Here is a 72,089-nt window from a genome sequence, read left to right on the forward strand (position 1 = left end):
GAGAGCAAGTAATAAGGCAGAAATGTCGTTGAGAGGGGGCAAGGCCAAAGGCAAACAGCCCACAATGGATATTTTCGCTAAACAGCAGCAGTCGCCTACCACCCCAACTCAGAGTGGGGCGACGGCATCCGCAGGAGCGACAACGCCAGGCAAAAATCAGTCGGTCTTAACAGCCATATCTGAACTGAAAGCTGCGTGGGAGGTAACGATGACGGAATTGAGGACTGCATTGGAATCGAAATAAGACGCGGTTGGAGTAGAGGTCAACCTATTGAGGCAAGATGTAAGAGCGCTGGCAGAGAGGACGAGTGGCCTGGAGAGTGCCGTGAAACTCAACACAGATACCGGCACGGAGCACACCAAGACTATCCACATACTGAAGCAGCAGGTAGCCAACCTAGAGAATCGGGCAGAGGAAACAGAAGGGAGGGCGAGACGCAATAATATACGGGTGGTCGGCCTGCCGGAAGGGGTGGAAGGCCAAGACCCCACGAACTATGTGGAAAATATGATCATGCAAGAGATAGGTGCAAACAAACTCTCCCAAGGATTTGCGGTTGAATGTGCACACAGGGCCCTGATGAGGAAGCCGCGACCCGGAGCCCCTCCGAGATCAATCATAGCGAAGATCCTAAATTATAGAGACAGGGAAAAGATCTTGGTGTTCTTCAGGAAAGGAGGGACGATAGAAAGAGCGTCTGCCACCATTACTGCATATCCCGATTACACTATGCTAGTTCAGAGACAACACTATAGCTATATAGCGATTAAAAGAAGACTGCACACAGCCAGATTTAAATACATGTTGCTGTACCCAGCAAAACTCAAAGTTCTCCACAAAGACAAAGTGCATTTTTTTGATACCCCGGAGGATGCAGCAACGTGGTTGGATGCACATGGCTGTCCGCAGCAGAACGAGGAGCAGGGCTGAGATGAATACGATAAGTGATCTAGTAGTCAAGTCTGCTCAATGTATGACGTGGGGTGGGGGATTGCTGTAATATGAGACATTTGAACACGCTGTACTGGAATATAGTGTTTCTAATATACGAAGAATAATGGAAATTGCGGGTAAACTGATGTTTAAATAAGGAGCAGGAGACAGAGACGGCCTACCCCTGAGAGTTAGATTAGGAGGATCACCATTAGGGTGACGTCTCCCTGCTTAGCCGCAAGTAAGGCAACTGCCAGAATGGGCCAGAAAGGGGGTGCCTGAGATCCAGGGATGGAGCTGGGCAACAGTTGGGGGAGTAGGGTGTGTTGGGGCATGGGAGGGAGGGCAAAGAGAAGTTGGGGAAGAGTTGGGGAGTGTGATGGGGCAGGGAAGGGAGGAGGGTGGGAGAGGGGGGAGTTAAGGTAGAGTTAGTAGTTGGGGGACGTTTGTATTGGGGAACAAGCCTACTTAAAACAAGGGAAGATCACACGATGAAGAAATTAAACAGGAAAGAAGTTGGGAGATGTTTGTATTGGGGATTAAGCCTACCCGGGGAAAAAAGGAAGGATTCAAAACTGGATAGCACTGGTTGGAACTCGGGCGAGGAGGGGAGAGATCTAGAAGTGCAACGGGAGACCTCAAAGTTGTCACCTGGAACGTGAGAGGGCTCAATAGTTATTTAAAAAGAAATAAGATTATGATGTATTTGCGACGGCAGAAAATAGACATAGCCCTGTTGCAGGAGACTCACTTGATGCAAGAAAAACTGGAGGTGGTATGGAAGAAGTGGAGAGGGACTGTAGTGGGGGCAACATATTCAGCGTATGCTAGGGGGGTGATCACCTGGGTGGCGCCGCATGTACCGTTTCAGATATTGCAAACCACAGTGGAAGCAGATGGGAGAATGGTAATATTAAAGGGATTTGTGAAAAACAAGAAGATATGTGTGATAAACACCTATGCCCCGAATCAGGATACTACAGCATACTTCAGAACCCTATATAGTAAACTCAGCGCAGGCCTAGGAGGGGCGGTGATTTGGGTGGGGGATTTTAACGTGTGTAATGGACCCGAAAATAGACAGATCAGACTCTAAAGTAGACAGACCGACCCCAGCAGCCAGGGTACTGCAATACTTGATAACAGATTTTGGGCTGAAGGATGCATGGAGATTACACTATCCACTAGATCAACAATATTTGCATTATTCAGCCCCCCAGAATTTACACACCAGATTAGACTATGTGTTTGTCACGCAGGCGCTAATGACAGAAATAATGCAGATAGAATACAAGGCGAGGGTCCTGTTGGACCATTCACCGTTTATGCTGACGTGGCAGTACCGATCCCCAAGAGCGAAAATACTGACATGGCGGAAGCGCTCAAAGACTACACTTTCAGAGAAGACATGAGAGAGGAAATAAAAAGCTATTTTGAGACCAACACAGGCAGTGTGGAGTCGGTGGGTGTTCTCTGGGAAGCCTTTAAAGTAGTGATGAGGGGGATAGCAATAGCCAAATCCAAAGGGCTACAGGGAGGGATCGAAGCGGACCTACAAGAAGCGGAAAGGGAGATGGAAAGAGCAGTGAAAGAGCAGTGAAAGAGCAGTGAAAGAGGGAGGTGGCACCAAAGATGACAATGAAGCGAGGTTACAACAGAAATGTGTGGGATATTGGGAAAGGCTGTGCAATCTAAATTATAAAAAATACATAGAGAGACAGCATGCAGGGGGAAATAAACCAGGGAGAGTTCGGGCATGGTTATACAAAAGCGAGACTCCCAGACCAGTAATCAGAACGATAGTGAAAGAAAATGGAAGTATAGCAGACACTCAGGAGGAAGTGAATCTAGAATTTGCAAAATATTACCATGCCCTATATGGGGACGTGGAGGAATGTGACAATAATGCAATAAGAGACATTTTAGAGGATGTAGGATTGCCGCAGATTGATGCAGAAGAACGAGAGGAGTTAGACGCACCAATTACCCTGGAGGAATTGGAAGAGGTGGTGATGCAGCTACCCACTTGTAAGACCCCAGGGGCGGATGGACTCCCCAGTAAATTTTATAAGATGTATGAGAATGAGGTACTCCCACCACTCCTGGAAATGCTCAACGAAGCATATGAAGTCGGGAAGCTACCAGAATCCCTGAGAGAAGCGATAATCATACCACTCCCCAAACCCAATAAGCCGGGTGGTGAGTGCGGATCCTATAGACCCCTGTCGATGCTGAACCAGGATAGAAAAATATTGACAGCGGTCTTGGTGAATAGAATGAAAAGAGTCATTACTAAATTGATACACCCTGATCAAACAGGTTATGTCCCTAATAGGAACATATCCAATAATCTTAGGCGACTCCATCGAGTCATTGAGTATGCTAATGATGAGACAAACGAAATGGTAAAGTTGCCACTAGATGCAATCAAGGCCTTTGACTCGGTCAAATGGCCATGGTTGCTGGCTGCATTAACAAACTATGGAATAGGGCCGGGGTATCTGAGATGGGCCAAATTGCTATATAGCGAACCACTAGCCAGAGTGAAGACAGGGTCCGTTATATCAGAGAGGTGGCAGCTTGGTAGAGGCACTAAACAGGGTTGCCTGTGGTCCCCTATGTTATATATACTGGCCTTGGAGCCCCTGGAGATATATTTGAGGCAGCAATATGACACAATAGGTATTATTATTAAAGGGGAATCACATTTAATTTCTTTATATGTGGATGACATGTTGTTGCACCTGCGCTACCCAGAAGAAAACCTACAGTATGTCCTGGAAGTGCTGGGTCGATTTGCAGGGCTCTCAGGAATAGCAGTGAACCCCAAAAAGTCCTGTGTGTTTCCAAACTCACACGAGAAGGGAGGCATACAACTTCCAAATTATGAGATCTATTATATAGCAGGCCAACTCCAGTACATAGCTAAATGGCTTACTGAGGAGACGACCTCGGAGACTAGGTTGTTCCAACAAGATTGTGCCCCATTCTTCCTTAATGAGATGATGTGGTTACCTAAATTAGACATGGAGAGGCGCCCGAGGATGATGGTACTTGAGTGGGAGATATGGCGAAGAGCTTGTAAAATGATGGAGGATCCTTACCCGTGCTCCCCGAAGGTGCCACTGGTAGCCTTACCGGGAAAAGAAACACAATTAAGATTAATGATCAGGAGGCATTGGGAGCCTTTGGGGGTAGCGACGTTGGGAGATATATGGCAGGAAGGGAATATAAGGGATTTCGAGGGGCTGGTGGAAGAAACAGGGGTGCATGCAGGACAGTATATTACATACCATAGGGTGGTGCAGCGGATCAAAGAGACGTGGTCAGAAGAAAAATTGTTGAGGCAATCTGATACCGCCATAGACACAATATACGACATAGAAGGGGGCCATGAAATATCAAGGCTATATGAGCTTATGATGACCAAGGTGGGGAAGGAAGTGGTACAACTTAGATAAGATTGGGGAGAAGAAGTAGGGACCCCAATGAGTGATGAGATGTGGGAGCGTGTTCAACTGTATCACAAAAAGGTGTCCAGGAATGCTAGGCTACAGCAGATACAATTATATATCACCCATAGGGCGTATATGACGCCACAAAGGATAGCTAAATTTAAAAATGCGACAAGCATGCCCCAAATGTAATGAGGAGAATGCTGGAATAGTACACATGTTTTGGTCATGCCCAGAAATAGAATTCTTTTGGGGTGAAGTAGCACACAGGATGGAGGATGAAGGGATCAAAGTAGAGATAGATACAGCGTGGGCTTGTTTACTGGGAGGGTTCCCTAGACCACACAAGCTAAAGCATGTCAGCAAACTGAAAGACCTGGTGTATGTATTAGCAAAGAGGATGATTGCAATGAAGTGGAAGGCATGTCACAGACCAAGAATAGAAACGTGGTGGAAGGATTTACAAAAATGGGCAGAGGCGGAAACAACAGTATGGCAAGAGACGAGTAGTGTTGGGGGGGGAGGAGGAAGCAGGATTCTTTGTGGCTTGGAAACAACTAATTGTAGAATTATTTGGGCCCGCAAATGACCGGGCTAGTGACCAGGACCCACTGGGAGTAACCGATACAGAAATCCTAACACAGGATGAAGAAGTGACATAAGAAGAGGAATAGGCTTGAGGGGCGGGAGGGAAAAGGGGAAATACAGCGGATAAGATAGAATGATGTGTATTAATATTGAGATGAACACTTGCAGGCCGATTCATGGAATAATTAGCGCGGCGCAAGTGGGCATAAACGTGCGAATCGCAGTGGAATAGCGAAAATCGCAGTGAACGTGCGAAAATCGCACGAAAAGCAGCGCACGTCGATTCATGGAAGGCCGTGCGCGAGAAAACCAGCGGATGTGCGATAAAAAGTGCGCGGCGCACGTTAGCGCACAGGCCATCTAACAGCGTGCGCCAGGTCACAGCGAAAATCGCACAGGCCACAGCGAAAATCGCACATAGCGCGGCGCACGCAATAAAAGTAGGCGGAACACGGGCGTAACACTCGGAATGGGGAACAACTTGCCAAAACGTGGGCGTCACGGGGGAAGTACAGGGCACAAGTGCGCGGAACGCCCACACGCTCGCCTACAACACGTATTCATGGAATAGAATAGGGGAAAAAAGCGCACGCTCAAACCAGCGCACAGGCACAAACACGACCGCCACAAGAAAGGAGGCGGTAGCGTCTCTGCGGCTGTAAGAAATGTGCGCCAAAAGGTGCGCCAACAAATAGCACCTATATACTGCCATGATGAATGTCCCATACTGTGGCCCTCCAGGAAAAATGACGTGCAAAGGGGTACCCACAAACACGGACACCCGCTGACAAAAAATACGTGTGCATGTATACCGGGGTGCGCGGGAAGTGTCACACGCGATTTGCAGGGTACGTGCATCACAGGGGTTCGCGTGAAGTTATTCACGCGATCGGGCCTGGGGGAGCGGGCTTCGTGTATTACAGGGGTTCGCGTGAAGTTCCTCACGCGATCGGGCCTGGGGGAGCGGGCTACGTGTATAACAGGGGTTCGCGTGAAGTTCCTCACGCGATCGGGCCTGGGGGAGCGGGCTACGTGTATTACAGGGGTTCGCGTGAAGTTCCTCACGCGATCGGGCCTGGGGGAGCGGGCTTCGTGTATTACAGGGGTTCGCGTGAAGTTCCACACGCGATCGGGCCTGGGGGAGCGTGCTACGTATATTTCAGGGGTTCGCGTGAAGTTTCACACGCGAATAGCCTGGGCGCGTGAATTTGAGGGGTGCGCGGGAAGTTCCTCACGCGATCGGGCCTGGGGGAGCGGGCTACGTGTATTACAGGGGTTCGCGGGAAGTTCCACACGCGAATAGCCTGGGCGCGTGTATTTCAGGGGTGCGCGGGAAGTTCCACACGCGAACAGCCTGGGCGCGTGAATTTGAGGGGTGCGCGGGAAGTTCCACACGCGAATAGCCTGGGCGCGTGTATTTCAGGGGTGCGCGGGAAGTTCCACACGCGAATAGCCTGGGCGCGTGAATTTGAGGGGTGCGCGGGAAGTTCCACACGCGAATAGCCTGGGCGCGTGTATTTCAGGGGTTCGCGGGAAGTTCCACACGCGAATAGCCTGGGCGCGTGTATTTCAGGGGTTCGCGGGAAGTTCCACACGCGAATAGCCTGGGCGCGTGTATTTCAGGGGTGCGCGGGAAGTTCCACACGCGAATAGCCTGGGCGCGTGAATTTGAGGGGTGCGCGGGAAGTTCCACACGCGAATAGCCTGGGCGCGTGTATTTCAGGGGTTCGCGGGAAGTTCCACACGCGAATAGCCTGGGCGCGTGTATTTCAGGGGTTCGCGGGAAGTTCCACACGCGAATAGCCTGGGCGCGTGTATTTCAGGGGTGCGCGGGAAGTCCCACACGCGAATAGCCTGGGCGCGTGTATTTCAGGGGTGCGCGGGAAGTTCCACACGCGAATAGCCTGGGCGCGTGAATTTGAGGGGTGCGCGGGAAGTTCCACATGTGATTTGACAGTGTGGCTCCTCCCAGGTGTACCCTGTACACCCTCCACGGCCCCTGCAGGCAGCCCACACCACAGGGGACTACCCTGCATCCCTGGTCATGTCCCGCAGGCAGCCCACCCAACATGGGCATGCCCCCCAGCAAAGGCACATGTCTCCTTGAACTAATGAACACCAACACATGTCCCCTTGCACCCCCACCCCCCAGCACTGTGGGGCACCTGCCAGCAGGCCCCCACCCATGTCCAACTCATGTCTCCCACCACCCCCAAACCCCAGCCACCAGGGTCACCCTCCACCAGGGCCCCACTCATGTCTCCCACCACCCCCACCCCCCAGCACTGTGGGGCACCTGCCAGCAGGCCCCCACCCATGTCCAACTCATGTCTCCCACCACCCCCAAACCCCAGCCACCAGGGTCACCCTCCACCAGGGCCCCACTCATGTCTCCCACCACCCCCACCCCCCAGCACTGTGGGGCACCTGCCAGCAGGCCCCCACCCATGTCCAACTCATGTCTCCCACCACCCCCAAACCCCAGCCACCAGGGTCACCCTCCACCAGGGCCCCACTCATGTCTCCCACCACCCCCACCCCCCAGCACTGTGGGGCACCTGCCAGCAGGCCCCCACCCATGTCCAACTCATGTCTCCCACCACCCCCAAACCCCAGCCACCAGGGTCACCCTCCACCAGGGCCCCACTCATGTCTCCCACCACCCCCACCCCCCAGCACTGTGGGGCACCTGCCAGCAGGCCCCCACCCATGTCTAACTCATGTCTCCCACCACCCCCAAACCCCAGCCACCAGGGTCACCCTCCACCAGGGCCCCACTCATGTCTCCCACCACCCCCACCCCCCAGCACTGTGGGGCACCTGCCAGCAGGCCCCCACCCATGTCCAACTCATGTCTCCCACCACCCCCAAACCCCAGCCACCAGGGTCACCCTCCACCAGGGCCCCACTCATGTCTCCCACCACCCCCACCCCCCAGCACTGTGGGGCACCTGCCAGCAGGCCCCCACCCATGTCCAACTCATGTTCCCCACCCCCCCACCCCCCAGCAGTGCAGGGACCCCCTCCACCAGGCCCCAACCCATGTCTCCCACCCCACAGCAGTGCAGGGGCACCCTCCACCAGGCCCCCACCCATGTCTGCCACCCTCCCACCCCCCAGCAGTGCAGGGGCACCCTCCACCAGGCCCCACCCATGTCTCCCACCACCCCCACCCCCCAGCAGTGCAGGGGCACCTGCCAGCAGGCCCCCACCCATGTTCCCCACCCCCCCACCCCCCAGCACTGTGGGGCACCTGCCAGCAGGCCCCCACCCATGTCCAACTCATGTTCCCCACCCCCCCACCCCCCAGCAGTGCAGGGGCACCCTCCACCAGGCCCCCACCCATGTCTCCCACCCCACAGCAGTGCAGGGGCACCCTCCACCAGGCCCCCACCCATGTCTGCCACCCTCCCACCCCCCAGCAGTGCAGGGGCACCCTCCACCAGGCCCCACCCATGTCTCCCACCACCCCCACCCCCCAGCAGTGCAGGGGCACCTGCCAGCAGGCCCCCACCCATGTTCCCCATCCCCCCACCCCCCAGCACTGTGGGGCACCTGCTAGCAGGCCCCCACCCATGTCTCCCACCCCCCCACCCCCCAGCACTGTGGGGCACCTCCCAGCAGGCTCCCACCCATGTCCAACTCATGTTCCCCACCCCCCCACCCCCCCAGCACTGTGGGGCACCTGCCAGCAGGCCCCCACCCATGTCTCCCACCCCCCACCCCCCAGCAGTGCAGGGGCACCCACCACCAGGCCCCCACCCATGTCCAACTCATGTTCCCCACCCCTCCCACCCCCCAGCACTGTGGGGCACCTGCCAGCAGGCCCCCACCCATGTCTCCCACCCCCCCACCCCCCAGCAGTGCAGGGGCACCCACCACCAGGCCCCCACCCATGTCCAACTCATGTTCCTCACCCCCCCACCCCCCAGCACTGTGGGGCACCTGCCAGCAGGCCCCCACCCATGTCCAACTCATGTTCCCCACCCCCCACACCCCCCAGCACTGTGGGGCACCTGCCAGCAGGCCCCCACCCATGTCTCCCACCCCCCGACCCCCCAGCACTCTGGGGCACCTGCCAGCAGGCCCCCACCCATGTTTCCCACCCCCCCACCCCCCAGCAGTGCAGGGGCACCCTCCCCCAGGCCCCCATCCATGTCTCCCACCCCCCAACCCCCCAGCAGTGCAGGGGCACCCTCCACCAGGCTCCCACCCATGTCTCCCACCCCCCCTCACCCCTCAGCACTGTGGGGCACCTGCCAGCAGGCCCCCACCCATGTCCAACTCATGTTCCCCACCCCCCCACCCCCCAGCAGTGCAGGGGCACCCTCCACCAGGCCCCCACCCATGTCTCCCACCCCACAGCAGTGCAGGGGCACCCTCCACCAGGCCCCCACCCATGTCTGCCACCCTCCCACCCCCCAGCAGTGCAGGGGCACCCTCCACCAGGCCCCACCCATGTCTCCCACCACCCCCACCCCCCAGCAGTGCAGGGGCACCTGCCAGCAGGCCCCCACCCATGTTCCCCGCCCCCCCACCCCCCAGCACTGTGGGGCACCTGCTAGCAGGCCCCCACCCATGTCTCCCACCCCCCCACCCCCCAGCACTGTGGGGCACCTGCCAGCAGGCTCCCACCCATGTCCAACTCATGTTCCCCACCCCCCCAACCCCCCAGCACTGTGGGGCACCTGCCAGCAGGCCCCCACCCATGTCTCCCACCCCCCACCCCCCAGCAGTGCAGGGGCACCCACCACCAGGCCCCCACCCATGTCCAACTCATGTTCCCCACCCCTCCCACCCCCCAGCACTGTGGGGCACCTGCCAGCAGGCCCCCACCCATGTCTCCCACCCCCCCACCCCCCAGCAGTGCAGGGGCACCCACCACCAGGCCCCCACCCATGTCCAACTCATGTTCCTCACCCCCCCACCCCCCAGCACTGTGGGGCACCTGCCAGCAGGCCCCCACCCATGTCCAATCCATGCCCCCCTGCACCTGGGTCCCAACATTCCCCAATCATGTCCGTAATGCCCATCCTCCCCTGCCAAAAGGCCCAACCAACTATCACACCCACCCACATATCAAAGCCAATTACATGTTACACCCCCAATGTAAATAATGCAATTTAACACATGTCTGTCACACACAATGGCTGCAAGTGAATGACAAAACACCCAACATGACATGCCTGAAAGCAATGAGATGATACGACACATTGAAGATTAAAAAAATAATATGTATTGAACAGCAAATAAGAAAAAACACAAAGCAAATCAAACAAAACAAGATGAATGTCCAAGAAAAAATTATGAAAAATTAAAATAAGCCAATCAAGAAGATAATCCTGGGTCCATGAGCCCTACCAAATTAAACCTAACTGACTACTAACTAAAAAGGGAACTATATACAAAAAAGTGGTGCATTGTCCAATCGCAACCCAAAAAAAATTCTAAAAAACAAAGGAAACCTAACCCTAACTATACAACTATATACAAAGGCAGCGGGCTATTCGGACGGCTCACTGGTTGTCGTCATGGGCCAGGGCATCCTCGAACTCCTGGTCAATGGCTTGGAGGCGGGCATGTTCCCTGGCCCCGAGGTCCCGCAGGGATAACGCAGTGTCAAGCTCAAACTCCCTGCGAAGACCCTCGAGGCACTCAGCCCGCCTCAGCGCCCTCCGCATGGAGTCCTCCGCCCTGACCATCGTGAGCCGTTCCTCCTCTGCCCGCTGCCGCTCCGCACCTATCCGCTGGCACAACCTCTCCCACACGGAAGCCACTCCCATTCCAGGGTTCTCCTGCCCTCCGGCCGATGCCTGCACCCCTGATGTTGATGGCCCCGAGCCATGATGCCTCCCACGTTGAGCCTGCTGCTGCCTCCGACGCAACTGCCTGTGCCAGCACGACGGCATCCAGGCTGATGGAAACCACCGACGCCGTCGTGCACGTGCCCTGCCCGATGATGCCGTCACATCCTCCATCTGCTGGGGTCCAGTTGCTCTGGTGTCCACCCCTGCTGGATCTCTGACTCCCGACTGTGGCAGGGATGGGATCCCCACCGAGCTGGCTGCATTGGTCGGGGCAGGTCCACAGGGGGCCCTGGTGGCATCTGGGCTGGAAGACGGCAAGGAGAACGACTGGTGGATAGCCTGCACAGAGGAGGAGAGGGCCGCCACATTGGCCAACACATGCAGGAAACCCCTGAACATGGCCGATCCCAATTGGGCCACGTCGGCACGGTGCACTTCGTGATGACGTGCGTGCTCCTCCCGGGAAGCACGCACGGCATCACGAATCGCAGCCGTACGCAACGCGACCCCAATCAGGACCTTCTCCGCACGGCCAGGGGTTCCCACGTCCGCAGGTGGAGGGGAGTCAGGTGACATGGACATCCCCTCTACCTGCGGACAGGCCTGGGACGGGGCATCCCTGCTGGTGCATGGTGGTGCACTCACAGGGTCAGGGACAGCGACATGCACAGGCCCCTCCACGGTGACCTGTGCTGCCTCCTGCCCCTGGCCCTGGACTGCACCACTTGCACCAGCAGGGATGCCCCCACCAGGCCCCATGTGTGCCCCAGTGGCGGCCTCCTCCTCCTCTGTGCAAACCACCAACCTGGATGGCTCCTCACCGTCTCCCACCGTAGCAGGCCCCTGTGGGGGCTCACCCACCCCTTCCGCTGCAGCCGTGGGGGCATCCCCGCCGCCTTGCTCCACAGCGCCGTCTCCGCCCTCTTCTTCACTAGCCGCTGCGTAGAGGGAGACAAAGAACACAAGCATCAGGGCACTGTACAATGGTCCCCTAGACAGGAAGCAATAGCAGATGAGCACCACTGTCAAAGTACACTTCCATCATGTCCCTCCACAACACATGGGCCAGTCCAGGCAAAACACACACAGTAACAGGCATGGTGTATGCCATGGACATTTCCATGCATGTCCAATGGACTCTTGAAACATTCAATGATATGTAACTCACATGCATCATGCCTCATGCCCATCACATGCACACACATCACCTCAGTCACATCCATCTGGCCCCAAACACACCAAACACAGCGGATACAAGGGTAATTTTGCTGCTTTACTGAATCTCTGCATTGTCACACACATGTGTCATGCATCCATGGCATGCACAAGTCACAGACACGCAGGTCAGGCACACAGACATGGCTACCATATATGTACCTGGCATCAGCACCCATCCCTCACCCCCACCCATGTTCAGGTACAGAGACTGGCATGCTCTCATGTTCATAATCTGATTAGGGCTCCCCATGCGGCATATCAACACATGCAACAACCATGTGCATCACACATCACTGGTCGCACATGCATTACCATGATGTCCCTGCACACATACATGCATACATGGGCTATGGCACACATACAGGCAAGTATCATAGAACCAGCACACCGCAACATGCCCTGTCTCACACAGTAATGCATGGACACTTACCGCTCAACTCCAGACGGGCCTCCCTCTCAAGGATCTGGGCGTGGAGCGCTGGGCGTACGCGTTCCAGGACCCTCATCTGGATGGTACTCATGCGGCCCCGGCCCCCCTCCACGAGGCGCCGGGCCTTCACAAGGGTCCTGGACCTCAAGTCCTCCCAGCGCTTCTTGATCTTCAGGACGTCGCGGGTTGCCACCCCCTCCGCGTTGATGGCAACCACACAGTCGGCCCAGATCCTCTGCCGTCCTTCCTTGCTGGCGCGGGACGATCCAAAGAGGGCATCATACTGCCCCAGGACATGCTCCACCAGGACACCAACTTCGGTGACAGTGAAGCTGGTGCCCCTCTGCCCCTCTGGCCTGGGGTTGCCACTGGTGCCAGATGTGGAAGTGCCCGACATGGCAACCCCAGAGGCAGGTGTGGGTGGGCAACTGGGTCCTGGGGCTGGGCTGTGGAGCGATGTAATACCAGTCGGGAGTCTTCAGTTCCAGCAGGGGTGGACACAGCAACTGGACCCCTGCAGATGGCTGATGTGCAGGCACCAAATGGCAGGGCACGGTGGCAGCAGGCAGGCAGGCAGCAGCAGATGGCACGTGGGAGGCTGCTCGGGGCACTGGGGGGCAGTAACTCGGCCTTCTGGGCAGGAGCGTGGGCTTCCGTGTGTTTTCGCGTGGCCAGCTTGATACGGAGTGATTTGGCACGTGAAAATCCTGCACGTCAGCGTGAAATCCGAGGAAAGGCCCTTAGCGCGTAAGCGCGTCAGCACGCATACGCGATTCTATTGGACCAGAGTCCCTCAGCGCGTAAGCGCGTCTGTGACGTGACCCGCACGGGTGTTCCCCACTCAGGACGTGATGACGGGGCACACGTGGAGATACTGCACGTCAGAGTGTCATCGCGTGTAATTGGACAAAAGTGCGCGTACACGCGATTGGCCTATGTACGTGTATTTAATGGGTGCGCGGCCACTTACACACGCAAGTACGTCAGCGAACCTGTATCCCGTGGTGCGTGTGAATTTCCACACGCTATTGGACTGGGAACAGGATTCCAGGGCTGCGCGGGTCACACGCTGTATCCCGTGGTGCGTGTGAATTTCCACACGCTATTGGACTGGGAACAGGATTCCAGGGCTGCGCGGGTCACACGCTGTATCCCGTGGTGCGTGTGAATTTCCACACGCTATTGGACTGGGAACAGGATTCCAGGGCTGCGCGGGTCACACGCTGTATCCCGTGGTGCGTGTGAATTTCCACACGCTATTGGACTGGGAACAGGATTCCAGGGCTGCGCGGGTCACACGCTGTATCCCGTGGTGCGTGTGAATTTCCACACGCTATTGGACTGGGAACAGGATTCCAGGGCTGCGCGGGTCACACGCTCGCCTAGAACACGCGCTAAGCATAAATTGCGGACTTTAACAATAACAAGCTCAGACGCCAGGATGAACATACCGTTCCTAGCAGCAGTGGCAGTGGGCTACCAAAGGAGGAGGAGGAGGATAGTCAGGGCCAGAATATTCACACCCAGAACCAGCCTTTTCGGGATGCCTGATGACCAGGTGTATGGGAGGTACAGGTTTCCACCACACATCATACTGGACCTGGTGACTGAGTGGGAGGATGACCTCACATCACCCACCCTGTGCTCCCAAGCACTCAGCCCCCTGGAGAAGGTCCTCAATGTACTGCACTTCTTAGCCACTGGATCATTTCAGCGGACAAGTGCCATAGTGGGTGGGGTGTCACAGGCCACCCAGTCACGCTGCCTACACCAGGTCTTGAACATCATGACTGCACGCCCATCAGTCCGCAGGCACATATACCTGCCCAGAACACCTGCAGAAAGGCATGCTGCCGCCCTGGATTTTTACGCAGTGGCACGATTCCCCAAAGTGCTAGGTGCCATCGACTGCACCCATGTGGCTCTACGTCCCCCCAGGGCATCTGAGCACATCTATAGGAACCGCAAGCACTGGCATTCCATCAACGTGCAGGTAGCATGTAATGCCAAGGGAATCATCACCTCAGTATATGCCAACTATCCCGGCTCCACCCACGACAGCTTCATTTACCGAATGTCCACCCTAAGCCGGGACCTAGAAGCTGGGCGGCATGGCGATACATGGCTGCTTGGTGAGTATGTATGCCACTGCACATGCATGCATGTTGGATACTGAGCAAGGTCACAACCTCACCAATGATACCAATCCCCACCTCCACAGGGGACAGTGCCTACCCTCTCAGCCCCCACATGATGACGCCAATTCGGAACCCCACCACGCCACCCCAGGTAAGATTTAACACAGCCCACATTACAACCAGGGGCATAGTGGAGCGCACATTCGGAGTGCTGAAGTCACGCTTTCGCTCCCTTGACCGTTCTGGCGGGCAGCTGTTATACGCTCCCCCAGTAGTGTGCAGGATCATAGTGGCAGCATGTGTCCTGCACAACGTTGCAACACGCCGGGGCCTGGCCGTGGACATGGTGGTGGCCCCACATCCCCAACCACATGCACAGCCGCTGCGCATGGGAGGGGAAAGGGCACGGGGGGAGGCAGCCCGTACACAGCTAGTGGCTAATTACTTCACATAGAAATCACACCCCTGTGGAGTGCACACTGCCCTGGCACATTCCATCTGACAATCAATGATGACTCAACCTGACACTGATCCTGAATGTGTGGAGAATGAACCGGGAATTCCATGTCAGCCTGAGATTGTTCACCTGGAAGTGTCACAATGTGTGCATCCCTACCCACACAGACACCACCAATGCAGTTTTGTGAAGTTACACATTGAAGCAGCTAAAATGAATACCCACTTGCAAAATGCAACAAGAGGACAGTGCCATGTCAGCCAACCCAACCCCAGCACTGCCACACGACACACCGTGCCATGTCATGCTAATTGCAGGTAAACAAAGTAATCCCCACAACATGACATCACTCTCACTATGTACAGTGGCACTATTAGAAACCTGCAACACCTGAAATGCTCACTGCAATGCCGGACCAACAACATACTTGAGCACGTAGTACCATTAACATGACATCAAAAATGTAACATATTAGTAGTCTCACCACCTGGAAATGCCTGCACTCCCACCACTACCAACTGTGCAGTGTTGGCGCCATGTAGAGTTGTAGGTGCACTGCTGCCAACATGGTCCCCATCGCCAGACTAGAGGTCCTTGTGTGGACTTGAGGAAGGGACCTGCAAATTGGGAGGTAGACACAGAAGAAGAGTTACACATCAATGCAACATGCAGTGTACAACACAACAGCAATATGCACTAGGAATGTATACACAGTATTGACTACAGACTGGCCACACAGCTCATGGGAGTCCAACGTCACTGTGTAATTCACTGTCACTTGGGCACACCCTTTGCAAGCCCATGGAAACGGGAAGCAGGAGGGGTGTGTGTGACTCAAACCCAAGCATCTGAACCAAATACATTACAAGCCTGCATGTGCCCAGCCACAATGCAGCGTATGCCCACAGGAACCACGGAAGCCAACAGATCGGAGCCAACAGATCGGAGCCAACAGATCGGAGCCAACAGATCGGAGCCAACAGATCGGAGCCAACAGATCGGAGCCAACAGATCGGAGCCAACAGATCGGAGCCAACAGATCGGAGCCAACAGATCGGAGCCAACAGATCCTCCCAAAAAAATTGGGAATAAAAGAAATCAAAATCAAAATAAGAATAAGAAACAATCAAAAATGGCCATTGATGGGCCCGGGGGGGTTGGGGAGGCCACCCAGGAGGTCCGAGGACAGGATGCACACCAGAACCCACCTGCGTGGATCCTGGGAAAATAAAACACCTCCATGGGCTCATGGCCCACACGGCTACCCTATTGTGGGAGTGTCACTGCTGTCGCTATTATCACCCTGTGCAGCTGCATCCGGAGGTGGTTGCACTATGGGAGGCAGCCCACGCAAGGCCCTAGTCTGCTCCTCCATGGCTGCAAGCATGCGGGTGTGGTAGGTCTGGTTCTGGAGGATGAGTGTGCGGAGGTCCCCATGCAACAACTCACGGGATGCCCGGACCTCCGCCCTCGTTGCCTGCATCTCAGCTGAGAGCGTACGGGTGAGACGCTCCAGCTGCTGTTCTGTCCTTTGGTGTGTTGAAGCCTCAAGCTCAACAAGAGTCGTCCTGAGGTGTAGGAGCTCCTGCCTCAGGGCTTCCCTGTGGCCCTGGGACTCAATGGAGATGGCCTCCTGCAGAGTCGCCAGTGCCTCCCGCCTGTCCCTGTTGGACCCCAACATGTCCTCCCTGTGTGACTGGCAGATGGAGTCAGTTGCCTGCTCTAGTCGCTCCATCAGCCTTTCTGGGGGGACAATGGAAGTGGCCACCCTATCCATGGCCTGAGCCATCATCTCGGATGATGCAGCCTGTTGGGTAGCCATACCGTAAATGGATTGCTCCCATGCGGTATTGCCAGGTGGCGTACGGCCACCACGTCGGCGGGCACCACACCTGTCTGGGGCAAGGCGAACTGCGCCTTGCTGTGCCGGCACTGCCTGAGGCTGCAGGACTGCATTCCCCCTCTGATCTGCTGGCCCAGGAACAGGATCAGATGTCGCGGAGTGTGACCCTGCATCCGTAACCACCGAAGGCGTAGCTGCCAACACTGACATCCCCATGGAGGGTACTGACCCTGGTGCAGGTGGGTGAGACAGAACAGAATCCCTCCCTGGAACACTCACCTGCGACGGCACGTAGGTCTCATCCGAATCAACACCTGAGTACAGCTCGGGGGAGGTGCAGCCAGAGACACCCCTTGAGAGCACGACCTGCAGCACTTGTGGGTTCTCCCCCACCACCACACCACGTCCCTCACTGGTGGTTGGTCGGCCCTGGGACACCTCCTGGGTCTGCACCATCTCCACAACCCCAGCAGTATCAGGTGCGTCTTCCCCTGCAAAGACATGAAAACAAAGTAATGGAAACAGGCATTAGCACCATGGCACACATTGAGGGCTGAGAAGCAAGAGAACCAGTACTTGATTGACATGTCCCACATGACTAAAACCCTCCCATGCATGCACCCACACTGCGTATGAAGTGCAGGCAAACGGCACACACTGATGACACCAAGATGGAAGATGAACAAATTTTCTGCATGCTGCCTGGCAGTGGCATCACACATTGGCCTGTGATTGGCAGGTGAAACACACATGCCATCACACAGATGGCATGTACCATTGCTATTGAGTGAAGATGGAGAGGAGGGCAGCACCTATTCATTCAGTCCAGTTCCCGCATGTAATAGCTTTTCTGATTCTAACAGGTCAGATTTTTCACCTGGAGCTGCCAGTCTGTAATGGTCAAATTGCACAGGGACATGTGTGTACAAATGATATCCAGGTAACAAAGTCACTCCCCTTTACCATACCCATGTCAGACATGTGACTAGTGGACAGCGACATGCCTAGTGAAAGTGGTGGAATGCAAACAAACTGACTGAATGAACAGTGAAAAATAAGCAAATCTGTTGTGTCAAGGTGACACTTCAAGGGCAACTGGCGTGCAGTTGTGCTAGATGTCTACTGTTGGCAGAAGGGATACTGCTATGGCCAAATGCAGCTGCGCAGGAAGTATTGCATGAAGCACATGGCTGACCCATACGACTGAGGCGCACACACTCTCTCCTGCCACCCAAACAGAAGCCCTCACACACACACCATGCACATGTATGACACACACATGCATGTGCACTCACCGGACAATGCCTCGTAATCAGCCAGATCTCCCACGCCTTGGATCTGTTCCTCCGTGACGTAGGTCCCAGCGACTGACTCATGTGGAGTGAGTTCCATGTCTACTACTGGAGACCCACCTCCAGTCACTAGAGTTGCGGCATGACTTGAGGCCAGCTTACTCTTTGCCCTGCGCTTTAGGTCATTCCAGCGCTTATAGCAATCATTGGCTGTGCGCCTCACGATTCCAAGGGCACTTACGATGTCCGCAACGGTCTGCCAGTGTGCCTGGCGTTGTGCAGGTGTGGTCTTGGATCCTGCAACAATGACCATCTCGTTGTCATGTCCGGACACATACTCGACAAGTGCATTCAGTTCGTCATCCGTGAAGCTGGGCTTCCTGGACGGGCCGGACTGTGTAGCCGTGTCTGGGGCATCAGCCTGTGCCGGACGAGCACTCTTCCTCTTCCGCTTGGAAGGTGGTGGTGATCCTGAGTGTCCTGCGCCGCTCTGGACACTAGGGGCAGGAGCCCTGGTGGACTCTGTATCAGGAGTGTGGGATTGCACACTCAGCATGGGAGTTGGTGCAGGCATTGGCTCTAGTGTGATGGTGTCAGGGGGAATGTCAGCAGCATGGACTAGGACCGACACTGTCCTGGCTGGGTGTGTGAGGGCTGGGGTGGATGGAGCCGCAGCTGCCCCTGCAGCCACTCCGCCCTGCCTCCTTGGTGCAGCAGATGACCTTGCTGCCCCAGATCCACGTGGCATGATGGCATCAACGTGCACCAGCGCACGTGTCGTAGCCCTGCTGACCTGGAAGTCAGCCATGGAGTCAGCCAGGTCTGGTGCCACAATGGGCTGGTCCAACAAGGGCTGAGCATGGATGGTGTCAGCCACTTCAGCCTCAACGGGAGGGGGGGGGGAGGGGGGGGATGATGGGTGCCCTTGACTGGTCCTCCACACATGGGGGGACAGGCTCACCCTGCAAGTTACGACCACGTCCCCTACCGGATCCACCACGGCCACCACTTGTGGCTCTTCCACCTTTGCCACCCTTACGGAATCCTCGCCTCCCAGCCATGGCACTGATATTAATGTGCGTATGGGAGTGGCTGTAGACAATTGTCCTGGGCAATTGGGGGTCAAAGGGGTTGGGTACCAGATGGTAATTGTACCCTAGTGCTCTAGCACGGCTGATTGTAACCCCTGGGGAAAGATGACGGGTCACGCAACGCACAGGAGGCCCAAAAAAGGGAGATGACGTGCACGCAACCCCTCCTAGACCACGTGTGCAGAAAGAAAAACCTGCACTACGCTGTGGCACCCAGTAACACAAGAATGAACGTATGCGTGTCACACGCAGCCTAGAATGACCTCTGAAGGGGTAGGCAACACACGGGGCAAGCACAGAAGTTGGATACGTGCGTGACTCACCGTCTGCCAGGTAAAAGAGCGTGAAGAATGAGCGCGTTTGGCTGGCTAAACCCCCGCCAAAAGAAGATGTGTACGCTGTCTGAGAAGACAGGACAACAGTAGAAGGGGACACTGTTTGAGGGAACAGGCCCAGGTAAACCAGTAATAGAGAAAAAAGAGAAAAAGCTGTCAGAGGTAACAGGGAATACGAACTGGAAACGCCGTGAAGTAAATCGCGTGTGAAACGACAAGGAGTACAGATTTCACCCACTCGCTCTCCACGAAAAGCACGTACAAGGAAATGGTGTTCTACATGTACCTTATATACAGGCCCACACGTACAGCGTCACTTACGCGGCGTGTACGTTCACCAATCACACGCTTTGTCACTCCTGCGTGTAGATCCATTTTCACCAATCACACGCTTTGTCACTTCTACGTGTACATCCATTTTCACCAATCACACGCTTTGACACTGGGACGTGTCACGCAACAATTTCCTGCACGTGCAGGTGACTATAGGCGCGCATATGCTGTTGACGGGTTTACGCGCTAAGGGCCTTTGCTGACGTGTGGGATTTCACTACCTATCAGGCTGTCCACGCGTTCACACACGAGAGACCACGCTCCTGGCCAGGAGGCGAAATTACTGCCCCCCCAGAGCCCTGAGCACGCTCCCACCTGCCATCTGCTGCTGCCTGACTGCCTGCTGGCCACGTGCCCCACAGTGCTGGTGGGTGGGGGTGTTGGGAGACATGGGTGGGGGCCTGGTGGAGGGTGCCCCTGCACTGGTGGGGGTGGTGGGAGACATGGGTGGGGGCTTGGTGGAGAGTGCCCCTGGTGGCGGGGGGTGGTGGGAGACATGGGTGGGGGCCTGGTGGAGGCTGCCCCTGGTGGCGGGAGGGTGGGGGTGGTGGGAGACATGAGTGGGGGCCTGGTGGAGGCTGCCCCTGCACTGCTGGGGGGGTGGGGGTGCAGGGGGACATGAGCAGGTGTGCAGGGTAGTCCCCTGTTTTGTAGGCTGCCTGCAGGGGCCGTGGAGGGTGTACAGGGAACACCTGTGAGGACCCACCCAGCCTAATCGCGTGTTAAACTTCCCGCGTACCCCTGTAATACACGTACCCTGGCTAATCGCGTGTATAACTTCCCGCGTACCCCTGTAATACACGTACCCTGGCCAATCGCGTGTTAAACTTCCCGCGTACCCCTGTAATACACGTACCCTGGCTAATCGCGTGTATAACTTCCCGCGTACCCCTGTAATACACGTACCCTGGCCAATCGCGTGTTAAACTTCCCGCGTACCCCTGTAATACACGTACCCTGGCCAATCGCGTGTTAAACTTCCCACGTACCCCTGTAATACACGTACCCTGGCTAATTGCGTGTTGAACTTCCCGCGTACCCCTGTAATACACTTACCCTGGCTAATCGCGTGTTAAACTTCCCGCGTACCCCTGTAATACACGTACCCTGGCTAATTGCGTGTTGAACTTCCCGCGTACCCCTGTAATACACTTACCCTGGCTAATCGCGTGTTAAACTTCCCGCGTACCCCTGTAATACACGTACCCTGGCCAATCGCGTGTTAAACTTCCCGCGTACCCATGTAATACACGTACCCTGGCTAATCGCGTGTATGACTTCACGTGTACCCCTGTAATACACTTACCCTGGCTAATCGCGTGTTAAACTTCCCGCGTACCCCTGTAATACACGTACCCTGGCTAATCGCGTGTATAACTTCCCGCGTACCCCTGTAATACACGTACCCTGGCCAATCGCGTGTTAAACTTCCCGCGTACCCCTGTAATACACGTACCCTGGCCAATCGCGTGTTAAACTTCCCGCGTACCCCTGTAATACACGTACCCTGGCTAATTGCGTGTTGAACTTCCCGCGTACCCCTGTAATACACTTACCCTGGCTAATCGCGTGTTGAACTTCCCGCGTACCCCTGTAATACACGTACCCTGGCCAATCGCGTGTTAAACTTCCCGCGTACCCATGTAATACACGTACCCTGGCTAATCGCGTGTATGACTTCACGTGTACCCCTGTAATACACTTACCCTGGCTAATCGCGTGTTAAACTTCCCGCGTACCCCTGTAATGCACGTACCCTGGCCAATCGCGTGTTAAACTTCCCGCGTACCCCTGTAATACACGTACCCTGGCTAATCGCGTGTATGACTTCACGTGTACCCCTGATATGCACGTTACCCGCTTTGCGTTCCTTGTTTGGCTGCCCTGTAAACTGGTCCAGAGTTAGCGCAGCCCTTTGCGATGATTTAGCGATTTTGCTGGCTTTTCCTTGCGCGAGGGCGTTCTTGGGGGCGTTACTGGCGCTGCTGCAGGGTCGCTGCGATACTCTGCGCCACGGCTGGTTTGGGAGCATGAAATCCATGAATACGCTGTGCGCGGAAATCGGTTTTATCGCACGTGCCTGGCGCTGTCAATCGCACGCGGACACTCTGCGCCAGCCGCTTGCGACACTTTTCTGCGAAATTCTATGAATTACCCTGTATATGTTTGGTTTGTGTTGGTTGTTGTAATAAAATCAATAAAAACTGTTTAAAAAAATAATGTAGTGGTGGGTCAGGTGAAACCACTGGGAAAGCTGCCGGCCCCTGAGTTGTGATTGAAAGCGGTTGAGTTTAGTAGTGCTGTATTCATGGGGTGTAGTGGCTTAGGAGAGTATTGGGAAGAACCAGGTTTTAAGGGCCTTCCTGAATTTTGTTGCAAATGTTTAAGGGGATGGAATTCCAGATGATTGGCGCTCGGACAGAGAAGGAGGAGCCGCCAAGTCTTATGGAGCTCTGCGGTGGGATCACTAGGCAAAATGCATTTAGAGATCTGAGGTTCCTGGAAGGTTGGTATGGGACAATTTTGTCTCGCAGGAATTCAGGGCTAGTGTTGTGGATTGCGCAATGGGTGATACACATGACTTTGAAGGTGCTGCATCGAGCAATAGGGAGCCAGTGGAGGACTCTCAGGGTAGAGCTGATGTGTTCTCTAGTGGGAAGGTTAATGAGCAGGCGTGCTGCCGCATTTTTGATTCTTTGCAGTTTCCGTAGTTGGGATGCGGGGGCTCCTAGGTAGAGGCAGTTTGCATAGTCAAGGCGGAAGAGGATGGAGTTCATTGCCGAGAAGCGGTGGGGATAGCTGAGGTAGGGGAAAATCTGCCTGAGGATACCTAAGTGAAAGAAACTGGTTTTGGATATGCTGGTGGTGTGTTGGGTGAGGGATAAATCTGAGTCGAGTTCTCATCCAGGATTTTTAACCACGTTTGAAGGTGCCAGTGCTTGTCCTAGTGATTCAGGCCAAGGGATTTGTTGGGGGATGAATGAAGTTTTCCCACAGATTAGGATTTCGGCTTTCCCAGGGTTGAGGATGAGGTGGTTGGTCATCATCCAGTGATCAATATCAGAGAGGCACGATGACAGGTCCGGGCTGCTGGATCCTTTGGAATTTGGGATTTTGAGGATGATCTGGGTATCAACTGTGTAGTTGTAGCAGGTAAGGTTGTACAAATGGATGATTGAGGGAATGGGCTGTACGTAGAATTTGAAGATTAGCAGTGACATGGATGCTCCTTGGGGAACACGTTTGCAAACTGGACGTGATATGGATGTGAATTGGTCGAGGTGCATGATTTGCGACCGGTTAGAGGTGAAGGAAGAGATCCACGAAAGGGCTGTGCTTTTTATTCCTAGTGTTTGTAGTCTGTCTAAGAGAATCATGTGATCAATGGTATTGAAAGCTGTGGAATTATCTAGAAGAATGAGAAATGTGCAGCTGTCTGTGTTGGCTGTTCTTTTTAGGTCATCCCAGATGGAAACTAGGGAAACTTCTTGTCACACCTTGACCCCTTACTACCCAGCAACCCCGTTCTCATTACTTCCAGGGCAGATGGTTGAAATTGACATCTGGCATAACCATTGCTCTCGGCTGTGGTGATCGGCATTCTACAGCGCCTTTTCTGTCACAGTGCTACTGCAGCATCACTCAGAATGGCCTTAGCCTACGTTTCCCATAAAGCCTGAGTGACTCTGTAGTTCTTCACTCAATCATGTGAGTCTCGAGTCACTTGGCTCTGCCTCCTCATTGATATAAGCCGCTGCAGCTTGAAGGTTGCTGATTCTGTTTGAATGTACACCCGGCGTTTGTAAGTTCCATCTTCATCACCATTTTCCTGAAGCTCCTGTGTATCAGATTCCAGTTCGTTCAACGGATCTGTGCTCATTCCTCGGTTCATTCCGTGTACCAAACCTTCGCTTCATAACGGACTGCCTGCCTGCTGATTTTGTTGTGTTCATGCCTGCCCATGTACTGACCTGAGAACCTACCTAATGGACTGCCTGCCTGCTGATTTTGCTGTATTCTTGCCCGCCCGTGTTTCGACCTGATTACCGATTCAACAGACTGCCTTGTTACTTTAGTTGTACTCTATGCACTTTCGGGTGCATTTCCCAGCTTGTCAAACCACATCCGGCTTGGTCGGAACACTGTATTATGAATTGACATTATTCCAAACCATCGGGATTACAGCTCTTGGTAAATCCTTCTCTATAAGTGTTCCAACCCTTTCTTGTTACTTCTGAATTGAAAGGACTGCTTATCATTCACTATTAGGACCTTCCTTCTTGGGTATTTTGTATTGGACCCTACATTCTTAGTCATTTGGAATCCACTTTCCCTTGACTCCTCTAGTGCATGCAAGGACACTTTGCTGTTTAGGGTCTCTAACTGGCACCTCCCTATACAAGTGCACATAAGAACGCTTTGCAGTAGTGCACCTACCCATAACTAGTGCGTCCCTCGTGCCGGCCGGGTCTAGCCTCCTGACTAATATTCCCATTTGCTATTTTGTACTGTTGTTGTGTTCAAATCCTGGAGTGTAAGCTAAAGCTAACCTCCTAGGGGTAAGACATTTATTGCGTCTCTCTAATTTATTACTCTATTAGTCAGGATAAGTTCTAACTCCTTTTCTGCAATTACAGGAAGATTCCAGTACGTGGTTGTTAATCAGGGGACTGAGTTGTTCAGGTACTTTCCTTGCTTGTTGTTACCTCTTGGCAGTGTTAATAGTGTCAACTGGTTAACCGTGTGTTTTTTCTTGCAGCTGGGTCCGTGGCTGTGCGTTCTCCACATTCTTTTGGGTGATCGGTCCCTCTGTCTGGTACACCTTACAGCAGAGGGTCATATCACCAAAAAGAATTCTTTTTCCTTCACAGAGAGAAGGCTAGGGTGGAGGCTCCAACCCGAGCTCTTCAATCAACCATCAAGTCACGCTTTCCAGGTCTGCTGTCTTGATGGTTTGCAGTCAAAGTTTTGAATACATAGTTTCGAAATATAATACTTTCTAAACCAAAGGATCGATAAAAACATTGTTCTAATGCATTTTTTTATGTCGTTTTTTGGGGGTTTCGTATAGTAAAAATTGTGGCTTTTCTCCAAAAGAAAAAAAACATGCATTAAAAAAAAAAACAATGCTTTTGAGTCGAAACTGTTGTATTTCGACACTGTGACTGTCAAACCTTTGACTATAAACCGTCTTGACTACTCCTGTCCGGTGAGTAACAAAAACAGCAGCCATGGAAGAGACAGACCCTTTGGCCACCCTGGTCCGTGTGGTATCCGAACTACGGTCGGATATGACAGCAGGACATGAGGCCTTGCACCACAGAATTGATGGTATGCAACGCTTCCCATCCCCTCAGACATTGGGTCTTGATATGTCTGGCGCCACTGCTTCAGGTTCCAGTGTTTCTTCAGCCTCCACGTCCGGATTCACTGCAGCCGTTTTCTCGTGGCCACGCAGTTTCCGTTGGCCCCTCCGTAATGCTTCACGGGTGACCCAAAGCAATACCGGACGTTTATTAATCAGTGGAAATTGCACTTTCTTTGCCACCCCACAGCCTTTCCCAACTCTACCACGAAGGCAGCTTTTGTCCTCTCACATCTTGGGGGGGCAGCAGCAGCCTGGGCCAATCCACTGCTATAGGCAAACAGCTTTGTCCTATATGATTTTGATGCTCTCATCACAGCCATGAACAGGGTATTTGATACCTGCTATAAACCTACAGTTCCTAAACTTACGTCAGGGAACATCTTCCCTGTTCACTTATCTGACCCGGTTCAACCAGCTCGCTGATGAGACGGACTGGCCCGAAGAAAAGAAATCAGCTGTATTCTATACAGGCTCGTCCCAGGAACTGAAGGACACCCTGGCCACGGTCCCAGTTGTTCCAATGGTATTCAGGGAACTATTGGACTTAGTGTTACAGATAGATGCCAGAAGGGCTGAAAGGAAAGAAGAAAGTAAGCCCACCATGCAAACAACTCCCCCTTGTATTCCGTCAGTCTGTCTGCGTCTACTCCAGAGCCTTTCGCGCTCTGAAACACTGTGTACGAGCGCGATACAAATAAAATATCATATCATATGCAGGTGGGGGCTGTCCGGGGCCCTTTAACACCTGCACAGCGGTAACATCGGCGATCACACAACTTGTGTATGTATTGTGGATCGGCCAAACATCAATTGAAGGATTGTCCAAAGAAACCCATCAAAAAGGAAGGAAACGCCAAAACCCGGCGATAGATAGAGTCCCTACGCCAGGGGTACTTTCTTTGGACTCACATGGAGCAGCCTTCGCTCCTGTCAGCCTCCCAGTGGTTTTCACCATGAATACTGACACCTCTTTTTCCTCCTTGGCTATCATCGATTTCAGGGCCACCGGTAATTACATGGATTACGATTATGCCGTCAGTAAGAACGTACCAGTGCTATCTAAAGCCCAACCCGAGATCGTCCATACAGTAGACGGTACATTCCTGGTTTCCGGTCTGGTTACCCAAAAGACATCTCTTGTCCGGATGCAGATAGAGGAAGGGCATGCGGAGACCCTATCATTTGATTTGATCAAGACTCCTCAGTTTCGGGTCATATTGGGAGTTCCTTGGTTACAACACCATAATCCTACTATAGACTGGGCAAACAGGGTGGTTCCGTTTCCTTCCTCAGTGTGCAACAAAAAGTACTTTCAGAACACGAGTGTGTGCCCTGAATCCTCATGTCAGGCTTTAGTAGCATCCATGGCAGTCATTGGGGCCGTTACAACCACTACACACATCCCTTCTGAATACATCTCCTTCCGGGACGAGTTTGACAAAGGGGAAGCAGAACATCTATCACCTCATAGGCCATAAAACTGTCCTATCGATCTGGTGCCGAAGTCTAAAATCCCATCTGGTAGAGTCTATTCCCTCACCCTGCCTGAGGACAAAGTACTGAAGGAGTACATCGACAAATCCCTGGTTACTGAGTTCATCAGACCATCAAGGTCTCCTGCAGTGTCTCCTCTCTTTTTCGTCCCGAAGAAGGAAGGAGACCTCCATCCGTGCATCGATTACAGGGCATTGAACGCTATTACGATAAAGAATCAGTACCCCATCCCGCTGATTTCGGTCCTTTTAGATCAGCTTGGATCTTCTGTTATCTTTACCAAACTGGATCTCCGGGGTGGCTACACTCTCATCCGAATATGAGAAATGGACGAGTGGAAGATGGTATTCAAAACCCGGTATGGGCTGTTGGAATATCTCGTGATGCCCTTTGGACTCTGCAATGCACCAGCCACTTTTTAGGCTTTTATGAAGGACATCTTTCATGACCGTCTTGACCAGTTTGTTGTGGTTTACCTGGATGACATCTTGATATGCTCATCTTCCAATGAACAGCACACTGAGCACGTATGCTTTGTCCTACAAAGACTCAGGAAAAACCATCTCTTTGTCAAAGCTGAGAATTGTGTATTCAACTCCACCAAAGTGGAATTCCTTGGTTATGACCTTACCAACCAGGGCTTCAGAATGAGTGGCTCCAAGGTTAAGGCAGTACTCAAATGGCATGTCCCTACCTCAAACCTTAGGAGTCTCAAATATCTACAGGTGTTTCATCCACTCGTTCTCATCAATTTCAGCTCCCCTCATGGCTCTGACAAGCTCTAAAAAAACATACCAATGGAACGATGAGGCACAGCATGCCTTTGAGGCCTTGAAAGCGGCATTCTCAACCGCCCCAGTGTTACAACACCCTTATCCATCGTTGTCGTTTCTGGTGGAGGCTAATGCGTCCGGTTCAGCCAAAGTGGCGGTTTTGTCTCAGCTTTGTACTGATTCAGGAGAGATCCATCCAGTTGTGTATCATTCCAGAAAACAAACTCAATATGAATGCAATTACCCCATCACGGAAAGGGAACTATTGGCCATCAAGGACGCATTTTCGGAATGGAGGCATCACTTACTGGGGGCACCTTATCAGTCACGGTCTTCTCAGACCATCGGAGCCTCCTGGCATTTAAATCGATGAAATGCCTCACAGCCCGGCAGGCCCGCTGGCATCTCTTCTTTTTTCAGTTCAACTTCACCATCACCTACCGACTGGCACGGCTCAACACATGTGCGGATGCGTTATTGCGTCTGGCTTACAACTTGAGCAATCCCGCACCTGACTGTTCTCTATTGCTGCCTTGTAGAGTGGTCTGTGGATGTACGCCTCAACCCTCGCTTCACTCCGTGGTCTCTGATTGGGTTTCCTCACATGCAGGGGATTGCGTGGCCCTCAATCTCAATGTAGTGCAGGGTCTTGCTTACATTTAGGGTCGTTTATACTTGCCACCGGGAGAGGCGTGTCTTCGCGCACAGGAATGGTCTCATGACTCATTGATGGCAGCCCACCCAGGCCAGCAAAAGACTTTGAACTCCCTGTGCCGCTGGGCATGGTGGCCCTCTATGTCTAGGGACGTAATTGACTACTTGGCCTCCTGTTCCGTGTGTTCCCAGTGCAAGATTCCATGTTCCAAACCTGTGGGTTTATTGCAGCCGCTTCCTCTGCTGCACAAAACATGGTACATGGTTTCATTGGATTTTATTGCAGATCTGCCTCCGGTGGACGTTTTCGATACTCTCTGGGATGTTATTGACTATTTCACTAAAATGGCACTCTTCGTTCCTTGTTCGGGAATTGCCTTCAGCACCCGTCCTAGCGTCTTTGTTCCTCAAGAACGTCTTCAGGTTTTTTGGCCTACCGTCCATTTTGTTGTCTGATCGTGGCCCGCAGTTCACATTACATTTTTTGGACTGCTTTGACTGCGTCATTACGCATCGACGACTGATACAGAACTGCCTATCATCCCCAGACAGATGGGCAGACCGAGAGAGTCAACGCTACACTCGAGCAGTTCCTGCATTGCCTTTGTTTACGTTTCCATTCTTCTTGGTTGGCGATGCTTCCTCCAGCCGAGTTTGCTTATAATAACTTGTTGCACGCTGCTTCTGTCACAAGTCTCTCCCCTTCTCACCTCTTTTTGTTGTTTGCTTGAGACCTTCTTTAGTGACTTCTTTCGCACGGTCCAGGATTTGTAAAGGCCCGTGTGCCAGTCTTCGGATTCCAGCGTGAGGATGACAATCCAACTCCAGGATACGTTCAGATGTCCAGGACAGAGACCAGGAAGGAGCAATGTCCGAGCTCGGGGACACGGAACGCCGTGACCCAAGCGCAGGTGAAAATCCAGGAAGTTCAAAGGTAAGTTTTGAGGAAAAGAGGGAAGGAAGGGGGATTCAAGGAACCGGGAAACATGATGCAGATGAAAGCCCTGAGCGAACTCCGGCAACACACGTCCAACTACAGCAATGGTAGCGTTGAGATGTCCAGAGCCGCAGGAGCATGTCTGTTTAGTAGAACGCAGAGCGTGGAATGCAAGGACTGGCAAACAGCGTTCCATGTCCGGCGGCCATGTTGGAAGGATTACTGCATTCAATCCCATATGTGTCAGAGACCACGTAGTCCAGAAAGGACGTAGGCAACGGTTCATGACAGTATGCCTCCTCTGAAGCCCAGGTCCTCCGGGTTTGCCTGAATGGATAAGATGTTATCTTCGAATCAGCCTGGGAGCATTCATGTTTGATACGGGTTCCCAAGTGCGCTCACTAGAAGGATAACCTTTCCACTCAACCAAATATTGTAATTGACCACGTCGGTACCTAGAGTCACAGATTCTGGAGACCTCATATTCGAGTTGGTCACTGACAATCACTGGGATTGATCTTGGAGCAGTTCAAGAGGGCTGAACATATGGTTTTACCTCTTCGTGTCTGCCTTTGGCCCTCTTCTCCCCCTGCTGATCTGTTTTTCTCTTGCAGTACCTTGCACCTTGCCACCGTCTGACCTTTGGGCCCAGGTAGCTGCTCACCCTGCCTCCCTCCTGCACTGCCTCCGTGCCACCCCTTACACTGGGATTCATATTCTATACCTATATCCTCCGTCATTCTTCTTTTGCACTTATCAGATATACCCTATCTGACTAATCATGCACTTGCCACTTGCTGGCTGCACTACCACGTTTCACTTCACTGCCTTATTTATTTATTTATTTATTTATTTATTGCACTTACTATTGTTGCTTTTCTCTCCTGTGTTCCGCACTTTCCACTTCTCCCCCTTCCATGCACTTTCCCCCTTTTCCCTTTTTCCATGCACTTGCGCGTTCTTAATGTCACTGGGCCTAGTAAGATTGTTGTTTTTGTACTCACTTGTTCCCCTCACTTTGCTTGGTCGTGCTCTGAAACACTTGTGTATGAGCGCGATATAACTAATCTTCCTATGGACAATAATGGAATTTAAGTTTCCAAAAGGGATTATTTTCTCTCGCTTTCCTGCTCCATGCCACTTTACCAATTGTGTCTTTCTCCCACTACATTCCAGTCAACTGCAGGCTGCCGAGTTTCTCTCTAATAGAAGCTCAACAGGCAGCGTTTTGTTGATGAGCAGTCCCTCTGGATGTGCAGGGTTGAGGTCAGGGTCTCAGGTATCCTTAGCACAGGTCCCAAGGGAGCGAGCACTCCTCCGAACACCAACAGCATGATGCAGGGTGCCTTGCTCCGCCTTCTTGAAGACACAGCTTCCTAGCCGCGCTGCAGCCCCTTACAGACACCAGGCCAGAATCTCGGCATGCTGTTCTCCTCCAAGCTTCAGGTCCTGCAGCTCTCTGAGCTTTGGCCTCTCCGGTCCCCATAACATTCCCAGCTCACTCTCTGCTTCTGACAAAAATTGGAATGGGACTGAGAAGGGATCCCCTGCTGGACTCAGCCACACAGCCTCCTTTCTGCTCTCCCAACTGCTGCTCTGCCTGCTCTCTCAGCAGTCTCCTTTTATACACCTGTGTTGTATGAATGGGCTGCAGGTGTGTGGTCAGGGCTGGGTTTGCCTGACCTTCAATACTCCAATTAACAGGTCTTGCCTGCCCTTCAGACCTGAAAAGCGAGTCAAGTAGAGTCAGGTGTGCGTGGTCTTTATTAAATGCCTGACTCAATTAGTGGGACAACTTGAGGAGTTTCTACAGTAGGTTTCCCTTACGTTCACCATGTTGTTTCTATGGGTAATCCTCACTACTCTCCATTGCCTCTTCTTCTTCCGAGTATTAGCTGGAAATGGGGAGGGGGAGATGGAATGGGTTTGGAAATATCCCTTGAAGGCTGTGGAAGGGGTTTCTGATGGTAAATGGGGGGAGAGGGAATACCATGTCTCGCCCTTGGGTAGTCTTCCCTTAATCCATCATGACCCCCCACTCAGGTGGTCCTCTCTCGCTTGTCCACCTCCAGGGTCCGGATCAAAAAGTGATGGCCCATCCCTGGCCACCTGCATAGAGGATCCCAGAGGAGTAGATGGGAGAACACTGTCAGGTCTCTTGCAGCTCCACCTGCATTAAAATAAAATCCCTGACAAAGCCTGATGAGCGCAAGAAAACTATGGCAGATGTGGTTGCTGCTTTCAGAGTGAGGTACTGACACAATAATATAAAGCATCTTACATAACTTGGCCATAAGCCAAGGTAAAGATCTTGTATAGTTTGAATGCTGTGACCCACCAGTGATTGTGTGGCCACAATAAATTGAATGAATGCATCCCTGTGTTTGGCATTAAAGGCAGATCACACCTACCAACACCCCTATTTAGTCCAAGGGTTTGCAAACATACCTTGTTGAACACAGTGATGAGTCCTAATTCACAGGAGAAGAACAAGCTAACTCATAATGATGTGTAATTAATTGTAATGGAACTGTGTCACTTTGCAGCCATTCAAGAGAACCTTCTGAACTGAAACTCTCCCAGTGTGTGCACTCATCAGCTTTCTTCAGTGACCAGTGCACAGCCAGAGGCGATGCCTTCACCCAGTTAACCGGCAGGGCTATCCCAGTGACATGCTGTCTAGAATCCTTGCTCTGAGATGCCTGGCTGTAACCTGTGGTTGATCTTGAACTGAGACAGAGCTTTTGGGAGTTATGCGAGACATCAGGATTTGCAACCTGTGGCTGTGGTTGTGGTTTGGTCAGCATCTGGTGAGGAGCTGGCAAGATCGCCTGTGGTTGCACCAGTGTACAGTAGCTAGAGATTTCTAGAACTGCCACACCAGCAAGAAATCACTTCAATGGCTCACTGGTAAATATTGCTACTGCAGTAGAAAGCATGCTTTGAACACAACCTGGCCAGGAAATCTGAGGATGAGGCACCGAACTGTAGGATTGGGCCATTTGAGGAGAATTGACCACTTGCTGATTGAAAGCACCTGTCATTCAGCAAAATTCAGCACTGATACATTGTTAACCCTGTTCAAATGAGCAGTCCAAAACTACACAAAATGTCTAAACCGCAAGGTCATCCAGGTAATCTTGGGCCATTTCTCGGCTAGATCCAACTTTTGAATTGAAGCACGAAATGACTGTGAACAAAGGACTACCTTCCACTACATGACTTCCTTCAAGTAGCATGTGGGATGGGGGTTGCTGTTGAACGCACAGCAAGATGGCCAAGTCTTGAGAAGGCTCCCAAATGGAATTTACAAATCCTATGAGATAATCCTGATTATACCACTAATAATCTCTTTAGCGTCTGCTTAGTGGTTAGAACTGATATTTAGAGACCCAAATGGCACACATGAGCAGAGGGTGGTGAAGCATGGCGGAGGGTCTGGCCACGCGGTTCATAGGAGTAACTTGAGGCCATGAGGAGGATCTGATCCAAACATGTTTTGAGGTTCGGAGGAGTGACCTGCCGCATGGGCCTGTGGTGCAGAGGTGGGACGGCTCAACTTGAAAAGCACTGGGAAAGAACTGCTGAAATAGCTGCATCGTAGTGAGGAAGAAGCAGGACCGAGCAGGACCGAGTGGACGGGAGGGCGACAGAGTGGATACGGAGTGTGTAGCCCCCTAAAAGATCGAGCAGCACTGAACCATGGAGTGCAAAGTGTGCGTCACCTGACGCAGGGCCTAGCATGGGCGACATGCGGCAGGCCGGCAATTGGGCTTGACAGTTTGATGTGGGAATCCCTATTTGTAGCCCGCCCAGGGGAACAATGCGCAGGCTAGTGGTGAGGTGGTGGGGCAGCCAAGTGTGTAGCTGCAACCTGAGGGGGAGCATTTGAAGCAAACACGTTCACTGCATTAAAGGCAATCACAGCACTGGCTGAACGGCAATGCTTCCAGAGGCAGAAGCTCTACAGAGCAAACTGTGGCGAAGATAGCACGCGGTGGCAGCCAACATCCAAGTTCTGTCTCACGAAGACAGCGAAGAATCGGATTGATCTGCAAGGTGCATAGTTAAGCTGAGGCTCAATGGGGGACAGTCTGGCCCCTGTGTGCTAGGCAGCACACCTACAATGACATGAATTGATGGACACCACTCGCTACAAAGTACGCACATTGCAGCTGCACCAATATTCAAGAATCTTGTGAGTATACTGTTTCTCAAGCATACAGGAGATGTGAAGCACACTGAGTAAACTTAATGGGATGAGAATCTCATTGTGCAGTGTATTCTCACCCATACTTGCAGTCCCGAGAGCCGTGGACTGGCAATACCACATAGGTAACCACAAAAGACATGCTAAGGTGGACCAATGTGAAAGGGTGAGGGCTCCTAGTGAGACGGGCCTGCATGGCGATGGGGAGCTCCAGACACTGAACCAAACCCTGGCAGCCTTTAAGGACATCATGGACATTATGGGGCAAATAATTCATACTCCAGCTGGTGAAAGGTGAAAACCTAAGGTAGGCCAGGGATCTGGTGAATATCAGGAGAGCGTGAGGTACCACTTCACTCACGCAAGATGACACCTGACAGAGAAGAGATGGCGCTAAATCCAAGGGAGTGATCACTTGAGTATTGTATTTGTATTTTGTATTTTATTGAATTTGGCAATTGAATCACAACTCGAAAACAGTATAAAGAACAATTTAAAATATTGCATAGGTGAGGAGGGAGTAGGGAGGGACAGAGGTGTGTGAGGGAATGGTAGGTGTAAGTGGAGGTAAGAGCGGGAGTAAGAGGGAATGCAAGAATGTGTGAGGAAGAAGGGAGGAAAGAATAAGACTAGATGAGAGCAGGGGGTGGGGAGGAGGAGGTAGAGAGGATGGAGAGGGTAAGGAAGAGCAGTAGTAGGAGGTGAGGAATGAGGGGGAGGGAGAAGAACGAGAGGAAACGAAGGGTGCTAGAGAGGTGAGTGAAAAAGATAAGATTTTAGAGAAGAGCGAAAGGAAGGGTAGGAGGGGGAAGAGCGGATGTGAAGGGGGAGGCGGTTCCAGTGGAAGGGAGCAAGGAGTTGGAAAGAGCGGAAGCGGGAGCACGCCATTGAACATTGTATTGAACACTGAACATTGAGTATTGAACACGCCAACTGAAAAACGTTAGCGCTACTCTCTGGTGTACACGTGGTGGGCGAACAACGTGTGTTGTTAGGTATAACAAATTCAGACAGTTCTGTAATGTACCACCAGAGGGAGATGCTGATGCATAGCAGCAGCTAGGAGCAGTAACTACTGAACGACTGTTCCATGTTTTCTTTTACGGTGGGTCTTGCCAGTAAGTTACGGTTTCTGACATGGGTGGGGAGGGGCATTTTTGGGGGGTGATGTAGTTTTTGTTTGGTATCAGTGTTGGGGTAATGGGAGGAGGGGAGAATCTACAACACTAAGGCGGGCAACACAAAATCAATATGCAATCACATTACCCTTGGCGCACAAGCCTGAGATGCCTGAGAATGGATATAATTGTTGTACACACTGATGTAAATATCCTGACATGGAATATTAGGAGGATGACGTACTCCAGGGAGTTCTGGCAGATATTCACCAGATAATGGTGCTGATGATACAAAAAATGCACCTGGAAAGGTGGATCAGCTGAGACAGCCGCACAGGGGTGAGGGATACACTGGTATGGTTCACCTATGGTTCACCTATATATGCATGAATTCTAGCACAGTGGTCATGTACATCCGCAGGTAATTGCAATACAAACTGCATGATAAGATAGCGAACGAGCAGGGCCAGTTCCCACTAGTGATAACAGGGTCCTAGTAAACATTTATGCACCAAAGGTGGAACACCTGAGTTTTTCCAGGAATTTGCAAGGCATCTCCACAGGTACAGCGGGTATGGGCGGTCAATTTTAATCTAGCCTTATAGCTGGAGCTACATAGGGTGAACTTTGCACAACTACACCTTCATAAATCGGCCATTATATGGAAGGAATGATCACACTATCATGGATTAATAGATGCATGGTGCCATAGTCACCCCGAATTGCGATAATTCACTTATCACTCTCATGTACATGATTTATCCTCATGGATTGACTACATAATGGTATGACTGACCATCCTAAAAAACACGAGGGAATGTACGATACTTCCCGGAATGGTATCTGATCACTCCCCAATTCTGCTCTCCATTAGGTGGCTCAACCAACTCCCAACTGCTCATAGATAGAGATAGGGTCATTTGATGAGAGATAATCAGGAAATACATCAAATATGTGCAGATTATTATGAGAGGTTGTATATAAAACAATCTGAAGCAACAACTGTGGAAATTGAATATTTCATCGACCAGGTGTTACTGGGGTGGCTGGATGGGATACAGGGTATGCTCCTCAATAACTGTTCAAGAGGTGGTGTCCCACTTACTACAGTTGTTCAAATATTCTCTTAGTAAGGGTCAATTACCACAGTCCACCCACAAAGCAGTTATCACTGTGTTATTGAAACCGGAGAAGGTACCGTTTAAGTGCTGCTCATATAGACCTCTGTCTTTAATAAACACGAACAACAAAATATTGGGCAAGTTATTGATGGACCTTTTGCAGCCACTGATGCCAGAACTTCTTTTAAATTATCAAGAGAGATTCATTGCGGTGCGCTCCACACAAAATAACCTAAGGAGATTATTTGCACGATTACAAAATAATTACCGTCAGATCACAATGGTAATAACCACCCTCGACGCAGAAAAGGTATTTGACTCTGTTGAGTGGCCTTTGCTCTTCAAAGTATTGAGAGGATCCGTAATGGGGACCCGGTTCATGGTGTGGATACGGCTACTTTACAACCTCACAGAGGCCATTATCTTCCCTATTAGATTAGAATCTGAGAAAATATCCCTCATGCGGGGCACCAGACAGGGATGTCCTCTGTCTCACATGTTGTTTAGTTTGGCGATAGAGCCTTTAGCCTGCTATTTTAGAGAGCATCATCAGCATAGGGGCATACAATCCTCAATTAATATATCATTGCTCTACGCGGATGTCATGTTGCTGTATATAAAACATCTTAATCCGATTACGGAGGACATCCACATTTACGGTGCACTGTCTGCCATGAAAGTTTATTGGGAACATCTCAAATGTTATCCATAATCCCATGTACCAGATATCCAAATAAACTTTAAATGGAAAGATGAAAATCTCAAGTATTTGGGTATTGTCATATCCACAAGAATTGCTGATCTTTACCAGGATAATTATAGCAAAACTCTTCATCTTGCGGAAGATAACATGGAGAGGTGGATAAAGCTTCTTCTATCACAGGCAGCGAGACTATCGCTAGCTAAAAGGATGCTGGTTCCAAAACTGTTATATATTTTTAATAAAGTCCCGATAATACCTCCAAAGTTATTGCGGTGCAGAACGAACAGTATGATGGTTAGGTTAATATGGCAGATAAGCAACCTTGTATATCATAGAAGACACTTACTAGACCTTATATAATGGGGGTCCTGGACTATCCAGACCGTTATGCCTACTACCTGGCAACACACGTGCATGCGCTACGTGGTGATATGCTAAAGAAAATGAAGACCCACACATGGGGATAGATATGGCTACAATGAACCAGGTAAATTTAAAATCTGTACTCTGAGGGTTAAGTAGAAAAGAGTTTCAGACAGTGCAACGGTATGTAGCGCTTGGAGCAAGATTGCAGATGTGGTTGGATTAGAGAGATATATGTCCCATCCTTCTCCATCTATGATGTGGGAGGAATGATATCACACAGGAGAACATATTTAGACTTCGCTTTGAATGTCTAGTCATTCACAGACTGCAAGATCTCTATTCAGAGGGAAAACTTGTCTCATTAGAACAAAAAGGAGAAAAGGGTGCAGTGAATGAGGTTACTATCCTCTCAAACATGAGGCTCAAATGTGAGTTAAAACAACATATACAGGACACATCGAACGAACCAATAATGTCGCCCATAGCTCATCACATCACAAACCCACTCAGATCCACTAAGATGGTATCCAACATACACAAAATGATAAAAGGTGAACAAGCAGGACGGGCATGAATCGCATGGGCGGTCTCCCTTGGGGAACCCATTACAGACAGTAATGGTCTCAAGCATGCTTGCAAACTAGGCATGTAGCCCTGAACAGCTGGTTCTCGACTTTCACACTATACATTTGTACACTAGGCCTTCCACACCCCAAGTACATTGAGCGCATTTTATTTGGACCTACCCTTGAATTCTAGAAGGTGTCACAAGGAAGAAGTGAATTTTCTGCACTTGGCATGGGGGTATCCACCAGAAGAGCAGTACTGTCTCCAAGTTATAGGAGCTACTAATGAGATGATAAGAAGCTTTATCCTGACATTACCGCGCTGTGACTGCCAACCTTGTATGGCATATATAAGAGCGCCAGACCTTCAAAAGCCACTGCATGGTATAGCGGGCCCACTCCTACATGTAAAGGCTGGTTACTCACACTTCCCTATGCTACCAGCATGCAGTAGATCCAGAGAAATCTGGCCCCACTGAGAGAATACTTGAGTTAGGGGGAAGCCAGCATGTCTGATATGGGGACGGATACCACCCATAACAGCAATAGCTGAGCAGAGGCGAATAATTTGCTGATTGTAATAGGCGGTCCCTTACCACTTGTGTAAGGGTATGTTAGCATGATGGCGATACTTGTATGCAACATGGGGGTGGGTGGTGGGGTCCTGAGACTGATTAGTTTGCTTGTTTTTTGTTTATGTTAAATGTAAATGACATAAATACATTTTTATTAAAAACAGTTGCGATACCATTCAAGTAACAAGTGGGATGCCCCAGAAAAAGGGGATGTCAGTTGTGCTGCATGCTCATTAACAACTGACAAAGTTCTTCACATGGTTGTTGTTACTTTGTGAACAATGCAGGTTGTTTTGTAAAACTAAGCAACAAACAACAGTGTTTTTTTGCAGGAGTGATACTTCTATTAGGCTAACTCTGTGTTTCTGCTTGAGTTGAACACCACATTGGTCTTTTCCTAAACCGGTAATCCTGGAGCTAGATGGTAACATGGATTTAGCCTGATAAAGGTATCATCATTGCAAGATCTCCTGGAATTCCATTTTAAGCTTTTTGGAAACACTACAATCTACACTGTGTGACTGCATTATATTCCTACCTCTCTATGTGCACAATGCAAGACTAGCTTTGACCTGAACCCTCTCCAGGTTTGATGTGAATCCTGAAGAGGAGTAATGTGGCTTTCCAGCTTGGTCTTATGCTATTGTATTGCTGGTAACTCATGTAAGCCCTCATTGGTTTAAAGACTCTTATGGCATCTTGTTTTGTTATTCAATGTGAATGAAATCTCTGTTCTTGTTGATATTCATTGAACTTCATTGATATTCATTGAACTTAGCTAAAGTCTGATGTTCGGTAACAAAGTGTGGGCATTCATTTCCTCAACCTAATAATGTTTTACAATGTTGCTGATGCTCCCAAAACACCTTAAGGGCTGTGCACTGACTTCTTAACCAAAGCTTCACAATATGAGTTAAAGATACTGGAAGGAGACCAAAGCTTGCACAACGTGTACAGGGACCCCCAGAATGCAGTCTATAGAGCGATACCATCCAACAAAGTATTTCTTTTCAAGTGGGACATGCCTTGACACACCCATAATATCACTGACACACCACTCACACCACTTCACAAACCCATTTCAAATGATTTACTGCATTGACTGTGTCAGGCACTTGTGTGCAATTCATACCTTTCCTAATGTACAGTGTACTGGAATATGCAAAATGTGGCAAGAAGTAGCCACAGAAATAATTTTGTAAATCGGCCATACTTCCTTATGTGAAACACATGGAACTGGTGCTGTCCCAAGTAACACCTTTTTCTAGGCACACTTACTCTTGGGGAAAATGTGTGAATCAGCTCGTGTATATTTATTTAAAAAAATAATGAGGTGCAAAACTCTGCATGCATTTAAGAGTTTGATATGGATCAATACATTCTTGTCCAGGGAAGATATTGTATTGTGCTATAAGTGAATATTTTTTATGTAACAACCCCTGGTGTACAATCCCACCCCACCATTCGGGGACAAGAAACAGGATGTATTAGGAATCAAAATGTTCTTTTATTCAACTCAATTAACAGAGAGTTGGCTTATCTAGTCTATATCTCCACCCAAGATTCAGACTTTCTTAAAGGGCAACCACTACACCCCAACAATCCCCTATCATGATTGACTTTGGGTGTATTCAGTTCCAGGGCTTCTCACTTTAACTCAGAATCATTGAGGAAATTGTACTGTTCATTTAATAGTGCATGTTTTCTATAGAAATGGAAATGCCTAACCCTCTTTCATCCCAATCTATATTTTAAAATATGTATGGCTTTCATAGGTGTTTATTTATTCATTCGTTGTCATGCTATGCTGTGTGCTCAGCGGTTCATATTTGGTTCACTATACATGTGAAAAAAGCTCTGGTTTAAGTTCATTTGGCTATAATAGCACATTTCTCCTTTTTTGCGCCAGCTACATTGGCTCCCGGTCAGGAAGAGGATTCCATTTCAATGATTGTGCCTGGTACACCGGGCATTCTATGGGACTGGAGCTGAATATCTTTGGGATAGGTTTCGCCCCTATCCCCTTGGCCGGTCTCTCTGTTCACAAGGTAGTTGTCACATGCTAGTGCCTCACATTCGAAAGTCTCGCACAGGTGGTCGGGCCTTTTGTGTTGCTGCAGAAAAATTATGGAACTCTCTCCCTTTGGCCCTTTGGTCCATTGAAGATTATCTCTCTTTTTGCTGCTCCTCAAAAAGAAATAATTTTGAGTTATTTTCTCTTCTAGAGTGATTGCCTGGTTGTACCTTGTAGGCTTAGAGCCAAGATGCCTTGTGTACACGTGCTCAACAAATACCAAAAACATAACATATAATATAAACACATGCAAACAAATATTGTGTTCTCTGAACTAGGGAAATCTATCCATACTACACTGTGGACACAGCCAGGGAAAGTCAGAAAAATGCTATTTGCTCTTATTCAAATGTAATCTTACGCAGCTTTGAATCTGGCAAAACAGGATACATTTTACACTAACATGTTACAATATCTTATTTCCATTCTTTGGGTGATAGTGTATCAGCCACTGAGCTCTACAATGTGAACGAATTCCAGTTGGAAAGAGCCCCGCCCCTCTATTGGCAACCCATGCCAACCACCTACCTCTGGGACTTTACAGAGAAATAAGTATAGAGGGCCTATATGTAATTAAACAGAGTAATTTACATACTCACTGTACAATAGTTCCTTAGGGCACAGTGTCAGAAAAGACACTCAGGAGTTTTCAGGTCATTCACAGTCAGCTCTGGGAAACCAGGTCTGCCTAAGGTGAAATCTGATTCAGTCTTCCTCCTGGATAAGGCTCCTTCACCTGCGGATATCAACTAAGCTCAGCATGCATGCATTAGGAACATGGATTAATTCTTCTCCCAATTCCCTGTTTTTCTTCTCATATAAAGTGTAATACTCCCCCACTATGTCATAGTGACAAATACCTATTAGATTGGTGATATTGTCCCATGGGATGCTTAACATGCTGACATGCCCAGGGAATACACCCTTACATTTTAATAGGTTGATCATATTTCTGTACATGTAACTAGGTGGAACTGTGCACTTTGGACACATTATTATTCCTTATCTCATATCTCATAGAAACATAACACATTTATGAAATATGGATTTGGGGCTTCCCATAATCCTCACAAGTTACTTGACACAAGTATATGAGATGAAATATGACTCAATTATTAATATTCATGAATTAATTATTGATAACATCACAATAATGTGTTTGGTTTCATTATGTAGAAGAGAATCTCACAGTTTCAAAACCCTTTTGATTATAAACCTCATGGAAGGTATTGTATGCCTAATAATTTTTTTCATGCACCACTGAGCAGATTCCAAAGGTCCATGTTATGTATTGTTTGTGTCAGCACAATAAACCATGTTCACAGCTCTTAGAGGCCCTTTCAGACACCTTCAGTTAATGATGTATATGAATAGCCGACAGGCCTCTTTTGTTTGCACTCCCATTAGTACTACAGATGGTAGATTTTATTATCTAGCTAATGTGAAAAAGGTGCAATCTTTCAGTGTGTTTCAGTCATTAAAGCACTGAGCCTGGAAAACATATCCTCATATCATGTGGTCAGTTTAGATTTACTCTCTTGAAGGGACCATGAGTTTGGGTTGCTGGAATGTTAAGATGTTTTTTCTAAGAATACTTCTTGTGTGATGAGCTCATGAGGTTTGTGGAATCCGATGACCCAGAGGCCCTGCATATATGTTTTTTTAAAGCAAATGTATGTATTTCTTGGATGGTTAATAAAATAGGTCTGTTTCCTCCAGATGGCCATGCTAATCTCCTGGGGGTTCAACCCATCCCCCATCAACCACGTATGCAGGGCTAAAAAAGGAAATCATCTTTTTGTTAAGTTCCAAGAAAGGATCAGCAAAACTATAATTGCCAAAGCTACTTTAGAATACAAATGTGGGCAGGCAAATGTAAACAGTAGTTATCTCCCTATTTTAAAGCCTCTCATATAACTATAACACTGGGAATATTTCCAATAGACTTCTATTTGCAATTATAGGTGCATCACGTTTACATTATTTACATACTCCGAATAAAATTCACTGCAAATTGGCTTGCCTGATAGAATGTTGGAAAACAGATGGCATTTTAGTTGATAAAATTGCAGGTGAATACATTAAACTCTCTTTAAAGCTTGACAATGTTTTTTTGTTGATATGCTGGTTCTTTGACACTATGCTCCAAACTATTTGTGGAGACTGATGTTATATATATTGTTCTATCTGAAGTATGACTTTACATTTCACATACTCTACATTTCTTGTTTGAAACTTTGGTAAAGCACCTCAATGTCCAATCAAATCCCACACTTTCTATTCATGGTTGGAGAAATGAACAAGGTGTATAAACACAGCAAGGCACCTTTCCGGCACCTCTCATTTTAAATTTAGCCAGACTCCCTGTCTCTTTATTTCTTCTACAGTAGCATCAACTCTGTCGCATACTGCTTAATAACCCATCGCTGTCTTTGTACAGATACTGAAGATGTGTGAATGTCCATCAAACATCACAACGTCACTGCCTTCAGACCTTCTTCTGCTAGGATTGTCCTGGATCCAAGACAAGACTTCATGGATGTCCATCCCTTTGGTTTTTTCATATTTAGTTGCATGTCTAGCAAATTGCACTCTAGTTGTTGTCATCATATTGATAAGAAGCCTGCATAAACCCATGTACATGTACCTTGCTGTCCTTGGACTAGTGGATTTATCATTATCTGCCTGTGTGATTCCAAAGGTCCTTGCAATTCTGTTTCGATGCAAACACAATCACTGCAGAGGGCTGCCTTTTGCAAATGTTTCTTTTCTACTGGTTGGAAAGTGTGGAATTATCCCTTTTGACATTGATGTCTTTTGATCGCTATGTTGCCATTTGCCATCCTCTCAGGTATCCGTCCATCATCACCAGTTCATTTACCATCAAATCACTGTTTTTCTTCATCACCCGGAATGTGGTCCTTATAACCCCTCTTAGTTACTTCACCACACGGCTGCAGTACTGCAAGTCAAATGCCGTCCCCAATTCATTCTGTGAGCATTTATCTGTCATAAATCTGGCATGTGGAGACATCACACCTAACAATATATATATGTTTGCACTAGTCTGTATACACACAGTGACAGATTTTATTTTGATTGGAATTTCATATCTTCTCATTCTGCGGGTAGTGCTGAGGCTTGGATCCTCTGAGGCTCGGAAGAAGGCCTTCAGCACTTGCAGCTCCCACTTTACTGTGTTTATGTTCTTTGTTTTATCGTCAACCTTTTCTTTTCTTCTGTACATGTTTGATTCAAATGCCCCCTTATACATGCAAACTATGTCTACTATTCTGATAACCTTAATACCGCCCATGAAGAATCCCATAGTATATGGAGTTAAGACGCAGGAAATTCGCCAGGGAGTCAAGAAACTCGCACTACGGATTCAACACTGGCAAATGTAGAACATATTGTTTTTGGGACAATTTTAAAAAGCTATGCTTGTTTCTAGTCCGCATTGTTTACTGACGACATGGCTGTATAGTTCAAATGTTTCTCTTTGTCTGATGTAGAATCTACACTTCTCTTCTAAAGCCATTAGGATCTGTGAAATTGGCAATTTTACTATTGTACATTTCCTGAAAGTTTGCACAAAAATATGACACTATTAATAATTTTGGATACTTGTATACATCTTACTAAATACGTCCTGCTGTATTTTCTGTGTATTATTTTATGCTCCCGTTGTATTGTGCCCTGCTGGCCTTGAGATGTAGAATGTACTACTAGCTTATTATAAATAATAAGTTAAAATCTCCAAAATCAATCACTACACAAATAAAACTTTTGTTCATTCTAGGTCAACCCTGATTGTTTGGTAAAATGTTACAAAATGCATTCATGAAAATTTGCCACCAAACCTCAATTTTACATGAGTTATGAAGGATGTTAGAGTTTTTTCTGGCTGTTAAAAAGTTATAAAAAATAAATCATTTTAATTCCAATCCTATGTTTTCACAGCTTCTGTAACTTGTACATCTGAATGGGTCATTTATAACGCACTTAATAGCCAGAAGTTTCTAAGCGCAGACTCACAAATGCCGTAAGCCAGCTCAGCTGTGTAAGGTGATGAGTATTCCAAATGATAGGACAGGATCCTGAATGGCCAGGCCTCTTCTTTGATCTATTTTAGAGGGTAGGTACACCCTCCTCCTTAGACAGTCACTCAACAGGAAGCTGTCCTTGGACCAGGCATGAAAGGTGCTTCATTTCAAAACGCCTTTGATCCTAGTGAGAAAGTAAGGGAAGTGGGCAGAGTTGGTGTAGACAGGAGGGTTCTGTACAGTTGGGGAAGACTTCCACCAGAATTCCACCATCATGTTCCTCTCTGCCTCTCTCTCTCTCTCTCTCTCTCTGCCTCTCTCTCTCTCTCTTTGTCTCTCTCTCTCTCATTCTTATGCCCTCCACTTCCTCTAGAGCAAAGCACTTTGGGTGTGATATCATAAGTCTGCTTCTTTCAAGTGCAAGGATTGGACTCCTAAAGTAGGCTAGTTTTAGTTCATTCTCCTGCTGGGTTTTGCCTTTAAAGGAAGGGGACTCCCACCACTTCTTTAGATCATCTTTTGAACTACAAAACTTGAAGAAGATTTCATTGGACCTTTGTTGGGAGAGTTGACTTTCCAGAACCCGCGACCAGTGAGGTGAAGACTTAGTGTCCAAGGGAGAGGCAAGGTCTGTTCCCTAACCATCCCCAGGCCTCATTGGGGGTGAACTTGCTGCTGGAACAAGACCTGCCTCTCTGCCACTAACACTGCTGCCGGGACCTAAAACTGGAAGACGAGACCTAAGGGGACCACAGCATCCTGAGTGCACAGATAGCCCAGAGCCCTGTGTTTCCTCACATCGGCCCAGTCAGACTGTTGTCGAACTCGGGTTCAATGCATCTCAAATTAGCATAACACTATGGAGTTGCTTTTGGGACTCACCAAGCATTTGGTTACCCCAGCTTGAACTACAAGCTCCTTTGTTGCATCTGCCACCGCTGAATCAATGCTCGCTCCACCAGCATCTTTGCTGCTGATCATCATCACCAGTTGAACCGACCCTGGTGGATCCTCGAGACCAGACCAGCAGACGCTGCATCAGACTTTTGAAACTGAACTTGCACATCCAGTCACCAGTGCCTTTGATGTCTACTTGACCATCACACTTACCCTGGTGGCCCTTATGATCTGCATATCCTTCAGCACTTCATCAAACCCTTTCCAGCCGACCAGTGCATCCAGTTGCCAGCTTCTTCGAACTAACCTTTGGACTGACACTGCTGGCCCTCATGATCCGCTTGTCTTCATGCATCAACTTCAAACCACAATGAGCCCTGTTCGACGCATGCTCGACACCGCTCAACTATCGAACCACACATCATGTCAGGCTCAGACAATGGACACAGAATATCATGCCAGAGAATACGGCATCAGCGGTAGAACAAAACTATTCATCTTAATATATCCCGAAGCAACATTTGTTTGACTCTTCAATATAGGCTCGTTTTCTAAGCCATTTCATTTTTCAGTCTAGGGTAAGAGCAAGCATTTTCACAGGAGTTTAATCTGTGACGTTCTCTTGTTGGACTGTTTTACAGAAATAGATGCAAAGGGCATAACAGTCATAGATCATCACTTCTTGCTTTTTGTTTGCAAGTGCAGGCATGTGATACTAAAATTAAAAATCAGTCTTGCATGTTTATCCAGCATGGTGGGGGAGCAATGCATTGCTCTTTCAGATGACAGATCTGTGCTGAAACATACACATTATCAGATCAATGTCTGTCAAATTCAGACATGAGATAGACAGGCGTTGTAGAGCATATGGCGCATGCCCCCTGCCCCTCCGTGAGTGTCTGTGTGCCCCCCTGCCCCTCTGTGAGTGTCTGTGTGCCCCCTGCCCCCGTGAGTGTCTGTGTGCCCCCCTGCCCCCTGTGAGTGTCTGTGTGCCCCCCTGCCCCCGTGAGTGTCTGTGTGCCCCCCTGCCCCTGTGAGTGTCTGTGTGCCCCCCTGCCCCTCCGTGCGTGTCTGTATGCCCCCGTGCCCCCCGTGAGTGTCTGTGTGCCCCCTGCCCCTCCGTGAGTGTGTCTTTGCCCCCACTCTTGCTTTTCCCCCCTCTTTTGCTCTGCCCTTCACCCCCCCTTCCTGCCTCCTTCCCTTCCCCCTCCTCACTTCCATCTTCTTCCATTACCTTCCTACTCCCCCCCTTCTTATTCTCCCTCCTCTCTGACTTCCCCCTCCTAGCACTTACTCCTATAATCTGTTCCGTGACTCTTGATAGCAGCTTGTCTGTCCCCCTTCCTCCCCCTTGTTCTCTCCCTCCTCCCCATGCCCTGCTTTTCAAATTTGTCACCGACATTTTTGCTCAGTAGCGTGCCTTGTTCTCCTTCCCCCCACTGTCCCCTTGCCCCCCCTCCCAACCCGCCTCTTGTTACCACCTGCACTGCGTAAATTGTCGTCAGACATAGTAATGTTACTGCTTGCTTTGTTCTCCTTCCTATCCATTACCTCTTGCCTTACTTGTCTATGCACTTGCACTATCAGAAATGTCGACAGGCCTATTATGATAGTTATTTTCACATTCTGTATTGTTTCAAGGACTCTTGCTGAATGTAACTGTATTTTCCTATGTTCCCTCCCTCCTTGAAGCGCTTTGAAACACATTGTGTATAGGCGCTATATAAGTAAACTATCATATCATATCATATCATATCATACACTAAAAAGTGTGCAACCACACTACTTGGGAGGAGATGAGGGGCGTTTGGATGCCATGCTTATTTAAATGTTGGCTTCTCTGCTGCTGAGACAGAAAATCAGCACTTGTACTGTACTATTAAAAGTAAAGCAGCCCAGCTTAGACGTCCCGGTACAAACACCTCAAATGTATTGCCGCCTTGCCAAGAAGAGGCAGAAGAGTACTGTTAATGAACTGTATAGTGGTCCTGTTGAGACCTGCTGGCACTGTAACAGAAAGGGCATAGCAGTGGAATCCCCAAAGCTGAGTGCCAGTGCTATCCCATTACATCAGCAGTAGCCATGCTGAGTAGGTCATGTGCTGTAAGTACAATACTGTATCAGTCCTGGATGGCAATTGTCAGCAGTGGCCAAGACAGGCTGTGCCTTGAAGGGAAAGGCTTGCCCTCTTTCCACCAGTGGCCAACCATTCACATTGCAATCAGGGGAGGGGATCAATGTAAAGGAAGCCACACCTGCTGTCATTATGTACGTGCACACAAATGGACACATGTAAAAGGGGCAGTCACAGTCTCATAAGGCACAACAAAAAGAGATCAGAAACACAGCCTGTACTTTCATCAGCTGCAGGGATCTGTCTTTAGCCTGGCTGACTCCATTAGATTACATAAAATGATTTCAACTATTTCCATGAATTCCTTGTATGGAAATGGACACTGGTCACAAGACTAAACCTACATCTTGTTGGGCAGTAGGTCCCCTCTCTGACTGCAGGTTCTTAGGTGTTCATTCTGCAATGTTCTAGTGCACAGAGAAGCTGCACCTCTATATTAAGCATTCTTACACAAATGCAACCCTCTGCTATGAAGAAAAGAACTCAGAAAGATCCTGCTTCTAGAGCCAAATGCAACATAGTAATGAAAAGGAATATTCCAAGCAGGAAATGATATGCACTACAAATGGCATGATTAATGCAAGATTTGAGAACTCTGATTCAGCATGTTTTTGAGAAAGGGGAATGTGCATAAAGTATCTATATTAGGTGAGAAAAGTGTATAGTGACTTTTCCCAATTACTGCCTTTAGCAGACTTTAAATGGTTTATATTTAGAAGTTACCTTGCATGCATTTTACTACTGTGAAGCAGAAGAGAAATCTGCATGTCTTAAAATTATGACATACCCGTCTCTTTATTAGTGATTATACAGTTGATACAATGAGTACTAGTTTGATGGGTAATAATACCAAGTGTTATTTTTAAATGTCCATATCATCCTTAAATGGTTCGCTTGATGCCTATCAAGCATACACCAAACTGTACAGATTGGTCAATTTACATCCAAAACGCCTCTAAGTGAGATGTGGGGTCCCCCAAGGATCCAACCTCCCCCATCATCTTTAATCCTCAAAATCCACAAAAGCCACCACCTCACCACACACACCAATGTCCTCCCTTCTGCCACTTCCTGGATTGCCTCCGTTCTTGAATGTAGAGTCATGAGGGTCTTCTCAGACACTGCTAACACATCACCCTATCCCATTACCTGTGGAGTACCCCAGGGATCCTGCACAGTCCCTACCCTCTACAATATATTCAACACGCCGTTCTTCAACATCCTTGACTGACTTGGCCTAGCATACACCAATTATGCTGATGATAGACGAATCCTCATCCCACTCACTGGCAATAACACAACTGACTCTAACACTCTCAACAACATCTACGCAACTATACAGGCTTGGATGGCAGCCAATCGCCTCTGCTTGAACAGCGATAGGACCGAAATCTTAATTGTCGGCCTTCCAAATGCCATAAAATCTCTTGATGAACAGTACTCATCCTTTAACATCAACAACTGCACCACTCCTGTTTCCTCAACCGTGAAAACCTTAGAAGTTTATCTGGACGGTTCACTTACCATGTCCAGGCAAGTTAGCGCTATTGCCTCCTCAGCAGTTTACTCCTCCAAGGCCTTCAACAGAGCCAGACTCACCAAAAAACAATTGCCTCACAATAGCACGCGCTATAATTGGCTCAAAGCTAGATTATTGTAATGTCCTTTTCACAGGCATCTCAGAGAGAAACATAAAAAGGCTTCAAGTGGTTTAAAACAATGCCTTGAGAGCAGCACTACATATCTCTAAAAGAGAACATATCACCAAAGCTAGGAGAGAAGCCCATTGGCTGCCCATCCAGGAGCGCATTAGATTTAAAGCTCTCTCCATCATGCACAAATGCCTATCAAACACTGCCCCCCCATACCTCACACACAGAATCATCAAGGCTGGCTCGTCCAGACCCACCAGGTCCCCAAACACTGACCGCCTAGTCATGTCCAAATTCAAAAGAAGTTCAGCAGGAGGCTCAAGCTTCCCTTACCTTGCTGCAAAACTGTGAAATGACCTCCCACCTACCCCCCGCCTTAAGGACCGAGAAATCCTATTGGATCTTTCGTAGAGCACTCAAAACACAGCTTTTCTTGTAACATACCACTCTCACATGATTAGTGTACATATATTCAGCATTCTTATCTTCAACATTACTGTTATTTTTCCACTCTCTTGCCTCTTTGTTGTTGCTCGATACTGTCTTGTTACTTACTATGCTTGTCACTTGTTATCTGTATGATTTGTATGTACTGGAAACAGCGCCTCAATGCCTCAGGGTTGCTTGTGCGTTTTACAAATGAAATAAATAATCACTATGTTTAATCTCTTAGACCTTTCTAAAAAGACCTCAAAATAGCTACTTATCACAATTTATTTTATTTTATTGTTTAAAGCACAGACCTAGCTGAAGAGAGGGTGTGTCTACTGAAATGAGTCCCTGGTCAGGTGTTGTTGAAAGAGCCATGTTTTGAGAGATTTGCGAAATTGATGAATTGTGGGGTATGCCGTTCCAACACCAGGATCGAGTTCCAAAGGGTGGCTGCATGACAAGAGAAGGAAAGTTTGTGGGTCCTCTCTTTGAGGACAATTTGTGATCCAAGTAGGTTAGTCGATTGGCTGCATGAGGTGCATGTGCCATGAGATATGTTGAGTTTAGCCACCAGGGATGCTGGTGCGCTACTCGTGACTGCTTTGTACATGATACATATAGTCTTGAACATTATCCTGGCCTTGAGAGAAGGCCAATGTAGTTCATGTACAGCGGGGGTGATTCAGTCAAATTTCCGTGCCCCTGTAATACGATGTCTGCAGCATATTAGACTGCTTTTAGGGGGGCCAAGTGAGCAGCTGGAAGCCCCATCAGGAGGATATTTCCTCCGTTGGTGTGTGAGATCACAAGGGCCTGCACTACAGTCTGGAAGTCATGCAGCCGTCTGAAAGAATTGATTTTGCAAAGGGTGGAGTTATGGAGCCAGGCTGTTTAGGCCTTCTTGGCTATGTGGTGTTTCTGGAAGGACAGGTTGCTGTCACTGGTGAAGCCTAAGGATTTTGCTGAGTCCGAGAGTTTAGGACCAAATCCTTCTAGGCGCATATCATTGAGCCATTGTTAGACAAGTTGTTGTGTAGCAGGTGGACCAATGAGGAAGAATCAAGTCTTGGATGTGTTTAGTTTGAGGTAAGCAGTCGACATCCAGGACCGAATGATGGCGAAGTAATCGCAGAGAAAAGTGACGTCCTACATGCTATTTATTCTCATGTACAACTGAATATCGTCCTCGTAATGGTGGATGGCTATATTGGGATCTTTGAGGAGAGTGCCCAGAGGTTCCAGGTAAAGTTTGAAAAGGATTGATGGGAGGAGGGAGCATTGGGGAACTCTGAAAGAGACCTGGAGTCACTGAGTGTGCAATGAGTTCATCTGGACAGCCTGATGTCTGCCCAAGAGTTAGGAGATAGATCAATTCAGGACTGTGGCAGAGAATCTCATCCTGTCAGCAAGGAGGGAGAGGTGGATGTGGTGGTTGAGGTTGCTAAATGCAGTCGAGAGGTCAAGGACGAAGATAAGGCATGAGTTGCCCTTATCCATGATTTGGAGGGCATCAACCACCACCTGGATGGTGGCTGTCTCAATGCTATACTTGGGCCAGAACCCTCACTGATAGTAATTTAGGAGATAAAGTTGCTCGATTCTGGTGAGCAGTTGTGAAGCAACTACTTTTTCTAAGATTTTGTCAATAAATGGGAGTTTGTAATAGAACAGTAAATGGCCAGGTGGTCTGGATCTGGGGTCAAATATTTTCAGAAGATGTCATACGAGACCAGTCTTGAGAGTGTCCGGGCATTAACCTTCTGTGAGAGAGGCATTAATGATGCTGAGTAGTGTGTTGAGCACCTGGCCATTCAATTGTATATTGATAGAGGCTGGGATGATATCATCAGAGTAAGAAGTAGGTTTGAGGGTGGCAATCATTTTTAGATGTTCCGGGGAAGAGAGACGAGAGAATTCAGTCCAGAGGGGCAATGTGCGTGCTGTGGTACAGGGAGCACTAATGCTGTGGGAGGTTGATTCAATGGTCTCTAGGATTGTGTCTAATTTTTCAATAAAAATGTGTTGATTCCGTCACATTTTTCTTGAGTTGCTGGTACCTTGTGGTCGGATAAGGGTTTGGTACAATGACTTAGTAGTTCAGAAAAGGGTATGCACTTGTTAGAGGCTGCCGCAATGGTTGTCTTGATCATGCGCCACAGACGGTCAACATGATGTCCCTACAATGCTGTCACAGAGACTGTTGAAGGTAAAAGTAATACTGGCCAGACTACAAAATGCACAAGTGATATCGCCTTGATGGTGAGCATGTGTGCTAACAGCCAGTTCGTGCTCGAGGGCCTCTACCGCAGACATGTGGCTGAAGACTTGGAATAGGTTAATGACAAATGTCAAATCCCTGGAGAAGTGAGTGTGCGGCCCACACCGATGGCTAAATAGCCTTGGTCCTTTTTCTCTCCCTGGATCACTGAACAGCCATCACTTGAAATACACTATGCCTAGTGCACATTTCCTAGAACCTCAATTGCAACATGCAGGGCAAGAGATGTGATGCGACATGTGAAATCAACCCAACTAGTAGTTTCCTGAGCTGACCCTTATATTTTAAACATATTCAAGGCAATCATCTGCTTGGAACAATGTGCTTGATGCCACATTTCAAAACAGCATTGATCCACACCCTCCCCCTAAAGTGTCTGGTGGGGATCCCAGAAGCCTTAACGCCTAGTTTTTTTCTTTATGGGGGTCCCACCCCCAAGCGTCCCTTTAACCGTATTCCTAAGCCTGCTTTCCTTTTTTTCCCTTTTTCTTCACCTTTTCCTAACTTTTCCACTCCTTTCCATAACAATAATACATATGGGCGGAGTAGAAATCTGTCAAAATGGGATCAACACATTAGTTGGTGTTTGCATTGAAACCGGTCAAGACACCGATGAATCAGGCTCCAAAGTTTACTCCCAGACCAACGCCCTTTGCTGGCTGCAGGATAACTGGGTATTTGGGCAGTAGATAGGCTGGGAAATCCTTACCATTTCAAAGCCCAGGCAGGATTACAACCTGTTGAAACATTGGCACACAGACAAGGCACTATTCCATAAATGATGAGAGGTGCATTTTAGTTCCATTATTCAAAATGTTTCTACAATTATTTATCTTTTAACTAGTTTGCAGAGTGTGTGATAAAGGGAGAGATCAAGAGAGAGAGAGATAGAGAGGGAGACAGGAAGAGAGAGCGAGAGAGAGAGGACAGAGGTTTAAATAGCCGTCCCTCTCCCCATACACATAAGCCTTGACCCAGTGGCACAGGCTAGCATTTTAGGGGGCAATTCATAGAATTCAGTGCACAAGTGGCGCACCCGGCTGGCGCACAGTGTGGGCGTGAGACAGTCTGCGCCAGCCGCGTGCGCCAAAATCCATTTCCGCGCACAGCGTATTCATGGATATTAACATCCATTACCAGCTGTGGCGCAGAGTGGCACAGCGACCCTGCAGCAGCGCCAATTACGCCCCCAACCCCTCCCCATATGTCATGTACACAGGCCAGTGGACCAGCATACAGGCCCCCAACCACAAAAATGCCTGTAAAACTCCCTGCCCCCCTCCGAATACACGTACCCCACTGCGTGGGAAGAATCACACGCGATTGGCCCTGTGTGAGCGGGGTACGTGTATTACTGGGGTTCACAGGGAGTTTCACACGCGATTGGCCCTGTGCGAGCGGGGTACATGTATTTCGGGGGTGTGCAGGAAGTTTCACACGCGATTGGCCCTGTGCGAGTGGGGTATGTGTATTACTGGGGTTCGCAGGAAGTTTCACACACGATTGGCCCTGCGCGAGCAGGGTATGTGTATTTCAGGCGTTTGCGGGAAATCTCACATGCGAATGGCCCTGTGCGAGCGGGGTACGTGTATTTTGGTGGTGCGCGGGAAGTTTCACACGCGATTGGCCCTGTGCGAGCAGGGTAAGTGTATTACTGGGGTCCGCAGGAAGTTTCACACGTGATAGGCCCTGCGCGAGCGGGGTACGTATATTTCAGGGGTGCGTGGGAAGTTTCACACGTGATTGGCCCTGTGCGAGCGGGGTACGTGTATTATTGGGGTTTGCGGGAAGTTTCACACGTGATTGGCCCTGTGCGTACAGGGTACATGTATTTCAGTAGTGCGCGGAAAGTTTCACACGCGATTGTCCCTGTGCGAGCGAGTTATGTGTATTTCGGGGGTGCACGGGAAGTTTCACACGCGATTGGCCCTGTGCGAGTGGGGTACGTGTATTACTGGGGTTCGCAGGAAGTTTCACACGCGATTGGCCCTGTGCGAGCAGGGTACGTGTATTTCAGGCGTTTGCGGGAAATCTCACATGCGAATGGCCCTGTGTGAGCGGGGTACGTGTATTTTGGTGGTGTGCGGGAAGTTTCACACGCGATTGGCCCTGTGCGAGCAGGGTACGTGTATTACTGGGGTCCGCAGGAGGTTTCACACTTGATAGGCCCTGTGCGAGTGGGGTACGTATATTTCAGGGGTGTGTTCGAAGTTTCACACATGATTGGCCCTGTGCGAGCGGGGTACGTGTATTACTGGGGTTCGCAGGAAGTTTCACACGCGATTGGCCCTGTGCGAGCGGGATAAGTGTATTTCGGGGGTGCGCGGGAAGTTTCACATGCGATTGGCCCTGTGCGAGCGGGGTATGTGTATTTTGGGGGTTCGCGGGGAGTTTCTCATGCGATTGGCCCTGTGCGAGTGGGGTACATGTATTTCGGGGGTGTGCAGGAAGTTTCACACGCGATTGACCCTGTGCGAGCGGGGTACGTGTTTTACTGGGGTTCGCGGGCAGTTTCACACGCGATTTCGCTGTCAGAGCAGGGTACGTGTATCCAGTGGGGGGCGCGGGGAGTCCCACACGTGAATTGGCAGTGTGGGTTCTCCCAGGTATGCCCTCTACCCCCTCCACGGCCCCTGCAGGCAGCCCACACCACAGGGGACTACCCAGCATCCCTGGTCATGTCCCGCACGCAGCCCATCCACCATGTCACCTTGCACTAGTGATCACCAACTCATGTCCCCCAGCTCCCCCACCCATCCAGCATTGACGGGCACCTGCCAGCAGGCCCCGACTCATGTCCCCCAGCACCCCCACCCACCCAGCAGTGAGCCTCAGGCCCTGACTCATGTCCCCCAGCACCCCCACCCACCCAGCAATGACGGGCACCTGCCAGCAGGCCCCGAATCATGTCCCCCACTACATGACATAAAGATGCACAATCATGGCCCACATCTCCATCAAAATACCACAGCACGCCACCCCAGTCTTGAGACGCCATGATTTCCCAATCCACCCCACACTGACATCTCAAGACACAAACCAAAAGTCAACTATGTACATCAACACATGCCCGTCACACACACACACACTGGTTGGCATCAATTGTGTAAACCCACATTTTCACATGCATGAACTCAAAGAGCGAATTACACACATGGAAGTAAAATATCACAATGTATTATGGTAAAAAATAAAGCAATGAAATGAAAGCATAAAAAAATTGCAAACATGAAATGAAAAGCATGTCCAAAAGAATACATGAAAAGTATAACCAATCCAAAGAAATCCAAAAGAAAAATAGTCCAAACTCTCCCTCAACCAAAGCAAATCCAAAGGAAACATAAAAAGAAAAATCCATTAATCCATGGTGAAATCCAAAGAAAAAGTTCCAATAAATCCATTGTCCAACTATGTACAATCAATTGTCAAGGGTCCATGAGCCCAACGAAAGAACAGAAACCTAAGGAAAAAACTACCTATTATAAAAACTATATATAAAAGTGTGGCGCAAAATGTCCAAACACTACAAAATAAAGGAAAATGAAAATGAAACCTAACACTAAAAACTATATACAATGGCGGCGGGCTAGTCAGACAGCTCACTTTCCGATTTCCCGGGCCAGGGCATCATCGAATTCCTGCTCAATGTCCTGGAGGCGGTCCTCTTCCATGTCCCCAAGGGTTCACAGGGATGATGACATGTTGGACTCCAACTCCCTGCGAATAGCCTCGAGGCACTCGGCCCGCCTCAGTGCCCTCCGCATGGAGTTCTCCGCCCTGACCATTGTGAGCCGTGCCTCTTCTGTCTGCCACCGCTCCGCATCTATACGCCGGCCCAACCACACCCACACGGAAGACACACCCATTCCAGGATCCTCCTGCCCTCTGGCCGATGCCTGCCCCTCTGATGTCGATGGCCCCGAGCCATCATTGCTCCCACCGAGAGCCTGCTGCTGCTGCTGTCCATGTGCACTCTCCGATGATGCCTGCACATCCTCCATCAGCTGGTCTCCAGTTGTTGTGGTGTCCAACCCTGCTGAACCGCCGACTCCCGACTGTGGCACGGATGGGATCTCCACCAAGCTGGCTGGGTTGGTCAGGCCAGGTCCACGGGGGGCCCTGGTGGAATCTGGGCCGGAAGACGGCAGGGAGAACGACTGGTGCATAGTCTCCACAGAGGAGGAGAGATCCGCCAGAGTGCGCGACACATGTAGGAACCCACCGACCAGGGCCCCTCCCAAAAGTGCCACGTCGCAACGCTGCTGTTCCACCCAGGAAGCACGCACGTCATCATGAATGTCACGCATGCGCAACGCGACACCAACCAGGACGGAGCCCATACGGTCATGGGACCCCTCGTCCTCAGGTAGTGGAGAGGCAGATGACGTGGCACTCCCCACTACCTGCGGACGGGCCTGGGACGGGGCATCCCTGCTGGTGCATGGTGGTGCAGTCACAGGGTCAAGGACAGGGACATGCACAGGCCCCTCCATGGTGACCTGTGCTGCCTCCTGACCCTAGCCCTGGACTGCACCACTTGCACCAGTGGTACTACCCCCACCAGGCCCCATGTGCGGCTCAGTAGCGGGCTCCTCCTCCTCTGTGGAGACCACCAACCTGGATGTCCCCGTACCGTCTTCCGATATTGCAAGCCCCTGTGGGGGCTCACCCAGCCCTTCCGCTACAGCCGTAGTGGCAGACGCGGCACCAGTCCCCTCGCTCCCGGATGATGGCAATTCCTGGGAGGGTGGCTGGGCCTTGCGTCGCCGCCCGGTGGAGGCATCCCCGCCGCTTGGCTCCACAGCGCTGTCTCCACCCTCTTCTTCACTTGACGCTGCGTAGAGGGAGACATACAACGCAAGCATCAGGGTACAGTCCAATATTCCCCTAGACAGGAAGCAATAACACATGAGTGGCACTGTCAAATGTCACTTCCATCCTGTCCCTCCACAATACATGGGTGAATGCACGCAACACACATGCAGAAACAGGTACGGCGCCTGCAATCAACATCAGCATCCATGTACAAGGGCCTCTTTTAACCAAAATGTTGCCTTCAAACTCACATGCATCATGGCTTGTACACCACAGACACAGTGGATAGACACAGTGGATACAACAGTGACCGCACTGCATGAGTGAATCTACACATCATCACGGACATGTGTCATGCATCCATGGCGTTTCAAAGTCACACACACACTTCTCAGACACACACACATGTGCACCATACATCCCTCACCCCCCTCCATGTCCAAGAACAGAGACTGGGATGCATTCATGTGTGCATTCCGCATACAGCTCCCCATGTTGCATTGGAACACATGCACCATCCATGTGGTTCGCACATTACTGGTCTCACATGCATGACCATGATGTCCCTGCACACACACATCCATACATGGCCTATGTCACACATACAGGCAAGTATCAGACTACCAGCACACTGCAACATGCCCTCTCTCACATAGCAATGCTTGGCCACTTACTGCTCAACTCCAGATGGGTCTGCCTCAGAAGGATCTGGACGTGGAGCCCTGGGCCTACGCGTTCCAGGACCCTCATCTGGATGTTGCTCATGCTGACCCAGCACCCCTCTGCATCCTCTGATTACGCGAGGCGGCGGGCCTTGTAGAGGGTGCTGGACCTGAAGTCCTCCCAGCGCTTCCGGATGTGCTTGATGTCGCGGGTTGCCACTGCGTCCTCCCAGATCCTCTCCCGTCCTTCCTTGTTGGCGCATGATGTTCCGAAGAGGGCATCATAATGCCCCCGGACATGCTCCACCAGGACACCAACTTCCTTCTCACTGAAGCTGGTGGCCCTCTGCCTCTCTGGCTGGGAGTCGCAAGTGGTCTCAGATGGTGTTTGCCCCGACATGGCAAACCCCGAGGCAGGTGTGGGTGGGCAAATGGGTCCTGGGGCTGGGCTGTGGAGCGATGGTATCCCAGTCGGGAGTCTTCTGTTCCAGCAGGGGTGGACACAGCAACTGGACCCCTGCAGATGGCTGACGTGCAGGCACCAAATAGAAGGGCACGTGGGCAGCAGACAGGCAGCAGCAGATGGCTGGTGGGAGCGTGGTCAGGGCTCTTGGAGGCTGTGTGTTTTCGCGTGGCCAGCTTGATACAGAGTGATTTGGCACGTGAAAAAAGTGCATGTCAGCGTGAAATCCGAGGAAAGGCCCTTAGCGCGTAAGCGGGTAAGTGACGTTACGCGCGCGGGCGTTCCCCACAACACGGGTGCATTGTGAATCAGCATGTGAGAAAACTGCACGTCACCGCGCTATTGGAGAAAAGGGCCTTAGCGCGTAAGCGCGTAAGTGATGTTGCACGTGTGGGCTAGCTTAAAAGGTAGGAGTATCACGCTATTTTCTTGTACGTGCTTTTTGTGGAGAGCGAGCAGGTGTTTCTTGTACTTCTTGTCGGTACACACGCGATTACTTCACAACGTTTCCAGTTCGTACTCCATGTTTCCTCAGACTGCGTTCTTTTCTTCTTTTGGCGGGGGTGTTGCCAACACGCACACGCGCGTCTTTTTCACGTTCTTTTTCAAGACAGACAGTGAGTCGCGCACGTATTTTCCAACTGTGGTTGACCCCATGTGTCGCATACACCTTCAGAGGTCATTGTAGGCTGCATGTAAAGCGCATACGCTTATTTTTGTGTTTCTGGGTGCCACAGCGTAGTGCGGGTTCATTTTTCCACGCGCGTGGTCTACCAGGGGTTGAGTGCACGTGTACTTTTGTTTTTGGGTTGCCTGTGCATTGCGTGACCCATCATCTTCCCCCAGGGGTCACATACAGCCTTGCTAGAGCACTAGGGTACGAATTCCATCTAGTACCCTACCCCTACCCCATGGTAGACCACGTGCGTGGAAAAATGAACCCGCACTACGCTGTGGCACCCAGAAACACAAAAATAGGCGTATGCGCTTTACATGCAGCCTACAATGACCTCTGAAGGGGTACGCGACACACAGGGTCAACCACAGTTGGAAAATACGTGCGCGACTCACCGGTCAGCATGAGCAACATCCAGATGAGGGTCCTGGAACGCGTAGGCCCAGCTCTCCACGTCCAGATCCTTCGGAGGCAGACCCATCTGGAGTTGAGCAGTAAGTGGCCAAGCATTGCTGTGTGAGACAGGGCATGTTGCTGTGTGCTGGTAGTCTGACACTTGCCTGTATGTGTGACATAGGCCATGTATGGATCTCCTTGACAACATAAGATTGCAACTTGAAATTAACAGGCCCTTTCATGGAAAAAATGTGCGCCGAAAATCGCAGCGCAAGTGTGAAAATTGCAGCGCAAGCGTGCAAAAGCCACGCACATCGATTCATGGAATTCGGTGCGCGTGTAAATCCTTGGATGTGCACTAAAATCGCGCATGGCGCACGCAGGCACACACGTCATCAAACGGTGTGGGCAACTCGCACAGCGAAAGCGCACATAGCGCGGCGCACACAACAAAAGTGGGCGGAACACGGGGCGTAACATGCGGAATGGGGAACAACGCGTGAAAATGTGGGTGTTACGGGGGAAGTACAGGAGGTAAATGCGCGGAACGCCCACACGCGCGCCTACAACACGTATTCATGGAATCAAACAGGGGAAACGCGTGCGCCAAAAAAGATGCGCTAATGTGGAAACACGTACGCCAGCAGGAAGCAGGCGTACGCAGCCCCGCACAGCATAAAAGTGCGCGCAAACAACAAACAAACTCAGACGCTACGATGAATATACCATTCCTCGCAGCAGTGGTCGTGGGACACCACAGGAGGAGGAGGATAGCCAGGCCCAGAATTTTTACACCCAGGACCAGCCTTTTTGGGATGCCTGATGACCAGGTGTATGGGAGGTACAGGTTCCCACCACACATAATACTCGACCTGGTGAGTGAGTGGGAGGATGACCTCACATCACCCACCCTGTGCTCCCAAGCTCTGAGCCTCTTGGAAAAGGTGCTCAATGTACTGCACTTCTTGGCACTGGCTCATTTCTGCGGACAAGTGCCATAGTGGGGGGGGGTCACAGGCCACACAGGCACGCTGCTTACACCAGGTGTTGGCCATCATGACAGCACGCTCTTCAGTCCACAGGCACATATATATGCCCAGAACACCTGCAGAAAACGCAGGCTGGCGTCCAGGACCTTTACGGGGTGGCACACTTCCCCAAGTGCTAGCTGCCATTGATTGCACCCATGTGGCTCTACGTCCTCCTAGGGCAACTGAGCACATCTATAGAAACCGCAAGCACTGGCATTCTATCAACGTGCAGGTAGTATGTGATGCCAAGGGAATCATCACCTCAGTATATGCCAACTATCCAGGGTCCACCCATGACAGTTTCATTTTCAGAATGTCACCCCTAAACCGGGACCTAGACGCTGGGCGGCATGGCGATACATGGCTGCTTGGTGAGTATAAATGCCTTTGCACATGCATGCATATCAGATACTGAGTAATGTCACAACCCCACTAATGATACCCATCATCACCTCCCCAGGGGACAGTGCCTACCCTCTGAGCACCCACATGATGACGCCAATTCGGAACCCCACCACACCACCCGAGGTAAGATACAACACAGCCCATATTGCAACCCGGGGCATAGTGGAGCGCACATTCTGAGTGCTCAAGTCACGCTTTCGCTCCCTTGACTGCTCCGGTGGGCAGCTGCTATACGCGCCCCCAGTAGTGTGCAGGATCATATTGGCAGCATGTGTCCTGCACAAATTTGCAACCTGCCGGGGCCTGCCGGTGGACATGGTGGTGCCCCCACATCACCACCCACATGCACGGCCGCTGCGCATGTGAGGGGAAAGGGCACGTGGTGAGGCAGCCCATACGCAGCTGGTGGCTAATTATTTCACCTAAAATCACACCCCTGTGGAGTGCACACAGGCCTGGCACATACCAGCTGACAATCAATGATGATGACATAAGGGACACTCAACTGTCACAACCATACCAGCCTGAGATTGGTCACCTGGATGTGTTACATTTTGTGCATCCCTACCTACTGAAAGACAACCAATGCAATGTCACAAAAATACACACATTTATGCTGCATGAATGACTACCTCCTTGCAAAACACAACATGAAAATAGTGCCATGTCACCAAAGCCCTCCCCATCTCAGCTACCCAACACACCATGGCATGTCATGCAATGTGAAAGCAACCAAATGAATGCACAACACATGACACAAGTGTCACAAAGTGCACTGTCCCAAATGGAAACAGGCCACAGACAATATGCTCCCAGTAATCAATAACAAACAGCACACATGAACAAATACTTACCAGCAATACAACACAGCAACACAGGATGAAACAGTGGCACAATATGACAGTTAAAAATCAAAGTAGTGCAAGTCTCACAACCTGACTAAGCCAGCACATCGACCCCTTCCAACTGCAGAGTGTTGCTGTCAGGCAAATGTGTCAGTCCACTGCATACAACAGGAACTGCATCTGTAAAGGAGATAGCCTTGTGAAGACATGAAGAAGGTACCTGTGAATAAGGAGGAAGACATGGATGCACAAGCACATATCAATACGCCATGCAGTGTTCAATACAACAACAATCCCCACTAGGGATGTCCACACAGTTTTGACTACAGACTGCCCACACAGCTCATGGGAGCCCAATGTCACTGTGTAAGTTACTGTCACTTGGTGACACCCTTTGCAAGCCCATGGAAAGGGGAAGCAGGAGGGGTCTGTGTGTCATGAACCCAAACATCTAACCCAAAGACAGGACAAGCCTGCATGTGCCCAGCTGGAATACACAGTGGATGCCCACGGGAGCCACACAAGGCAACACACTGTAAAAAATAAAATATAAAAAAATACTAAAATCATAAATGGCCACGTGTGGACCAGGGGTGGGGGAGGCCACCCAGGAGGTTCGAGGACAGGGTGCACCCCAACACCCACCTGCGTGGATGTTGCGAGGAAAAAAAATCCTCCTTGGGCTCATGGCCTGCACGGCTACGCCAATGTGGGAGAACTGCTGTCACTCTCTTCACCCTCTGCTGCTACATCAGGAGGTGGTGGTGCTATGGGAGGCAGCCCACGCAAAGCCCTGTTATGGTCCTCCATGGCAGCAAGCATGCAGTTGTGGAAGCTCTGGTTCTGGAGGATGATAGTACGGAGATCCCCATGCAGCACCTCACGGGTTGCCTGCATTTCTGCACGCATGGCCTCGCCTGATGCCCGGATCTCTTCACGAGTTGCTTGCAGCTCAGCTGAGAGCGAACGTGTGAGCTGCTCCAGCTGCAGTTCTGACTGGGGGGCGACCAAGCAGTAAGGGAGGCAAAGGTGGCTGACCTCCAAAAGGTGGGCGTAGTGGGCTCGGTAGGGGACGTAGCCAGGATTTGCAGGGTGCTCGTAGAGCCCCTTGTGTGGAGGACCAATCAGGGCCACCTATGCCCCCCCAATGGTTGTGGGAAACGTAGCTGACACCATCCCAGCTCAGCCCTTATTGGACCAGCCCATTTTGTCACCTGAACCAGCACAGGATGACTCCCAGGCTGACTTCCAGGTCAGTAAGTCTAATCCACTTGTGGCAGTGAAAGTTGCTGTCACCAGGCCACGTGGATCTGGGGCAGCAATGTCATCTGCTGCCCCAAGTAGCCAGGGTGGGGAGGCTGCAGGGGCAGTTGCAGCTCAATCCACCCCAGCTCTGAGTCTCCCAGCCAAGACAGTGTCGGTCCAGGTCCATTACACCGACGTTGGCCCTGCCGACATCACCCATGCAGCCAATGCCTGCACCAAGACCTATGGTCATTGTGCCTTTACAGGCTTCTAGTACCCAGTCCACCTGCGCTTCTGCCCCTACTGACCAGAGCGGCGGAAGCCACTCAGGATCCGCACCACCATCCAAGAAGAAGAAGAAGGGTGCTCTTGCACTACAGGCTGAGACCCCAGACATGGCTACACACTCCGGCATGTCAAGGAAGCCTAGCTTCAATGACGCCGAACTTCATGCATTTGTGGCCCATGTGTCAGCACATAGCCGCAAAATGTTGGTGACTGCAGGCTGTAAGACTACAGCTGCTCAACGTAGGGCCCACTGGCAGACTATCACGGACCACATTAGTGCCCTTGGATTTGTTAGGCGCACAGCTGATGATTGCTACAAGTGGTGGAATGACCTTAAACGCAGAGCAAAGAACAAGCTGGCTTCCAATCATGCCTCTACTCTGGTGACTGGCGGTGGGTCTCCACCAGAGGACGACCAACTCAATGAACATGAGTCTGTTGCTGGAACCTTCGTCACAGAGGAACAGATCCAAGGCGTGGGAGACCTACCAGATTATGAGGCATTGTCCGGTGAGTGCCCTTGCAAGTGTGTGTAATCCATGTGTATGTTTCTTGGGTGATGTTTAATGATTGAGTGCCAGGTGAGGGTGTGTACTCCTGAGTGGTATGGGTCACCCATGTGCTTCCTCCAAACCATTCACCGGCCTTGGGTTTGGGTATGACAGTATCCCTTCTGACCACAGTAGCCAATTAGCGCCACATTACTGCAGATGCCTTTGAACTGTCATCTTGAAACAACATTGTTCTGATTTTTCAGTATTCATTCAGCCTGATTGTTTCAATGCTCCCATTTTTGCAATGCATTTTTCTGCCCTAATGCCACATATGTGACATGCTTCTGTCATAGGTTACAATCCACATTGGCCCACATTTATTACCTTGTTATGGGAATGATTTGACCATTCAGGCTGATTGAGTAAGGGCCTGCTCACATTAATGTTTGGGGCCTGTTTGAATGTGGAACATGATTGTTGTTTCCTGTCATGTTGAAGTGACCAACCATTGATGTATCCATCTGCCTGCCATCACTGTATTATTGCACACTGGATGTGTTGCAGTGTGTGGCACATGCATATTTTGTCACACTATTTTGCATTTTTCATCTCATCATGTCCATCTCACATGGATGGGTGACAGTACTCATTCACTGACATATGGCTGTACTTGTCAAATGTACAATGGCTATGCTACATGCCATCTGTGTGCTGGCATGTGTCATGTATGTGGATTGCCCATGCCACTCACAGGCTAATCTGTGATGCCAGTGCTATCCAGCATGCAGCACATGTGTTGATTTTCCATCTTGGAGTCCTCAGTGTCTGTTTTTTGCCTCCCCTTCCAACTCATTGACAGTGCATGCATGCCAGGGTTATAGTCGTGTGGGACATGTGTTATTCATGTACTGGATCTCTGCCTTGTCAGGCCTATGTGTGTGCTATGGTGTTCATGCCTGTTTCCATTTGTTGTCTTTCATGTTTTTGCAGGTGATGACGCACTTGAAGCTGTTGAAGCGGAGGAGATGGTGCAGACCCAGGAGGAATCTCAGCCACTGCCGGGCACCAGTGGAGGACGTGGTGTGGTGGTGGGTGAAAACCCTATCCTCCTGCAGACCATACTGTCCACGGGTGTCTCTGGGTGCACCTCCCCAGACCTCTATGATTCAGGTGCTGAATCAGACAGTGGGACTTATGTGCTGTCACAGGTGAGTGTTTCTGACAGGGATGCTGTTCTGTCCAGCCCACCTGCACTAGGGGTAGGCCCTTCTATGGGGATGTCACTGTTGGTAACTCCGCCTTTGGCGGTTACGGATGCAGGGTCACACTCCACAACATCTGATCCCGTTCCTGGGCCAGCAGATCAGAGGGGGAATGCAGTCCTGCAGCCTCAGGCAGTGCCAGCACAGCAAGGTGCAGATCGCCTTGCCCCAAACAGGTGCGGTGCCCGCCGACGCGGTGGCCGTACGCCACCAGGCAATACTGTATGGGAAAACTCCATGTACAGTATAGCAGCAAAACAGGGAGCATCGGTTGAAATGATGGCTCAGGCAATGGAGAGGGTGGCCACTTCCATACTCCTCCCTGAAAGGCAGATGGAGTAACAACAGCAGACAAAAGACTCCATTTGCCAATCACACGGGGAAGACATGTGGGCATCCAACAGGGACCGACGGGTGGCACTGGAGACTCTGCGCGAAGCCATATCTGTAGAGTCACAGGGCCACAAGGAAGCCCTGAGGTTAGAACTCCATTTCCTCAGGGAGACTCTGGGTGAACTTGAGGCTCCCTGAAATTTTAGGTCAGAACAGCAGCTGGAGCAGCTCACACGTTCGCTCTCAGCTGAGCTGCAAGCAACTCGTGAGGAGATCTGGGCATCACATGAGGCCATGCATGCAGAAATGCAGGCAACCCGTGAGGTGCTGCATGGGGCTCTCCGTACTATCATCCTCCAGAACCAGACCTTCCACAACTGCATGCTTGCTGCCATGGAGGACCATACCAGGGCTTTGCGTGGGCTGCCTCCCATAGCACCACCACCTCCTGATGTAGCAGCAGAGGGTGAAGAGAGCGCCAGCAGTACACCCACATTGGCGTAGCCGTGCAGGCCATGAGCCCATGGAGGTATTTCTTTTTCTCGCAACATCCATGCAGGTGGGTGTTGGGGTGCACCCTGTCCTCGAACCTCCTGGGTGGCCTCCCCCACCCCTCTGGTCCACACATGGCCCTTTTTGATTTTAGTATTTTTTTTATTTTCTTTTTTACAGTGTGTTGCCTTGTGTGGCTCCCGTGGGCATCCACTGTGTATTCTAGCTGGGCACATGCAGGCTTGTCCTGTCTTTGGGTTATATGCTTGGGTTCATGACACACACACCCCTCCTGCTTCCCCTTTCCATGGGCTTGCAAAGGGTGTGACCAAGTGACAATGACTTACACAGTGACATTGGGCTCCCATGAGCTGTGTGGGCAGTCTGTAGTCAAAACTGTGTGGACATCCCTAGTGGGGATTGTTGTTGTATTGAACACTGCATGGTGTATTGATATGTGCTTGTGCATCCATGTCTTCCTCCTTATTCACAGGTACCTTCTTCATGTCTTCACAAGGCTGTCTCCTTTGCAGATGCAGTTCCTGTTTTATGCAGTACACTGACACATTTGCCTGACAGCAACACTCTGCAGTTGGAAGGGGTTGATGTGCTGGCTTAATCAGGTTGTGAGACTTGCACTACTTTGATTTTGTACTGTCATATTTTGACACTGTTTCATCCTGTGTTGCTGTATTGTGTTGCTGGTAAGTATTTGTTCATGTTTGCTGTTTGTTATTGATTACTTGGAGCATATTGTCTGTGGCCTGTTTCCATTTGGGACAGTGCACTTTGTGACACTTGTGTCATGTGTTGTGCATTCATTTGGTTGCTTTCACATTGCATGACATCCCATGGTGTGTTGGGTAGCTGAGATGGGGAGGGGTTTGGTGACATGGCACTATTTTCATGTTGTATTTTGCAAGGGGGTAGTCATTCATGCAGCATAAATGTGTGTCTTTTTGTGACACAGCATTGGTTGTCTTTCAGTAGGTAGGGGTGCACAAAATGTAACACTTCCAGGTGACCAATCTCAGGCTGGTATGGTTGTGACAGATGACTGTCCCTTATGTCATCATCATTGATTGTCAGCTGGTATGTGCCAAGGCTGTGTGCACTCCACAGGGGTGTGATTTTAGGTGAAGTAATAAGCCACCAGCTGCGTACGGGCTGCCTCACCACGTGCCCTTTCCCCTCACATGCTCAGTGCTGTGCATGTGGTTGGGGATGTGAGGGCACCACCATGTCCTCCGGCAGGCCCCGACAGGTTGCAATGTTGTGCAGCACACATGCTGCCAATATGATCCTGCACACTACTGGGGGCGCGTATAGCAGCTGCCCACCAGAGCGGTCAAGGGAGCGAAAGCGTGACTTGAGCACTCCGAATGTGCGCTCCACTATGCCCCGGGTTGCAATATGGGCTGTTTTGTATCTTACCTCGGGTGGTGTGGTGGGGTTCCGAATTGGCGCCATAATGTGGGTGCTCAGAGGGTAGGCACTGTCTCCTGGGGAGGTGATGATGGGTATCATTAGTGGGGTTGTGACATTACTCAGTATCTGACATGCATGCATGTGCAGAGGCATTTATACTCACCAAGCAGCCATGTATCGCCATGCCGCCCAGCTTCTAGGTCCCGGTTTAGGGGTGACATTCTGAAAATGAAACTGTCACGGGTGGACCCTGGATAGTTGGCATATACTGAGGTGATGATTCCCTTGGCATCACATACTACCTGCACATTGATAGAATGCCAGTGCTTGCGGTTTCTATAGATGTGCTCAGTTGCTCTGGGAGGACGTAGAGCCACATGGGTGCAATCAATGGCACCTAGCACTTTGGGCAAGTGTGCCACCCCGTAAAGGTCCTGGACGGCAGCCTCCATTTTCTGCAGGTGTTCTGGGCATGTATATGTGCCTGTGGACTGAAGAGCGTGCAGTCATGATGGCCAACACCTGGTGTAGGCAGCGTGACTGCGTGGCCTGTGACACCCCCCCTCTATGGCACTTGTCCGCTGAAATGAACCAGTGCCAAGAAGTGCAGTACATTGAGCACCTTTTCCAAGAGGCTCAGAGCTTGGGAGCACAGGGTGGGTGATGTGAGGTCATCCTCCCACTCACTCACCAGGTCGAGTATTATGTGTGGTGGGAACCTGTACCTCCCATACACCTGGTCATCAGGCATCCCAAAAAGGCTGGTCCTGGGTGTAAAAATTCTGGGACTGGCCCTCCTCCTCCTCCTGTGGTGTCCCACGACCACTGCTGCGAGGAATGGTATATTCATCGTAGCGTCTGAGCTTGTTTGTTGTTTGCGCGCACTTTTATGCTGCGCGGGGCCGTGTACGCCTGCTTCCTGCTGGCGTACGTGTTTCCAGATTAGCGCGTCTTTTTTGGCGCACACGTTTCCCCTGTTCGATTCCATGAATACGTGTTGTAGGCGCGCGTGTGGGCGTTCCGCGCATTTACCTCCTGTACTTCCCCCGTAACGCCCACATTTTCACGCGTTGTTCCCCATTCCGCATGTTACGCCCCGTGTTCCGCCCACTTTTGTTGTGTGCCCGCGCTATGTGCGCTTTCGCTGTGCGAGTAGCGCACGCCGTTTGATGACGTGTGCGCCTGCGTGCGCCATGCACGATTTTAGCGCACATCCCAGGATTTACATGCGCACGGATTTCCATGAATCGATGTGCGTGGCTTTTGCACGCTTGCACTGCGATTTTTGCGCTTGCGTTGCGATTCACACGCTTTTACACGCTTGCGCTGCGATTTTCGGCGCACATTAATTCCATGAATCGGCCTGTTAATTTCAAGTTGCAATCTTATGTCTTCAAGGAGAACATTTGGGAAGTCATTTTGCCTCATGTCTGGGCAGTTCAACATGCTGAAGGGAGGATCCGGAAACCATTCACAGAAACAGGGAATTGAGGAACATACTGTTATGTTGGTTAATTTTGTATCACGTACAGTCTCTTAGGCTGGGGGGGGCGTCTTGGGCTCTTAGGCTGTCTCAAAGCACTGAAGCTGGTTGGAAGGGTGTGTGAATAATGGACTAGAAAAGAGTACATGCCAAAGGTTTTTGTTTGCTGTGTTGCATGTTATTTTAATGTTGACATACAGAAGCAAATATCTTGTAGGCCCTCCTTGACGGCCCTCATGGTCCAACCGATGGAGGCGATGCTGTTTTGAGCCTCGAATGGTGAAATGCTAACCATCATCTTGGATGCAAGGTGTGTACAGGAGAAAAATGAGGCCCACAAAAATGCTGAGGTGAGTTTTAGGGAGGGCTGAGTCAGCCAATTCAAATGAGAAATATGTTAAAAATTCCCTCCAAGTGCAGTATGTTAAGTGTTGAGCTGAGAAAGAGCTCTGCCCAGTTTTACACACTCCCTTTGTCATTACCATATTTATCTTATTGTTAAACTAAATGCTAGGGGGAATAAGGCCTCATTACAAATTTGGTGGTATTTTGGTGGCAAATCTGCTAAAAAACCATCGGATTTACTGTTACCACCACTTGGTCCAGCAGAATTACCGCCAGATTACAAGTGGTGGTAGTCAGTGTTAGTCCCCATGTTTTGGACTCCATAGGACTCCATGGGGATTTCGGCAGAATTACCGCTGGCGGTAATTCCGCTGATGTGTTTATTTTTTTGGTGGTAAGGAGGAGGAATTACCTCCAGCATTCTGCTGGAGGTTTTTCCTCTGTCTTACCTCCAAACCCGTAGTTCGGCGGTGTGGTAATGCAGCGCTAATGCTGCAGTCACTTTTAGCACTGTTTTTGGCCACACCGCCAAACTCATAATGAAGGCCATTGCACTTCATTACAAGTTTGGTCGTATTTATGTGGTAAATTCACTGAAATACCACCAAATGGATTTACTTTTACCGCCACTCTGTCTGGCGGAATTACCACTGGATTACAAGTGTTGATAGGCAGTGTTAGTCCCCATTTATTGGAGCCTGTTATTCTGCCGATTTGGCTGGTTTTGAGGCATTAAGGAGGAGGAATTACCTCCAGCATAGTACTGGAGGTTTCTCCCCACCCCACCTTCAAACCCATAGTTCGGTGGTGCTGCAATGCAGCAGTAATGCAGTGTTAACTTCGTTACCACTGCATAACCACAGGCTTTCGGCCACACCGCCAAACTCGTAATGTCTTTATTGACAGAAGCCAGCTAGTGTCTGGACATATCTGCTTGCTGCACTTTGGCCATGCTCATTAATGTGAATTGAGTGGCTATCTTGGCAGCCAGACTCTGTGTGCCTGACCTCTTCATGTTAAGTGCTCTGGATGGGCATTTGCTGGGTGCAAGAGCAGGTGCCAGTGACATTAATGATATCTGCTTGTTATGTATCCATTCAGACTGAATACCTCTCACTTTATAGTGGTGTTAAGATAGGTACGGAATTCACTGCAGAAGGATAAAAGGAGGAGTCTGCTCTGGCAGGATTCAAGCCTGTGTGCTGCAGACAGACCAAAGATGTCTCAGTCCTGTGCTTGACATGCTAAGCTATCTTGTCTGAGTTTCTGCTGGCAATTAGTGATCTTTAAAACATCCTAAAAAACTTCATACAGATCTTCCTGCATCCGATCATGGGATAGTGGACTTCTTTTTCGTTTTCAAAAAAGCCTTCTAAGAAAGGATGCAAACACAGACCACTAAAGGAACTGCAGCCTAACTCCATTTAAACAAGAAGTTAAATAAAGCATTGCTGTGCTGATGCGCATAACGATACTTAATGTTATATAACAGAGCAGGAGCAGGCTGAGGCAGACTCAGAGGCCCAACCCTGGAGTTAGGCACGCCTGATTGCTTCAACCATTCGCAGGAGTATAACTGCAGACAAACCAACAACAGACAATCAAGAATGGGCCTGCCGTTTTCTCCCTGGCCTGCAATACAAGCCTTTATTTTTGCCAGTGGAAGCAGTCTGGCATCTGTCCCCTATTTCCCTAGTGGGGAATGTTGTTAAATCGAATGTTATGCAACCCATGAAACAGGCGTGGCTGCAGCTGGCCAGGGCACACCAAAGTCAAGCCCATCATTGTCTGATTCCGGGGCGGGGGCATGGAATGCTGCCCATCTCCAGCTCCTCAGTTCTGGCAGCGGAAGTAGATACTCAGGGGGTGACCAGTGGAAACTTTGGTTGGCAACCCTCAAAGCTCCATCAGATAGCATAGCAGAGACCCCCAACACGATTCTTAACTTAGCGGTGCATTTTAGGTTCAGTGAAGCATGCCATAATTTCAGTTGAAGCCAGAGGGTCTAATAAATCCCCAGGGGTAAGAGGGAGGTTCGTAATTTGTCTATAAAATATGTTTGGAACGATTGTGGGTCAGTAGTGAAGTGTTGCCTGGCGTAAGATCCACTCCCTCTTGAACCTCGCCTTTGAGGGACTGCAGCTCAATGTGATACTGCCAGCTGGTCCTTCCAAAATATAAGATGCTTATGGCCAACAGGGAACATGGAGAGGGCGTGGCTTGCAATCATATGTGTGGACTGGATTCAGGAAACGCGTCTACCTCACGTCATGATGTCTGTGTCATCATGTCTCCATTTTACACATCATACCTGTTTTTACTTTACCGCCTAATGTAGACTGATGTTTATTTCCAGGTTCATTTGGGTGACTCTGTGTCTCAACTTTTATTGGAGCAAAAAAATCAGACCATTGTTGGGGCCCTGAAAATGAGGTTAGATCACAATACTTCGTGGACAGCTAACATGGGCGATCCACATTTGAAACAATTAATTTTTCTTTTTTTTTATTGTGTATTTAGTTCCACATAAAAACATTAAGTACTTAAAAGAACAATAAAAAAGAAAAAACATATACAAATTAACACAATTAGTAAAAAAAAACACCACACAGTACACTGGCATTACACTAAAGGCTAATTTTAGTTAAATTCCTGACCTGAGAGGGCAGGATCCTGCCACACCATTTTGGCATTTCCTTTGAAAAGGTGGGTAGGAACCTTATGCAGCCATTAGGATCTAGATTTACAATACGATTTTGGAACTGGTCTAATTTATTGACACCCTTATGATATGATATGATATGGCACTTATTACGCGCTTATACACAAGTGTTTCAATGCGCGACAAGACAAGGGGAGAACAGAGAGAAGATAGAGACAACGATCCTACTAGGCCAGGTGACATTGAGATCGCACAAGTGCAGGGGAAGGCGGGAGGGAAAAAGTGTGGGGAGAAAGGGAGGGGGCAGTGCAGTACATGGGATCATTTGGCGTAAAGCGCTATATAAAACTAATAAATACAAATACAAATAGTAAAGATAAATAGAATAAATAAAGCAATAAGTAAAAAGTGCGGCCAGCTGGTGGCAAGTGCAAGGTTAAGTGCAGACATCAGGTGTCAAGTGCTTGTAGGGGAATGTTAGGGATACAGAAAAACAGTCCCCAAGTGCAGGGGTTGCCAGGGAAGAAGTGCAGGTGTGCACTTGGTGAGGGAGGGGACCTGGGCCTGAGATCAGAGGGTAGCCAGGTGACCAGTTTCCACCAGGTGATCAGTTTCCACCAACACTTTCAATGGTGTCTTCGATTGGAAGTTGAACATCAACACTGCAGGGGACATACATACTCACCGGATAATATGCAATTTAGGTGAACTCTTGCCAGTGAGGGAACGTGTGATCCTGGTGTGACCTCTTGTGCAATCAGATGTCACTAGTGAGTACAGGTATGGCATACAATGTATTGATTATTCAGCTTACCATAAAAACACATGCAAAGAATGACACTGACACCTGCATAGGTTTGCAACATACTTATTTTTTAAATGTAATTTTCAAACTAATGCATTTATGTATATTCATAGCATAGGCAATTCGTTTAAATAGCAGTGTTCCCTTTAGCGTGGGTCTGACTGTAATACATTACCCGCTCATTGTTAATACTTACTCTGATGTATAAAGCACTGTGCTCCAGAAAAGAAACACGTAAACATACACCATGTTCACTTACTCGGCTGCATTCATCTGATTGGCTGTCCCAGAAATGGTTTTTTTGTGAGTCTCAGAATAGCAGATGCATTGGACCTCATTAAGAGTTTTGTGGTAAATCCACCAAAATACCGGCAAACTCGATTATCGTTCCTGCCACTTGGTGCTGCGGATTTACAGTGGGATTACAAGTGGTGGTAAATCGATGGTAATCCCCATTTACAGAGTTCCTAGGTCTCTTTGGGGATTTTGGCGGTATTACTTCCCGGTGGTAATTCTGCCCTAATTTTGCCAATTATTGGTGGTAAGGTGGAGGATTTACCGGCAGCTTTTTTGCTGGAGACGTCTCCTCCAACTTGCTAGCAAACTTGTAGTACGGTGGTGCAGTAATGATGTGGTAATA

Source organism: Ambystoma mexicanum, chromosome 7q, assembly GCF_040938575.1.
Source record: "Ambystoma mexicanum isolate Mex_15411 chromosome 7q, UKY_AmexF1_1, whole genome shotgun sequence".
Classification (NCBI taxonomy): Eukaryota; Metazoa; Chordata; class Amphibia; order Caudata; family Ambystomatidae; genus Ambystoma; species Ambystoma mexicanum.